Consider the following 50,662-nt stretch of genomic DNA (forward strand, 5'->3'; position numbering starts at 1 on the left):
CAAGAGGATTATTTGGATAAAAATAGTGTACAAGGAATGGGAAAAAGCAGGAGATAGGGACTAGGTAACGATGCTCATTTAGTGAGCCAGGGCAGGCATGATGGGCTGAATGGCCTTCTTCTACACTGTAATACTCTTGCACTGTCACACCTCTGTGATTCTGTGAAGTGCATAAACCTTTCATTGTCCTACATCATTAATATCTATACTTACTAAAATCTATTGATCCCAAATTTAAATTGAAAAAAAATGGACCCAACATGAAATGTCATTTGCAAACAGAGTTCCAAGCTTCACCCTGTTTTTTTTACGAATAAATGCGTCCTAACATTATTTCTAAACAATGTGGCTCCAAACTCAAAGCTGTGTCCCCTAGACCTGGACTCGGAGACCAGTGGGAATTGTTTCTGATTGCTTTTCTGGCCAACTTGCTCTGACTGGACCGGATGGATTTGCAGTCTTCCAGAAGGCCAGTATCTTGAGAGAAACCTGGGAACGAAAGGAAAGGATTTTGAATTAAATCCGCCCCCCCTCTCTCTTCCCTCAAATCTGACTGACCGACACCATCCCCCTCCCAATGTAGGTAGCCACCAACTCACATGTTGAGCAGCTGTTCGGAATTCCTTAACAGCTATTCCTCCGAATAGTGCTTCCTGTGGTTTTACAGGTTCATTCTAAGCTAATTGAACATCACTTCAAACATAAGTATCAGCAAATCCAGAAGGGGGTGTACAGGAACAGAATAATTAGGGAAGAGGAAAGGAACTTGAAGCTGTTAAAGAGCCCTTCTCAGCCTAGTGTTCCATACATTGGTCACACTTGCAACTGTTAGAATGGAACCTGTCTCGCTCTAATCCTGAAACAAAGCGAGAGTTGTCACGTAAGTCTTAAAAAATAGTTAATTAATATTTCCCCAAGCCCTATAATTAATTACATTCAAAGGGCAGGTGGAAATAAAGGAACAAAGTTACTGATGTGAACTATGAATCAATTCTCAGTCGATTAGCCATAAAGCTCCCAGAAAGAGACACATATCCAAAACAAAAGATGAAAGCTCACAGACCTGACCCCCTGAACTATTTCCCACTTTGAAGATGCTGTCTGACCGGCTCAGTATTTCAAGTATTTGATATGGTTATATATTTTTACAATTTTTGTTTTGGTTTACAAGTTAGCAGGATTTAAAAGGAAAGTGGGTGCATATTTAAGAACTAAAACTGAGAGAGGGGCATGAGAATGGGGGTGGAGCGGAGCACAGCATTAAAGAGCTAGCACGAATCCAAAGGGCCGAACAGTTTATTTCTTTTTGTTTTCCCACGTTGAGAGATAAAGGAGAGGCGGGGTCAAGAGCTTAGCTTGACCGCATTATTCAAGTCAGTGGTGCGGAAATCTTGATAAGTAACTCTTCAAATCTGTCCCGAATGCCCTCCCTTTCTCACGGCTCCCGGAAGGATCGATCCCTTGGTGCCACGTCAGGGTTCAGACCGACCCTAACACCGCTTGTGGTCGGCGAGAGGCGGGGCAATGGGAACAAGGTGAAAGGATTTTCCACGAAACACAAAGAGAAGCCGAGTACCAGCCGCGGGGAGGAGAGAGGGCAAACCAGCCACTCGGTACCGGGCAGCACTCAGTCTCCCCCTCCCAGCTCCTCTCCGGTCATCATGTTATTTCCTTTCTTGCTATTCATGCCTTTGGCATCCGCCAATTTAACCGAGCTGACCTTCGAGTTGGCAGACAGAGAGATTCAGTGCTTCTACGAAGAGTTGCAGAAAGATGCCAAGTGCAACTTCGTTTTCCAGGTAAAGTGCAGTCACACAGTTACCAGATTAACCTAGCTGTAAACTGTCAAACATGGGAGATCTAAACACCAGGTTTTACTCCACATGGATTGAAGAAAATTTTTCTTTTTGACTTGACCTTAGAGTTTGCTCCCGGACATTGTGGAGCTTCCTAAGGCAGGGTATGGTAGTTACTCGACAGGCTAATAAAAAGCACAGCAGTCAGGCAGCATCGAGGAGCAGGGGGGTGAATTGACGTTTCTGGCATTAGCCCTTCATCATCTGCAGTCCTCACTTTCTCCTAATGGTGCTGAACGTTAATTTTAAAACCTGTATTACCAACAGAAGAAAGTGAAGGGAAAGCTCCACCATGAGCATATGAAATGTCATAACATTCGAAAGTATGGGTCAAGTGCTAGAAAGTGGGATTAGTGAGTCTCAACACAGACTCGACTGGCCAAAGGACCTCCTCTGTGCTGTATGACTCTGACCCTCGTTGACTCTCAAAGGATCTTCTTTGTGGGAAATAAATTGGAATAATGTCTGTTGTTGTGGTTCTGTTCGCCGAGCTGGGAATCTGTTTTGCAACACAAATTCCCAGCTCAGCAAACAGAACCACAACAACAAGGATCACCCGAGCTACAAATCTTCTCCCAAACTTGGAATAATGTCTGGTTTTGCAGCCATATGGTAGCATCTCCAATGGGCTGGTTATTTTTTCATAACCTTTTATTCTATAGCTTTTTGGGAGTTTTGTTTTGGTAAGTAGCAAGATGGATGGTGTAATTATGGTCAGACTGAGCTTACCTGTGAGATGAAGGTTGAATTCCCACTCCAGCGCAATGTGATGTCAGACAGAAGTTGGTGTCTTTCTAATGAGATGTCACAAAAAGGGCCACTTGCTGTTACATAGTGCTTTTCATAACCACCAGGGGCAGTACTGTGGCTCAGGGGGTGGCACAGTGGCTCAGTGGTTAGCACCACTGCCTCACAGCGCCAGGGTCCCAGGTTCGATTCCAGCCTCGGGTGACTGTCTGTGTGGAGTTTGCACCTTCTCTCCATGTCTGCATGGGTTTCCTCTGGGTGCTCTGGTTTCTTCTCACAGTCCAAAGATGTGCAGGTTAGGTGAATTGGCCATGCTAAATTGCCCATAGTGCTAGGTGCATTAGTCAGAAGTGGGTTACTCTTCAGAGGGTTGGTGTGGACTGGTTGGGCTGAAGGGCCTGTTTCCACACAGTAGGGAACCTAGTCTAAAATACTTTATGATTTCAGTAATCTTGAAATGTCATATTATAGGAAACAAGGTCCCATAAACTGCAATGTAATAACAACCAAATAATTATTTTTGTTGACATTAATATTGGTCGGGCCTCACCTTCAGTGCTCTTCTTTGAAATAGCGCTGTGTCCATCATGGGAAGGTTAAAAATCACACAATCACACAAATAAAGCTGTTATAGTCCAACAGCTTTATTTGGAAATACAAGCTTTCAGAGCGTTGCTCCTTCCAAATAAACCTGTTTGACTCTAACCTGATGCTGTGTGATTTTTAACTTTGTTCACTTCAGTACCTCCACATCAGGGCCATCATGAGAAGGCCATTGACTTAGCATCTCATCCATGTGGCAGCATCTCTGATACTGCAGCACACTCTCACTACTTCACTAGAGTGATAGCCTGGCGTTTTGTGCTGAAATCATAGACCGGCATTTGAAGACTCAACTTTGTAACTTGGAGGTAAGAGTGTTGGCTCAGTTGGCTGGCTTGTGACACACTTGTATACCAACAATGTGGGGTCAATTCCTGCACCAGCTTAAGGCCACTGTGAAGTCTCTCTTGTTTGTAATGTGGTGATGCTCAGGTTGAACTATTGCTAGTTGTCTCTGCCTAATGAGGGAATGGGTTTGTGGTTACTTCACTACATTCACACAGAAGATGCTCTGCCAACTACCATAGAGTCACAACAGTGGGGAAACAGACCATTTGATCCATCAAAGCCACACTGATCCTCTGAAGAGCATCCTCCCTCTGTAACCCTGCATTTCCCACAGCTCATCCACCTAGCCTGCACATCCTTGTGCACTATAGGCAATTTAGTGTGGCCAATCCACTTAACCTGCACATCTTCAGACTTGTGGGCACCTGGAGGAAACCTGCTCAGACAGGAGGAGAATGTGCAAACTCCACACTGATGGTCGCTCGATGGTGGAATTGAACCTGGGTCCCTGGTGCTGTGAGGCAGCAGTGATAACCACTGAGCCACTGTACCAGTGCTAAGATTTGCATCAGCTGTTCAAGGCTGAAGGGGGTTCTCCTGGTGCATTAGCCAACCGTCATTTTTACATCTTTTCTCTTTCACCACTATCAACAAGTCCTGTGTCTTTTACACGGGGTCTCTCCATCATCCACTCTCATGTTCTTCCTCTGCTTCTGTCAAAATTACAAAAAACAAGTTCCCAACATCTTTCAGTTCTGAAGAAGTGTCATACTGCACTTGAAACATACACTCGGTTTCTCCCGTCACAAATCCTGTCAGGACCGCTGTGTTTCTCCAGCATTTTCGGTGCTTTTGTTTTTACATCGGTAACTGATTGTGCAGTGTGCGGAATACTGTGTGTAAAATGGCTGCTATGTTTGCCTGTATAACCTTGGTCTGTGTGTTTCATTGTAATTTATTGCATATCAAGAACTTAGAACATTAACTGGTGAGTGGAAATTGAACTTGACTGCATGATACCAGCACTGGGAGCCCCACTGTGTATTCCCCGGTGCACAGCACTGTATTGTCTGTGGAAAGAATGATAAAAATAGTCAGTTCCTTTGTACCTAGGCCAATGCATTAAATGATGGTTCACAGTTAATGTTCCAAACTTCCTGATATGGGGAGAGGCCTCCAACAAGCCCTCTGTCACTGATATGTGTCTGGAGCTAGGGAATATCCCAGTATGCACACTGCCCTTATATGGGACAGTTAAAGTTCTGAAAATCAGTTTTATCCTGTCTGAAACCTTTGCAATTCCAACGATTTTGAGATCAGCCAGCCAAATGGAGACTTGGGCTGTTTGCGCTAAACCCAAGGGTAGCTTGTTAATTGAAATCAGACAGTCTCTGATACTTCAATGGAACAGCAGAAAATGTTTTAAAATTGTCACATTGCAAATAGAATGATAACTTGAATTTATGTAGTACCCATAACATCATAAAAATGTTCCCCAAGAATGTGATTTGACACCCTCTCACATAAGGAGATGTTAGGATGGATGATTTGGTCAAACTGGCAGATGGAGTTTCGATATAATGTCGTATCTTTATCGGCAGCACCTCCTACAGTGCAACACTCCCTTAGTTCTGCAACAGTTCTGTGTTTAATACCTGGAGTAAAACATGAACTTGGGGACCTTGCAAGACAGAGGTCAGGCAGCTACTGTGACAGCTGTTTTGGTTTGAGCTCTCTTATGATAGGACCTGCTACCTGGATAAGTTTTTGATCTTTTGAAGTAGACAGGCAGGAGGCTGGAAGAACAGCCTGAGTACTTTGGATTCCAGCATCTGCAGTTTTTTTTTTTGTCTTTGATCCTTTGACACCAGTTAAACATTTGTGTTCTCACCAGGTGGTTGCAGGTGGTCACTATGATGTGGATTGCTTCATCGAAGATCCCAGAAGGCGAATGATCTACAGGAAGCACAAGATACGGCAGGACAGCTTGGCTGTGAAAGTGGAGCTCTCCGGTGTCTACAGCTTCTGCTTTGGCAACCAGTTCTCCACCTTCAGCCACAAAAAGATTTACTTCCACCTTGAAGTCGGTGAGGAAATTCCCATTTTTGCCACTGCTGAGGGCAAGGACAGTGCTCTCACACAGGTTCGTTGGTCTTGACAGTCCTTAAGTAATCTGGCTACTCACCCTCACAGAGCCTCAGACTTTTACTATGTTTCAAATATATTTCTTTTAATAGTGAGACCTCGCAGATGGCTCCATTGCACCAGGATTGAGTGAGAGGGGTGATTGTGTGAAGGCAGACTCAGATATTCAATCCCACAGCTTGAAGGATAGTTCTGTGACTTTGGCTAAACCATGGAAGATCCTTGCAATGGCCACAGGAGCTCACAGAGCTCTACCACAGGAGGCCACTTGGTCCATTATTTGGGGAGATTGGCATCATGTTCAATTCTGGTCTCCCTGCAATAGAAAAGAAGTTGTTAAACCTGATCGGGTACAGAAAGTATTTACAAGGCTGTTGCCAGGGCTGGATGGTTTGAGTTACAGGGAGAGGCTGAATAGGCTGGTGCTATTTTCCCTGGAGCATCGGAGGCTGAGGGGTGACCTTATAGAGGTTTATTAAATCATGAGGGGCATGGATAGGATCGAAGAGTGAAAGGTTCTAAAACTAGGGGGCATAGGTTTAAGGTGAATGGGGAAAGATTTAAAAGGATCTAAGGGGCAACTTTTTCACACAGCGGGTGGTGCGTGTTTGCAATGAGCTGCCAGAGGAAGTGGTGGAGGCTGGTACAATTACAGCATTTAAAAGGCATCTGGATGGGTATATGAATAGGAGGCTTTAGAGGGATATGGCAAATGGGACGAGGTTAGGTTAGGATATCTGGTTGGCATGGACAAGTTGGACCGAAGGTTCTGTTTCCGTGCTGTACATCTCAATGATTCTATATTAATATCACTGGACTAGTAATCTAGGTGTCCAAACTAATGCTCTGGAGACACAAGTTCAAATCCCACCACAGCAACTGGTGGAATTTAAATTCACTTATTAACTCTGAAATATAAAGCTAGTCTCAACAAAGATGGCCATCAAGTCTCCCTCTAAGCTGTGCAACTGTAGGGAAGCTCTGCAAAGCTGATGGTGTGTAGACAAGTTGACCTCCAGTCCTAGATGTCACTGCATTGAAAGTCCGTACAATGACAGGAACGATCAGAGGAAACGTAGTGGCCATGACAACTATCACCAATAGTAGTACAAACCCTTCTGGTTCTCTTATGCCCTTTAGCAAACAGATTCTGCCATCCTTACCCAGTCTGGTCTACATGTGACTTCTGACTCAACATTATGATTAACTGCTAAGTACCCAATGACATGACCTAATAAGCCACTCAAGGGCAATTAGGGATGGGCAACAAATTGGCCTTGCCAATGATGTCCACATCCCATGAAAGAATGAAGAAACAAATGCCAGTGTTGGCTCTTTGAAGGACCTCTCTAATTAGTGTAACTCCCTTGCCTTTATTTTCCCCCTTCCTTCCAAAAAAATGGCAAAATTGTTCTTGCTAAAGTATTCATCCAACTCTCTTTCAAAAGTTATAATTGAACCTGCTTCTACAGCATTTTCAAGTAATCCATTCCATATATTAATAAGTCACTGCATTTAAAAACAAGTTCTCCTCAGCTCCCACTTGTGCCTTTGTAGATAAATCACACAGGGCACTTTGGCTGAGCCTCAGAAGGATTACATTCCAATGCATGCAGGATGTTTGGTCAAACAGCAACAATCCTGAGTCCAAAAACAAAGGTCTTGGAGAATGATAGTGATGATTAATAGGGGTGACCAGAAGAGTGTGATGTATAGTTAATGTCACTGGACTAGTAATCATGAGGGCCAGGGCTATTGCTTTGGGGACATTGGCTCAAATCTCACTAAGGCAACTAGTGAAACTTTTATTCAATTAATCAATCTGGAATATTAACCTAGTCTCAATAATGGTGACTATCAAGCAATCATCAAATATGGTAAAAGCCCATCTGTATCACCCATGTGTGGGTGATATTGTTACAGATCTTGTAACTGAAGAAGCTGTGCCAAGGCACCTTTGTACCGAAGATGGTGACTTATAAACTTTTCACACTACATATTTGAGTGCATATGACAATATAGCTATCAATTCAATTCAATTCAATTCAATTCATGTCCTTTAGGAAAGGAAATTTGCCATTATTGCCCTCTCTGGCCTTGGTGGAACTCTGAGCAGTGCCTCTTAACTGACCCTGTGAAATGGCCCTAGTGTGGCACTCAGTTCAAGGGCAATTAGGGATGGACAATAAATGCTGACTTGACCAGTGATACCCACACCTCATTTAAGGAAAAGGGAAGGTTGATGAATCATCGCTATTGTTGTTGGAGTCATAGTTATACAGCACAGAAACAGACCCTTCGGTCCAACCAGTCCATGCCGATCATAAGCCTACACTAAACTAATCCCACCTGCCTGGTCCTGGCCCACATCCCTCCAAACCTTTCCTTTTGATATACTTGATATACATTGTAACTGTACCCACATTCGCCACTACCTCAGGACGTTCATTCCACACCCTGTGTGCAAAACATTTGCCCTTTGTGTCTTTTCAAAATCTCTCTCTTCTCACCTTAGAACATGTCGCCCAGACTTGAGATCCACTTTCGAATGTGCAGTCATTAATGGCCGAGGCAGTTATACTGCAGTGTTATCCTATTTGTTTATCTCCTCAGCTGGAAGCCTCCTGCCTTTCCATCCATACTGCACTGCGGAGTGTGATGAGCATGCAGACACAACAGCGGGTGCAGGCATTGATTGATCACCTGCACGCAGAAGACGTGAACAGTCACATTATCTACTGGGCATCTAGTGAGACCATCATCCTTTTCCTGGTTACTGTGGGCCAGTTGATTATCGTGAAGAGATTCTTCACTGATCAAAGGGCCAATATAAGTGTGGCCACCACATAACCACCTAACATCCATTGGCCACTGGAAATAAATATGCAACATTACTGTAGCAAAGGCATTGTGTGACAATCAACGTGCAGTGGTCAAAGAGAAGATTATAGTCAGTGAAACTAGTTCCCATTTAACTACATGTTGCAAAGTGAGGGAGAGAGATATCTGTACCTGTGGCTAATAGTTACCACTTCTTAAGATGGAGAAAACCTCTTCAACCGTAGGACAAGCTGACAACCATAAAAAAAGCAAATAACTTGCACATAAAATGCCTATCATGACATTAGGATGTCCCCAATTATTTAATTTGTTGAAGTGTTATCAATGTTTATACAGTATGCAGGGTATTGTGATCAATTTATACACAGCAAGCTTCACAAAATGCCAAATGGATGCCTAACCGTATAAACTGCACTTGTAGATATAGTTAAAGGAAGTTAATAGGGTTGATTAAGGGAATTTATATATTGGTTAATAGTGTTTGTAGTATACATTAAGGGGGATTTAGTGCTGGTTAAGGGTGTTCATAGTGTTGGTTCAGGGCGTTTATTGTGTTGCTTAAGGGAAATTGAGATGTTTATTAAGGGCGTTTGTAATGTTGGTTCAGGGCATTTGTAGTGTTGGTTCAGGGCATTTGTAGTGTTGGTTCAGGGCATTTGTAGTGTTGGTTCAGGGCGTTTGTAATGTTGGTTCAGGGCGTTTGTAGTGTTGGTTCAGGGCGTTTGTAGTGTTGGTTCAGGGTGTCTGTAGTGTTGGTTCAGGGTGTCTGTAGTGTTGGTTCAGGGTGTCTGTAGTGTTGGTTCAGGGCGTTTGTAGTGTTGGTTCAGGGCGTTTGTAATGTTGGTTCAGGGCGTTTGTAATGTTGGTTCACGGTGTCTGTACTGTTGGTTCACGGTGTCTGTACTGTTGGTTTACGGTGTCTGTAGTGTTGGTTCAGGGCATTTGTAATGTTGGTTCAGGGCGTTTGTAATGTTGGTTCAGGGCGTCTGTAGTGTTGGTTCAGGGTGTCTGTAGTGTTGGTTCAGGGTGTCTGTAGTGTTGGTTAAGGGTGTTTGTAATGTTTGTTAGGAGAAGTTATAGCATTGATTGAGCGTGTCTGTAATGTTGGTTAAGGGAGTTAATAGCATAGGTTAAGGGTGTTTGTGGTGTTAGTAAAGGGAGAAATGATGGCTCACATGTAACAGACTTCACTACAGACTATATCACTGGTGTCAGGTGACCAAGCCACATCATAGTTTGAAATGTGCAGTGAGACACCTCTAATAGTTCCACACTTCCAGTGAATCTTCACATTTTGAGGCTCTTGGCTTCACTGTCTCGTTTGATCTCAAGTGAAGCTGCTTCATCTCCTCAATCTCTAAGTTGGCCTTCACAACATTTGATTTCCTTTTTGACTGCTGGATCTCTCAACAGTGTCTCACTGCTTATAGAACCTCAGATCATGTGAATGGGCCTCTCATATTCAACACCCCTTACTCCCCGGATGCAGAAACGAGGAAAGACCAAACCATCTGGATTAGCAAATCCAAATAATACCTTTAAGTTCCACCAACCATGCCCTTCCTCACTGCATATGCCATCCTTGTTTGATTTTGCCAATTTAATGAAATAATTAGCAACAGCAATTTCCTATCTTGCTCCCTCAAAGCTATGTCTTACACTCCTCACTTTCTCTTCACCATTGTTGGAAGTGTAGATGCCTCAGACCTTGTCTTCCTCACATAGATCTCAGAATCCTGATAATGAAGCCTCACTTCTCCCAACAATCAAACAAACCTGGTTTACCTTGTCTGCTCACCTCATTCTTTCCAGGTGACAGGCAGCCTATACTTGGGGCTTTAGCCATTCAATGTGGGTTCAGAACAAACGAACGCTATTTAGGTCTCAGATCTGTTCTGATATTCAGTTGGAACATGTCTAATGCCCGTTGCTAAAAATGCTTATGAAGAGATGCCATTTGATATGGCATGATCATGCTTATCATGTGGACTCATTCCAACCCTGCTCATTGTTCAAAGGGAGAGGATATGTGAGAGTTTAAGAAAAGAGATTTGTTTTGTATGGAGTTCTTGGTGTAGCATTGTAAAACTCAGTAATAATGATATCACAAGACCGCTCTGATTACTTCATGAGTCTGCTTTAGTGACATCAACAAACTGCACCTTTTCCATCATATTTTGTTAAAACCTTTTGTCTTGCACTCATCAGACAATTCACAAGTATACCATTATAAAGAGAGAACAACATTTATGAGGCATTGGAATTCAATATACCATGATATTTATTTGTGTGATAGATAAAACACGTGAAATGCTGTGATTTCAAGCGTGTAAGCTGTGTGTCTGTCAATCGTATCAAACAACATGGCTCCCTTCAGCTGTTTGAAATCAGCAAGTTATTGATTATACCCAAACTTGTACAATTCACAATACGGTGTCCAACATTTGGTGTAATTTTGCAATTGGTTAACATGGACTAAACAATCCTGAGTGTGCTAAGAATTATGCAGGGAATCAATTTAGGATTGCCTATCAGGTTCGCAGTGTGGTGCATTAGTGTGGAATATATTCTGTAAATTAATATAAAATGTCATGTCTTTGCAGGCAGAAAACACATATACACATGAGCACCTATTTCAATTCAACAAAATAGCTAACAGACATTCACTGGCTCATTTCTTGAGACAATACCTTGTCAATCAACATTCCTGGTTTAAAATTTAAACAGAGTTTGTCAATTAACTGTCAGGCATCATTACCCATCACATTGTCCTGGCAATACCTCTCAACCAGAGTCTACTTGTCAACCAATCTCCTCTCATATGGTATCAATGTTGTTTTCCCTTTACATTGGTATTCTTGCAAATTGTCCTGATAAGTGCAAGATGAAAGGCTTCAACAAGATGTGTTTTTTGTTTAAAGCAATACTTAATTTCTGCACTGCCAAATAGACTATTTTTAAGGGATTGGATGTGAGGAGTTGAGTGATATGCCTCTAGTCTGTGCTGGTGAGTTGTCAGCAAGTGTGAAATTCTATTCTACCCCCAAATGAAAATAATCGTAACAGGTGGCTGATGCACCTGGACTGGAATATAAATATCTCACTCCATAGCAGAGACTGATCCTCCCACTTCCTCCAGACCAAAGGGGTAGCCATGGGCACACGTATGGGCCCCAGCTATGCCTGTCTCTTTGTTGGCTACGTAGAGCAGTTGATCTTCCGTAATTACACCGGCACCACTCCCCACCTCTTCCTCCGCTACATTGATGACTGCATTGGCGCCACCTCGTGCTCCCGCGAGGAGGTTGAGCAATTCATCAACTTCACCAACACATTCCACCCTGACCTTAAATTTACCTGGACCATCTCTGACACCTCCCTCCCCTTCCTGGACCTCTCCATCTCCATCAGTGACGACCGACTTGACACTGACATCTTCTACAAACCCACCGACTCCCACATCTACCTGGATTACACCTCTTCCCACCCTACCTCTTGCAAAAATGCCATCCCGTATTCTCAATTCCTCCGCCTCCGCCGTATCTGCTCCCAGGAGGAGCGGTTCCACCATAGAACACACCAGATGGCCTCCTTCTTTAGAGACCGCAATTTCCCTTCCCACGTGGTTAAAGATGCCCTCCAACGCATCTCATCCACATCCCGCACCTCCGCCCTCAGACCCAACCCCTCCAACCGCAACAAGGACAGAACGCCCCTGGTGCTCACCTTCCACCCTACCAACCTTCGCATAAACCAAATCATCCGCCGACATTTCCGCCACCTCCAAACAGACCCCACCACCAGGGATATATTTCCCTCCCCACCCCTCTCCGCATTCCGCAAAGACCGTTCCCTCCGTGACTACCTGGTCAGGTCCACGCCCCCCTACGACCCACCCTCCCATCCTGGCACTTTCCCCTGCCACCGCAGGAACTGTAAAACCTGCGCCCACACCTCCTCCCTCACCTCTATCCAAGGCCCCAGAGGAGCTTTCCACATCCATCAAAGTTTTACCTGCACATCCACTAATATCATCTATTGTATCCGTTGCTCCCGATGCGGTCTCCTCTACATTGGGGAGACTGGACGCCTCCTAGCAGAGCGCTTTAGGGAACATCTCCGAGACACCCGCACCAATCAACCAAATCGCCCAGTGGCTCAACATTTCAACTCCCCCTCCCACTCTGCCGAGGATATGGAGGTGCTGGGCCTCCTCCACCGCCGCTCCCTCACCGCCTGGAGGAAGAACGCCTCATCTTCCGCCTCGGAACACTTCAACCCCAGGGCATCAATGTGGATTTCAACAGTTTCCTCATTTCCCCTTCCCCCACCTCATCCTAGCTTCTAACCTCCAACAACTCGATCCCCTGACCTGTCCGGACTTGTCCGACCTGCCCAGCTCCTTTTCCACCTATCCACTCCACCCTCTCCTCCCTGACCTATCACCTTCATCTCCTTCCCCACTGACCTATTGTACTCTATGCCACTCTCTCCCCACCCCCACCCTCCTCTAGCTTATCTCTCCACGCTTCAGGCTCTCTGCCTTTATTCCTGATGAAGGGCTTTTGCCCGGAACGTCGATTTTGCCTGTCTTCGGATGCTGCCTGAATTGCTGTGCTCTTCCAGCACCACTGATCCAATAAATGCTAGCCTAGCCAGCGATACCCACATCCCTCAATGATTTTTTTTAAAAAACATTTCAAGTAGCTACTTGGTTGAGCACTGATGCCGAACCACTTGTTGTGAGTACCAGGACAGTTTATCCTAAGAATAATTATTACACCACATATAGCGTTTAAACACGTTCAGTATAAAGACTACTGACTGCAAGCTCTTAACTGAACAGAACTCACTAAGGCAGTAGCTCAGATGGAGAATAAGTGAGACTATATACTCACCCCTTTTAAAGAATCCTGTTAAATGAGGGCTTGAGTGCCACTAAACAGGATCAATTGAGTATATAATAGGTGCAGAGTAGTCTCAGTACAATTCCATTGCTCTTTGCAACTGGAAACCTAATTTTTCTTGGCATGCTAGGTTCTGTCGACTAATCTGTTAATCTTCACCCGTGGAATATACAACTTGCACTTATGTAATGCTTTTCATGATCTCAGTATGTGCCAAGTTTATCAGAGCCAATTAAATGCTTTAGAAGGGTTGTCATACAGAAAACACAACAGCCAATTTGTTCACTGCAAACTCTTGCATATAGCATTGTGATATTGACCTGATAATGTATTTTTTAAATGGTGACTGAGGGCAGGAGTGCAGGAAAGGGCCTCAGTTTTGTTGAACAATCACGGATTGTTTACATCCCGCCAACAGCAGATTGGACTGGAGCATCCCACTAGAAAAAAGACTATCGCCACCAGTCCAGTTCCCTACTTGTGTTAGTTTCCTGAAAAGGTCGTGTTAAGAACAGGGCAAAGTCATTGGCAAAGGCTACATCAATGCCCAGAAGAAGTTGACACTTCCAGCAGTATAGTGGCCAACACCTCATGGAGAGGGAGAGGAAATGGCATGGTTGGAAAGAGTCAATGATTGGTCCCAAAGACACAGCAGCTGATGTGGCCCCAGGAATGGTGTCTCCAACCCCTCCCACCCAACCTCCAGCCCAACTCTGGACTGCTCCGAGAGCTAGAGGCTAAGAGATCATTAGCTATCACTGTCTTTCCCTAATGGCAATGTCACTACAGCCACACTGACTTCTTTTTTTCCCATTTCATGCCAGTTCAGACATGCTGGCATGCTGTCCTGGGTCATGGTGCCTCATAGGGCATGTGGACCTTGCAGACAGAGGAGAACACATTGGTACGACAATCAGCACATTCTGTTCTTGTTCCATATATTAAACAGGGCCAAAGTTGGCTATGGAGTCAGCAGTTGGCATCTAGACACATTTATCCCAGACAGTAGCATCTCTCCTATCAATGCAACCTCACGACTCTCAATCTGATTCACTCTCCCATGGTGTCCATGAAATATTATGCTGTAGGGATAGTGTATAGGGGATTAAATCAGGGACATAAATCCTGTATATTGAGGAGATGCACAGTCCTTTCATACTGCAAGTAATGCATGAATTTATTCAACAGCTGTACAGATCAAATGTGTTGGTGTGATTTCAATCATAAATTTGATTCTGTCAATCAGTACGCGTTTAGTTCATTTCAATTTTCGCTCACCCACCTCAATGAATAAAAATAAATTTGATGACTGATTGATTCTAGTTCCAGTTTAATTTTCACCTTAATCCGGAAGTGCTGTTAGAATTATTGCAAGGAGGAAGCAACTTAGAAAAGAGGGAATTAGATAGCGTTTCTCTGACAGTGAGATTAAATGGGACAAAGATGTCATGTTCATTGCCTCCCTGATGGTACCATTGGGTAACATGATTCAGGTGGAATACAGTTAGGTCTTAGCTTAAAGCCAGGACTAGTTTTTGATATCCAACTTGTGACGTTAGCTGGGTTTGCCTTGGGATCAACCAATACATTCCAACTTGTCTGTGATGTACCTTCTACATCCCACAGTATAAGAATATTGTGTCAACACTGTCTTAAAGAAATAACTTGTATTTATAAAGAATCTTGCCTTGGGACACTCCAAAGCATCTTTTTAAGTAATTATCTCTTTTTGCTTTGGAATGTAGTCGTTGTTCCATTGAAAAACATAGCAATCATCCAATGCCCTGCAATTAGCAGCTTAGGATAGAATCCTTACAGTGTAGATAGAGGCCATTCAACCCATCGAATCTGCACTGATGTTTCAAAAAGCTTCTGATCCAAACCCACCCGCTCCCCCATCCCTGCACCTAGCCTGCACATCCCTGGACACTATGGATAATTTAGCATGACCAATCTACCATAATCTGCACATCTTTGGACTATAGGAGGAAACTGGGGCAAACCCATGCAGACACGGGAAGAATGTGCAAACTCCACACAGACAGTGTCCCCAAGGCTGGAATTGAACCTTAGTCTGTGGTGCTGTGACGCAACAGTGCTAACCACTGAGCCACTGGAATAAATGACCTATTCTTGATGGTGTTGGTTAAGGGAAGAATCTGTGCCTTTCTGCATGGAGGAAGGGTCACACCAATAACAGACTCATCCCAAGTTGCCCAGGCACAGTTCCTTGGGCAGTGGGACAGTGGGTAGCTTTGGCCTCACTTGTTCAAATTCCACTCATTACTTATGAAAGAAAATATCATCAGCCTTTTATATTGTGCTTCTCATATATCTGGGTGGTTTCCCAAAGCACAAGTTACACTGGAAATAGTTTTTGGGGAGAGATGGATGGTTATTGGTAATGTTACTGGATGAGTCAACCAGAAGCCTAGGTGAATGTTCTGGGACACACGACATTCAAATGACATCTTGCAGAATTTAAGTTCTGTTCTTAAATCTGGAAATATAAAATTAATTTCCAAAACTGTGACCATGAAGCTATCAATGATTGGTGTCAGATCCATCTGGTTCACTAACATCCTTTAGGGAAAGAAATGTGGCCTCCTTACCTGGTCTGACTTGCATGTGACTCTAGACCCTAGCTGTGTGGTTGAATTTTAACTATCCTCTAATATAGCCTAGGTAGCCACACAGTTCAAGGGTAACGAGGAAGGGTCAACAAATGCTGGCCCTCACTAAGGTTGCGCGGAAAAAAAGAAAACATAATGCAGTCATTGCTATGTTGATGTAGCCAATTTGTACACAGCAAAACACAATGGATAAGAGGGATTCTGAAGTTATTCACTTTGTTTAACCTGGCAAAGCAGTCAGAGAACAGTACAAATATGAAATAACAGAGGTCTTCATGAAACACATCATCCATAATTTCTCTTTTTCAAAACGTAAATAAGATGACAAAGGGTGAGAAGTGACTTGGAAGTCTATTACCTTTGTTCTCGAACTACCCATGCAGCCTTCAACACTTTGAACAACCCCCATTGTTCCTGCCTTTGCTACTTCCTCCTGGTTGGATTACTTGAAAACTATTCACTGACTTTTCATTAAATGACCATGAGAACCTTCTTCCATGTATGGAGTCAGCTATTACGAGGGGGCATAGCTTTAAATTAAGGGGTGGTAGGTATAGGACAGATGTTAGGGGTAGATTCTTTACTTAGCGAGTCGTGAGTTCATGGAATGCCCTGCCAGTAGCAGTGGTGGACTCTCCCTCTTTATGGGCATTTAAACGGGCATTGGATAGGCATGTGGAGGATAGTGGGCTAGTGTAGGTTAGGTGGGCTTGGATCGGCGCAACATCGAGGGCCAAAAGGCCTGTACTGCGCTGTATTTTTCTATGTTCTATGTTCTATAACACTCTCATCCTCATACAGTCCATAGGGTCATTCAGCACGGAAACAGACCCTTCGGTCCAACCAGTCCATGCCGAAAATAATCGAAGAGAAAGTGAGGACTGCAGATGCTGGAGATCAGAGCTGAAAATCTGTTGCTGGAATTGTGCAGCAGGTTAGGCAGCATCCAAGGAGCAGGAAAATCGACGTTTCGGGCATGATTCCTGAAGAAGGGCTCATGCCCGAAACGTCGATTCTCCTGCTCCTTGGATGCTGCCTGACCTGCTGCGCTTTTCCAGCAACACATTTTCAGCTCATGCCGAAAATAATCCCAAACTAAACTGGTCCCATCTCCCTGCTCCTGGCCCATACCCCTCCAAACCTTTCCTATTCATGTACCTTGACATGGTCTGATCTCACCCTTTTTCTTCATCTGTAGCATTTCAAATGAATCTGCACATTTAAATGAGAAATTTTGTGAAGCTGCCCTAATTCTAGGCAATGGACCTTTGGCTGTTTGATATTTGAAGTGTCAAGGTGCGCAGGTGCAATACTTGTACTTTCCAGCAGATGGAGCATTGCAGTCACTCGCCATCCAGTTAGCGTAATGGAAAACTCCAATGGGACAAGGAGAAAGTTTGGACTGCCAATGCTGGAGACCTGAGCTGAAAAGTGTGGTTGCAGGTCAGCCAGCATCTGAGGAGCAGGAGAGTCAACATTTCAGGCATAAGCCCTTCATCAGGAAGTCAAGGGCTCCTGCTACTCCGAAGCCTCCTGACCTGCTGTGCTTTTCCAGCACCACCCTTTGCAACTCCAATGGGACAAGCCAAGTACAGGTAGTTCTGATATAACGCGCGTTTCGATAACGCAACTTCGCTGTAATGTGATTGATAGATTGGGGACGCAGTTTCTGAAGCGCAGACTTTTAAAATGTGATTACATCGCCAACACTTTAAGCGCTGTGTCTAAAGCACAATTTTCCGATAATGCGGGATTGCACAAGAACGTTATAGAAGAACTATCTGTATCGGACACCGCGTTCACACAAAGGGAAGGAACTGACAGACTGGGTTTCTTCTTTTGAGGAGGGCTAAACGGTGACCTAATAGAGATCTTCAAAACTACTAGAGTAGCAGTGCAACAAACAGAGGGGAACAGCATAGCCAGAGGCCACCAATGCAAGATGGTCACCAAGGAATCCAATGGGGCGGGCTCAAAAAAAAATTATTTACCCAAAAGAATGGTGAGAATGTGGAACTCACTACTACTGGAAGTGCTTGAGGAGAACAGTACTAGTCCGCTTAAGGTGAAACAGTCAAACATCGGAGGGAGAAGGGAACACAGCATTGTAAAGGTAGCTTAAGGTGAGGGAAAGTAGGTGGAAGATCATTGTGTTGGGCATAAATACCAGTACAAACAGGATTGAATGAATTCCTTGTTTCTGTGCTGTTTATTTGATGTAATTTTATATAGAACGAGCAAAAGACTTTTGCAGAATTAATAAACAGACTGTCGAGCAATGAGACTGTAAACAATCCAGTGTGAGACAGCGAGGTTGCTCCAAAACGAGTTGATATTAAATAGTGATAACTTTGGCCTTAGAAGTGCTTGTGATGGAGATGCCTTGGATGGATAAATGTGACCTTTAAAAGCATTGACCCTCATCCTGAGAAGCACGAAATTCCTTCACGCACATGGACACATACCCAAGTATTTAAGAGCAGATCAAATAAGAGCTCTTGTAATCTATTCAGGAGCAGCTGCATTAAAACTGCCTCCGTGCCTCAATGAGTGAATGAACAACAGAGTGCAGTGTATTGTGTTGGACAGAACAGAAGGTCCACCATCCTCCTCCCCCTTCTTCAACCTCCCCTCCCCCCCAACAACACCCTGATCCATGGTTAATCTGCAGTCACGCGGACACAAATGAACTGATTGCAATTGTCCGTAATCCCTGAGCTAAGGCTAGGAGGGCTGGGGAGGTGGGTCGATAAACAGGCAGGGTTCATGCTCCTGATCACCTCCCAGTGGCTTCTGGAGAGGATGCAGGATTGTAAAGGGGTGGGGGGGTAATGAGAGCAGCTGTGAATCACCCCCCACCTCTTCCACCCCCCGCCTGTCAGCGGGCTCATAGTCTCGGGTCACACATGGCAAACAGCCATTTGAATGTGGAGACCAAAACCCAAAAGGAAGTGAGAGAAAATGTAAGCAGAGAGAAAAATGAAACAGTGCAGTGCAGCATGTTGATCTCGAGTTAACAGCAGACACCATTCCATGTTCGCTGTGACACACGAAAATCAGAGTTCCTATCTGTAATCTGGCAATGCTGTTTTATTCACTGATATCTGTTTCGATTCTCAAAACGATTCACTATCTCCACTTTGCGTCCCTCACGGAGGTGCATTTCCCACATTATGTCCACGAGTTTAAAAAGTTCCATAGCCGCACTCGCATCTTCAACAGAGGAGTGTCCTTTGTGGCTATCCTGTTAAAGGAAAATAAAAGATTGCAGCAGTCAGTGGAGGTCTTAGAGTGGAAAGTGCTCATTGGCTCTATCAAATGCACCTTCAGTTGAAACAAGATTCAGGCATGTTGCTGGGGCAGTGCAGCGTTCTACAGACCAAACTTTATCTTGGGAATACTTGATGGAACAATATAGGGTGGAAGCTTTACTCTGTACCTAATCTCTAATGGATCTGAAAATACTTCAGACCAAAATAAACTCAGAAAAATGCAGGAGAAATTCAGCAGGTCTGGCAGCATCTACAGAGAGAGAGAAACAGAGTTAATTAACATTGCAAGTGCAGTATCACTTGTATTTTGCCTTAGGCTGATACTGGCTACCCAACATCTGACTTTCTTGAAATCTGATCTTCCTTAATGTGAGCTTTACTGGCTGGGCCAACATTTATTGCGCACCCCTAGTTCCTAGTTGTCTTTGACAAGGTGATGGTGAGCTGCCTTCTTGAACCAATGTAAGTCAGGTAGGTCAGACTCATCAATGGTGCTGTTTAGAAATGAGCTCAAGAATTCTTTAAACTGATTAGATTAGATTACTTTATAGTGTGGAAACAGGCCCTTCGGCCCAACAAGTCCACACCGACTCTCAGAAGAGTAACCCACCCAGACCCATTCCCCTATGTTTACCCCTCCACGTAGCAATTTAGCATGGCCAATTCACTAAACCTGCACATTTTTTGGACTGTGGGAGGAAACCCGAGCACCCAGAGGAAACCCTCGGGGATAACGTGCAAACTCCACACAGAGGCGGCGAATTGAACCCGGGTCTCTAGCGCTGTGAGGAGGCAGTGCTAACCACTGAGCCACCGTGCCGCCCACATTCTGATGCAGAGACGAAGTTCTCTCAGCAAAGTCAGGGAGTCGTAGAGGTTTACAGCATGGAAAAAGGCCCTTTTGCCCAACAAAGGAACAGAGAAGAGCTGGCACAAACACAGAAAATGCTGGAGAAACTCAGCAGGTCTGGCAACATCTGTAGAGAGAGAAACAGAGTTAACATTTTGGGTGGGGTATGACTCTTCTTCAGCAATCAGAAAGTGCTGGCATTTGCCCTTTTAAAGGACAATATATCCCACTCCATTGAACTCTCCCACTCACTCTCGACAGCACTGCGGGTGACTCACCACCAGTTCCTTGAGAATAATTAGGTACGGGGTAAAAAAAAATGTGGGTCTATTCAGTGTCACCACAGCCCGTGATATGACTCTATGATAGGTTTCTACATATTCAAAACATCAAGGGATATGTGGATTGTGTCAAAGTGAGAGATCAGCCGTGATTTCGTTGAATAGCGATGTAGGCTTCAAGGGCTGACTAGTCTCCTCCTGCTCCTTTTTTTCAATGTTCTATATCTTATGATTTTAGCAGTGAGTGAACTCGGAGAAGACATTGTAGTGACATACAGAACATACAGCAAACAGAGAAAAAGGTTAGGAACAAAGTTCTCAAGTGTATCTGAGTGCCCGTTACATGGTGCACATTTACCTGTATCCTTTTCCCCAGTAGATTCTGGCAGAGGCTTTTTAACGAGGCACGCCTGTCGGTTTTCAGTCTTGCTTTCATGATCAGTAACTTGCATGAAGATGTGTCCCGTATGGCATAATTTGAGATGTCCGTTTTCAGGACCCGGAAGTCAGATCTAGGATCATGGCCCACAATAATTTTCCCTTGTATAATCTTCAAAATCTGAATGAAATTGGTGGAAACCTAATTAGCAGAAAGAACAGGCACTTAAACAGCACAGGTCATGTTATCTTCAAAACCAGAATCACTGAGTGTTAAGGCATAAAGGGAGGTCATTCAACTCATTGTATTTGCATTGGCTCTCTAAATGAACATCATTACTAAGTTTAGATCAGAGTGGTGCTGGAAATACACAGCAGGTCAGGCCGCATCCGAGGGGCAGGAAAATCGATGTTTCGGGCAAAAACCCTTCTTCAGGAAGGGCTGATGATGGGCTGATGAAGGGCTTTTGCTCTAAATGTCAATTTTCCTGCGCCTCGGATGCTGCCTGACTTGCTGTGCTTTTTCAGCACCACTCTGATCTAAACTCTGGTTTCCAGCATCTGCAGTCTTCACTTTTGCCTATCATTACTAAATGCCAACTTCCAGATTTTGCCCCATACCCCTGAACACTATTTCTATCCAAATAGTCATCCAATGCCTCAGTTGCACCTGCCTCCACTACACTTCCAGGCAGTCCATGCCACACCCCAACTACTCACTGACTGATAAAGCTTTTCTTCACATTACCCTCGCTTCTTTTGCAGATTACTTTAAATCTATGTCCTCTCATCCGTGTTCCTTTTACAAGTGGGAACAGTTTCTCCCTATCTACCTATCCAGCCTTTTAAATATTATAATTTTGAAATCATCTATCAGATTTCCTTTTAGCCTTCTTTTCTCTAAAGACAAAAGACTCAACTTCTTTATTCTATTCTATTCAGTGAAATTCCTCACTGTTCTTGTAAATCACTTCTGCACACTCTCCAATACATTCACGCCCTTCCTAAAATGTAGTGAACAGAATTGTACATAATACTCCAGCTGAGGTTTAACAGTGTCTTATATTATTATTATCCAACCACTTTACATAGATTTCTATATCCTTCTCCCTCAAGTATTTACCTAGCTTCCTCTAAAAAGGATCTATGCAAACAACTGCCTGAGGAGTGAGTTCCACATTCTCACCACTTTCTGGATTTTCAACTGGATTTACCAATGTCCTATATTTATGATGCCCCTGTTTTTGGTCTGGTCACCTTCCCTACATTTACTCTGCCTTTCATGATCTTCGTGAACTCAGTGAGACTGCTCTATTATTTCTAGAGAAAGGAATTCCAAGCTGATTAACCAAAATGCATCACTTTTCTGTTCACCCAATTAAACCTGTTTATGCATCTCACCCAGTGTTCTATGTACCATCTTTTATATAATATGGAGACAGAATGTGACCTCTTTGTACATCTCCAGCAGCACCATCATGTTTGGCCACATCGTATTCCTGTATTGTACATATTTTGGTCAAAATATTGCATTGGAATTGTTCGAACCTTGAGTTTTCCATTTAGTTTGCAAACTTATGCATGGAAACCAAGAAACATCACCTCATGAAGGTTCTAATCTGACTCATAATTTTCACTGATCTCTTGTCCAGAACCTTCCTCCATCTCCAACCTTCTTACAATACTACCTTTTAAAACCAACAGTTGACACCCATAATCCTTCCTGATTTAGTTTGTCTCAGCTGAATTTAGCCTTGGTCACGAGCTAGGCTTTGAATAGAAACCTCTCAAACCTAGGTCCAAGTTCTTACTGAAATAACTCCACAGAGATCGGTATCCCGTCACCTTTTATTACCAAGTGGAGAGCGCTTGACACTGATCCAGCTCCCTCAGAACCAGCTCTCAGGGTGTCAGGAAGTCTGACACTCCTGTTCATATTGTCAGCCAAGGCTCCCTCATTGGACCAGATTAACCGCCCCAATCAGGGAACTCATGTTATATGAGATACACCCCGCTGACTTCATTACAATTATTGCACTTACATGTTTTGAAATATTTAAGAAACAAAACTCTCATCAAATGGTAAATTGCAGTTTCCTTCCCAATTCCTCCTCTTCTGAAGATGCTAAACCACACAGTATGGAAAGAGGCCATTCAGCCCATTGTGCCTGCAGATAACGGCTGTGCAGAAACATTGGAAAGAGGAGGAGTAGGCCATTCGCTTCCTCCAGTTTTTCTGCAACTCAATCATGGCGGATCTATCTCAACATCATTTTCCTGCAGAATCCTCAAATCCCTTGATGTTGCTAATTCTTGTTGATATTTGTCTATAGTTTTTTTTTCATCTGTGTATAGTTTAACTGAAAGTGGTTACTTGCCAGGTTCACATTTGATTGGCTATTGATCATAGCTAAGTCTACTCCAGAAATTTTGGCTAACTCACTGACCATAGGAGGATGGGGTTATCATGATCCCCACACACAGGAAAGCTCACTGCTTTGCTATCAGAAGCATAAATCTTTACAGCTGTTTTCCTGTCTGAGGATCAGACTGTGACTGGTCTTGCAGAGTTGTGAGTTTTTCAATGAATGTAAAGACGATTCTCTCAGTAAAATTAATGTGGGTAAAATTGTGAGCAGTCCAAATTTGCAATAAGTTATCAGATTCAAAAACAAAGGAGCTAAAGGATTGTCCAAGAACTTTGATGAGAAGGCTCAATCTTGAAGGAGAATCTTCACTCAGATGGACCACACATCTTCCCTTTGGGTCAGTGCCCAGACTCACAATGTTGGTCAGATAAATGATTAAGGCTAAATTTATTGTTACAATCCAGAGATCTTCACTATCATCCTCCCTACAATCTTTTCTCCCCTGTAAAAGACGTTCAGATTTCTGAAGGAGGAAAATAGAAATTGTTGGGCTATTGGGAAACAGTGAGGTAATGAAATTAACTGATTGCACTCAAAAGCACTAACACAGATCTGATGAAATAAATATCGTCTTCCTGCCCTGTGCTATTCTAAACATCTATTCTTCTTGAAGTTCAGATGCTCCCTTCACATCCTTCCTTTCTGCTGCATTCTCTTTAATGCCAGATCAAGCCTCAAAATGGGATAATGACCAGAAATGTTCAGCATGTTCCATACAGTGATAAATCTACAAGTTCAAAATGATTCTTCAGGACCTAAATACCATCCTCTAAAATTTTATTTGTGTTTCTTTTTTTTCTTGGCTTATCCATGGGTGGCTCATATATTTCCAATGATCAAGTCCCATTTCAGTGTAACCTTGCTTAGGGCATTAGTTGGGGATTTCTCTCAACCCAAAACCAAAACCTTAAACTTTTTGTTTTCAAGTGCTCTTCATTGTGAAGTTGGGTAGAGTAACTGTAGATTGGGAGGCAGGAAGTTAGAATTTGGTGTGTGCAAATTTGTGAAAAGCATTGTGTGGTCCCTTTGAAAGATGGTGTTTTTTTGTGCTGAGATTAAATGGATGTCGGTGAACAGCAGATTGAGTTTGCTAGTACACAGACAACCCTAACTGAACCATTTGTATCGAAATGCCATATTGTACAGCCATGGACTGCAGTTGAGAAGTGTGGTGCTAGAAAGGCACAGAGGTCAGGCAGCATCCGAGCAGCAGGAGAACTGATGTTTTGGGCATAAGCCCTTCCTCAAGAATGTGGGGGAGGGAGGGGGAAAGGGACTGAGAGATAAATAGGAGGGTGGGGATGGGGCTAGGGGAAGTAGCTGGGAAGGCGATAGGTAGATGCAGGTAAGGGATGATGGTGGTAGGTTGGAGGGATGGGTGGAACGGATAGGTGGGAAAGAAGATGGACAGATTGGACAGTTTCAAGTGGGTGGTGCCGAGTTGGAAGGTTGGATCTGGGATGAAGTGGGGGGAGGGGAGATGAGGAAACTGTTGAAATCAATGTTGATGCTGTGTGGCTGGAGGGTCCCAAGATGGAAGATGAGGCATTCTTTCTCCAGGTGTCAGGTGGCCTGGATTTGGAGGTGGAAGATGCCCAGGACTTGAAGGTCCTCAGTGGAGTGGGAGGAGTAGTTAAAGTGGTCAGCCAGAGGACAGTGGGGCGGTTTGGTGTTGTGTCCCAGAGATGCTCCCTGAAATGTTTCGCGAGCTGGCATCCTGTCTCCCCAATGTAGAGGGGATCACATTGAGAGCAACGCACACAGTAGATAAGGTGTTTGGAAGTGCAGGAAAATCTCTGCTAGATGTGGAAGGATTCTTTGGGTTCTTGGATGGACATGAGGGGGAAGGTGTGAGTGCAGGTTTTACACCTCTTGCACTGGCAAGTGAAGGTGAGTGGAGGGTGGATTGGTGGAGGGCCGTGGCCCTAACGAGGGAGTGTCGGAGGGTATAGTCTCTGTGGAGGTGGGCAGGGAAATATATCCACTGATAGGGGTGGGGAGGGAAATATATCTCTGGTGGTGGAGGTCTGATTGTAAATAGCCAAAATGGTGGATGACAATGCGCTGAATCCAGAGATTAGTGGGATGGAAAGTGGGGACCCGGGGGTTCTATCCTTGTTGCAGTTGGAGAGGTGGGGTTCAAGGGTGGGGGTGCAGGAAGTGGAGGAGATGTGCTGGAGGGGATCATCGACCACATGGGTAGGGAAATATGAGGCCCTCTGGGGTGTCCTGGAGTGAAATTGGGAGCAGATACAGTGGAAATGGAGGAATTGGGAGTAAGGGATAACGCTTTTAAAGGAGAGGGGTGGGAGGAGTTGTAGTCCAGGTAGCTGTGGGAGTCAGTGGGTTTGAAGTAGCAGCTACCTACCACCCCCGCTCTTGTAAAACCATGATCGCTTCCTCCCAATTCCTGCACCTCTGCCGCATCCGCTCCCAGGAGGAGCAACTCCAGCCTAGAACATCCCAGACGGCAATCTATTTCACCAATTTCCACACCCTTTTGACAGATTGTATGGTCAGACGCACCTCTTTGGGTGTTTCAGTTTTAATTTTCAGAGAGGGATCAACCTCTGCTTTGTAACACCACCGTAGTGTTGTCAGTTTCACATCAGCCTGTGAGTTTCGTTTCCTCAAAACCAATTAAAAACACACCTTAGACAAATTACATGGTTACTCATTCAGTGAAACTGAAATTGAAACTGTGTGATGTGTCACTGGCAAGGCCAGCATTTGTTGCCCACCCCAATGGCCTTGAGAAGATAATGGCATTTGTCTTGTATTACCATGCATTTTGACACTGATCGTGTCTCACTCACTTGCATTTGTCCTCAGTAAACAACAATTGTTTTGCTAACCCAATCCTCTGGCTTGTACTTTGCCCTCTCAGTTTGATCAACTTGTTGCCCATTATTTGAGGGGGCTTCCTCTCCTCAGTTTTATATCATTAGCAAACTTTTAAAAAATCACGGCTCCTCTTCCAATTTACAAATCAATTCTCAACATCTTCAATACCATAAGCTTTTAAAACCCAAACCTGTTACCACTTAGCTCTTTTAACCTCTACAATGTCAGTGAACATTTCACAATTGAAATGTCTTTATAGAATCACAGAATGCCTACAGTGTGGAAATAGGCCATTTGGCCCATTGAGTCCACACCGGCCCTTCAAAGAGCATCCTACCCAGACCTACCCCCTCTGCCCTAGTCCTATATCCCCACATTTCCAATGGCTAACCCACTTGGACACAATGGGCAATTTAGTATGGCCAACTAACCCGCACACCTTTAGACTGAGGGAGGAAATCCACACAGACATGAGGAGCAGTTCTAAACTCTGAACCACTATGCTGTCCTCACTACATCTCTCAGTTAAATGGATCCTAGTTACTCTTTTGTTTAGAGACAATTCCCTGTAAGAAAGGGCGCTACAAGCAGAGAGTGAATTACAACATCTTTACAAGTATATTGTTTACATTGGCAATAATGCAAAGCCTACCTCCTCCCTGGCGATAGGATACGGCAAAGCTGTATCCATATCTAATGGACGAATCCCACTCACAGGGGTCCTGAAATCAGTTATCTTCCCATCTGGCTTAATAAATTTGTCGTAGATCACATTCCCACTGTAATCCACAATGCTGCACCGTGCCAGGCCACTCTCAAAGCCATTGGGTCCAAGTCCCACCATCTCGCAATCAATGGCAACGTACTTTGAGGGATCGATCATTTTTCAATCCCTCAAGACACAGCTCTCTTCTGCAAACTGTGTCCAACTGAAAACAAAACAGCAGCTTTATCTTCCTCTTTTAAACAATTCCTCATCCGCCTAGTCAAGTTCGAGGGCGTCACCTTTGTATTGGATACCGGCCTGGAGCCAAAACACAAACAAAAACACAATTTCAACAGAGGAACTTTAAACAATGTGTCACTATTTCCTGCTCTGTGAAATGACAGCATGACACTGCATCAGCAACAGAGCTGAAGTACACTTACACCTCAACACTGCTCACGGTTACACTGCTGGTTTATTTGTTTATCTTTCTGATGGTTTTCCATGGCATGATCATGCACTAAGTCTTCTTTTTCAAAAATATTTGGTTTTATTTTAATGCAGAGGCCTAGGGTGTAATCTTTTCCTGGAAAGCTGCCACCCAAATGCCCAATCAATTAGTGACACACTCACAGGGAACGCAAGAGACAATCGAAATAAGATATGTTTTAGGCATAATTTTCCTGAGCAGGATGGGATTTTGACAAAGGGTCCCATTGCCCTGTCAGAAAATCCTATCTTACTGGCTGCAAGTACCAGTGGGCCTACTTTGCATTTCAGCATTGTCAATTTTTGTTTCAGTCCATAGTTTCTTCCCTTTTCAAACCCCATTGTCTTAATACCTTTATAGCTTGTTTGCTTTTTTTCTGATTATACATGGTTGACATACTGTTCCCTTGACATCTCATTAGTTTAATGCACCACATGGTACTGCTGCTGAGTCATGCCAACCAGAGAGCACAAGTCAGATTGTGGGCTTCTGTCCCAAGTCTGTGCTGAGCTCCGGTGACTGAGGGAAACCAGGGCAACAGAGGATAACCCTAAACTTAGAACTGTAACATTCAGGGGTGATATCAGGAAGTACTTTTTGACACTAAAGCTGTTGGAAATCTGGATCTCACTGTCCCATGAAGCTGTTGCGATCTGGGCATCAATTGGAAATTTTAAAACTTTTTTTTTTTGTGAGGCAAAGGACTTAAGGATTACAGAACAAACTGGGTAGATGGAGTTACGAGACATACCAGAGCCAAAATATAGTTGAGTGGTAGAAAAGGCTTGATGGGTTAAATGGCCTCATCCTCTCCCCATTTTCCTAACTTCCCATGTTCCTATGACGTAGCACATCTCAGCTAATAGTGAGGAACAACATAATTGGGTTTAATGTCACAAGTCCATTGCTTGAGGGGAGGGGGCTTGCAGGCTTAATCAGTTGAGCTTCCTCTTCCTCTGCCCCCAGCTATCTCTCTGCTGGTATTCAAGAAGTTGAACATTTCATCCTCCATACATGAACAAATCACTACAACCTACTCAAATAGGTCCTGCTCCCAATCTCTTATCCATTATTCATTGTCACCACAGATTCTCCAATAGTTCTCAGAAGCAACTGTCTGATCCTTATACTGGCATTCTGAACTGAATTACATATCTTATTACGTTAGCCCTCCTTGTTAGTTGCAATTTGGTTAAAACTAGATATATAAATAGCTTATCGAGTTGTACAGTCTTTCCACATTTGTTTTACAGGTGCTTCTTTGCGATCTGTAGAATCACCATGCAGCCTGATTCTGATTGGACAAGTAAAATGTAAACAAAACTTTGGTAGTTAATTCTCAGTCATCACCTCACTGGCACATTCTCCATGGCAACACCTTTAGCAATCAGAGTTCATTTGTCAATCAATCAAGACACATTCCTAATGTAGTCTCAAAATATTGTTTCCCTTTATATTGATATTTCTTGTGATTTCTCGTCCTGATGAAAGCAAGACAAAAAGCTTCAGAAAAAATATTTTCTTCTGTGGTACTGCACAAGAACTGTCATATTAGGATGCCCTGATCACATTGCTATGCTTGACCAATGGGCAAATATTGCTTCCAGTCTTTGTTTGAGAAGTCACTCAGTCCTGTTGTACAGTTTCAGAGTAGAGACTATAATTCAATGGGTTTGAGGTGTAGGATGACTACAGTTTTAACATACCAGACAGTTAAAGCTTTGTCTCATCTTTACAAACAGAGGAGTACAGCAGTGATCAAGGGCACTGTCTGAACAGCTCTCTTCACAGCTAGGCAGAAGTGGGTACTGCAGATGCTGGAGATTAGAGTGGTGCTGGAAAAGCACAGCAAGTCAGGCAGCATCCGAGGAGCAGGAGAATCGTGCTTTGGGCAAAAGCCCTTCATCAGGAATTCCCTTCATAGCTATCACATGTATAATCGTAAAAAGATAAATCATGCAGTTGGCAAATGTATTTTGAAGCTGTACCTCTGTGAAAGAAATGTTCTCAAATCTAAGAAACATGGTACTTTGGGGTTTGTGAAAAATATCCATGACTTCAGATCATTTTAATCCATCATTGGTACTGAACCAAGTGAATTACCCTGGCATTTGCATTAACCAACACAGATAAGACAGGAAAAGGAAACTACTATTTGAAAATTTTAATAGAAAATTGAATCAGGGTAACACTCCCAGTACTCAACCATACGGTACCATTGGAATTTTTTACATTCACCTGACAGAGGAGACAGGGCATTGAAATAACTGTACAGGGGCCAGTATTTCGTCACCAAGTCACCCTTTACTTACTCGTGCAGAGTCCTTGACACTGGATTGGCTTCCTCAGAGTCAGCTCGCAGAGTGAACAGAACCTCTGACACTCCTATTTATATCTGTCAGCCAGGGCTCCCTCACTGAACCAATCAGGAAACTCATATTCTCTGAGGTCCACTTGACTGATCTCGTTACAATCACTACATACCTGCTCCTCTAAGTCTGGGACCCAGGCCTATTCTTTTCCTGTAGCTTCTCCTGGAGCATTTTTGCACCGGGTCCAGCTCCTCTGTCTCATCCTCAGAAACGGGCAGCGGGTACCAGGTCCTTACATCTGGAGTGTGTCAGAAGAAATTCATCCTCTTCTTCAAATGGTAAAGGCGTGAGGCTGCAACATCCGTTGTGTCCATCTCGGACTGCAAGTTTTCTTCAACACCAGATGGAAGGGGAGACCGCATGAATGGGGATGGCCCAACACAAGATCTGTCTAAGTGAGAGCCTTTTTGGCTGTTCTGACAGGCCTGGTAATGTTTGGATCCTACCTCATTTGTGAGTTTGCAGTTTTTATGTGGTCCATGTGCTTGTTCAGGACTGCCTCACCGACCCGAACATTGTACCTGACCCTGCAGCGACCACGCCCTGGTTTTGGCACCAAACCTCATCCCCTGAAGTATACTGTCTCTCTTACTTAGACAGATCTTGTGTTGGGCCGTGGTGGTCTTGATGCCGTTTCACCCTCCCCCCACCCCAGGTCTGGAAAGATAAGATATAACTTGGTGCAGAGTCTTCTCCCCATTCACAACTGCTGGAGCTGTCCCTATAGTTGTGTGAAGGGTTGTCATATAATCAATCAGGAACAGAGACAGTTTGGTGTCTGGTGAAGCTGTAGGCTGTTTCTTTAAGCCTGCTTTCAAAGTTTGGACTGTTCTTTCCTCCAGACCATTGGATGGTGGATGGTATGGAGCCATCTTTATATGATGGATACCATTTGACTTTAGGAAATACTCAAATTCCCTGCTGGTAAACAATGACCCATTATCTGTGACCAACACTTCCAGGAGCCCGTGCATTGCAAAGGACATGTGCAGTTTTTCTATTTTCATCCCCGTGTTTTGTGAATGAACGTTATATACATCCAGCCACTTTGCATGGGCATCCACAATGATCAAGAACATTGAGCCCATGAAAGGATCTGCATAGTTGACATGTAACTGAGTCCAGGGTTTACTTGGCCATTCCCACAAATATGGAGGAGCTACTGCGATAATCTTTGTCCTTATTGGAACTCTGGGCACTTCCCCAGAAATGCAGCTATGCAGCTATCCAAACCTGGCCACCAGACATAACATCTCACCAACATCTTCATTTTGGACACCCCTGCATGACCCTAGTGGAGTTCGGCCTGTTTCTGTGGTGATCTTTGCTTGGCACCGGAAAAGACAACAGTCGAAACAGTCCTGTCAACCCTGCAAAGTCCTCCTCACTAACATCTAGGGGCTAGTTCCAAAATTGGCACTATCAGAGTCATGGAATCATACCTTACAGACAATGTCTCAGGTACCACCATCACCATCTCTGATATGTCCTGTCGCACTGGTAGGACAGACCCAGCAGAGATGGCGGCACAGTGGGATACATTCAGGAGGGAGTTGCTCTGGGAGTCCTCAACATTGACTCTTGACCCCATAAAGTCTTGTGGCATCAGGTCAAACATGGGTAAGGAAACCTCCTGCTGATCATCACATACTGTTCTCCCATGCCTAATGAATCAGTACTCCTCCATGCTGGACAACACTTGGAGGAAGCACTGAGGATGGCAAAGGCATGAAATGTGCAGTTTTTCTATTGTCATCCCCGTCTGGCTGGGGGATTCAATGTCCACCACCAAGAGTGGCTCAGTGGCAGTCCTACAGATTGAGCTGGTCAGGACCTGAAAGACATAATTGCTAGCCTGGGTCTGCAGCAGGTGGTGAGGGAACCAAAAGGGAAAACATATTTGATCTCATCCTTACCAATATCCAGCTACAGATGGAAATGTCCATGACAGTATTGGTAAGAGCGACCACTAATCAGTCTTTGTGGAGATGAAGTCCCACCTTCACACTCAGATTACCCTCCCATTGTGTGGCACTATCACCGTGCTAAATGGGGCAGACTTCAAACAGATCTAGCAACTCAAGACTGGACATCCATGAGGCGCTGTGGGCCATCAACAGCAGCAGAATTGTACTCCAACACAATCTGTGGCCTCCTGGCCTGACATATCCCCCACTCAACCATTACCATCAAGCCAGGGGATCAACCCTGGTCAATGGAGATTGCAGGAGGCCATGCCAGAAGCAGCGCCAGGCACACCAGAAGATGAGGTGTCAACCTGGTGAAGTCACCAAACAGGACTACTTGCATGCCAAACAGGGCTACTAAGCAGCAACTGGTAGACAGATCTGAGATTTGCAGTCCTGCCGCATCCAGTCGTAAATAGTGGTGGACAATTAAACAACTCACTGGAAGAGGACGGTCCACAAATACCCCCCTCCTCAATGATGGAAGAACCCAGCACACCAGTGCAAAAGATAAGGCTAAAGCATTCGCAGCAATCTTCAGCCAGAAGTGCCAAGTGGATGATCCATCTCAGCCTCCTCCAGTGGTCCCAGCATTACAGATACCAGTCTTCAGCCAATTCGATTCACTCCATGTAAAATCACGAAATGGTGGAGGCACTGGATACTGCAAAGACTCCGGGCCCTGACAACAATCCGGCAATCAGGCAAATCATATTCTATCAGGTCCACCTGGCTGACCACGTTACAATCACTTCAAGTGTAACATCTCATTCTAAAGAAACATGCTTGATGTATTACTGAGCTGATTGTTTCTTGTCCAAGTAACTCAATGGTTCTCACAGAAGTTACTGTAATGCAAAGGTAGAAAGATTGCAGTAGGTTGATAAACCAGATATATAGTTTTGACCATACTGCAGCAGGCAAGGAGGTCAAACATGTAATTCTGATTCTAATCTATGGATCAGGCAGTTGCTTCTGAGGTTATGAACAGGCAAACTTGATTTAAGAGTAAACTGTGTGAAGAAATAACACTTTTGTTCACAATGTTTGTTCTATGTGTGACCCATTCTTTCAATTTTAGCCTCTGAGCAATCTAAAACATTTACTCCATGTTCCAGCCCTACATAAACGTGATTGCTGCAGAATAGACAATCAATGTTTGGATGATCAACATTTCTAATTGCAATTTTATTATAATGCATATAATGTTTGCCATGGGTTACTTATGACACTATACAGGTGTAGAACTGGTCAAACTATGAATGTGAACAAAAATAATGAAACAGGCAGGAGAGACAGAGGGTTTGGTTATGGTGTGATCACAGAATCATTATGGTACAGGAGGCCATTTGGCCCATCTTGTGTACACTGGCTCTCTAACAAGCATTCACTTTATGCCATTCCCCTGCCTCCTCTCTGTTATCCTCTACATTCTTCCTTTTCAGATAACAGTCTAACTCCCTTTTGAATGTATTATTTGAATCTTACTCCACCACACTCACAGGCAATGCATTCTAGATCTTTATCATTCATAAGAACATAGAAGCAGGAGTTAAGTAATTTGCCTGTCCATCCTGCTCAGCCACTCAATACCATAATGGCTCATCCTGCACTTTAATGTTTTTCTCCCCACACTATCTCCATATCTTTTTAAAAGCACTGGTATTTAGAAATCTATTAATCTTTATTTTAAACTTAATCAAAGACAAAGCTTTCACTGCTTTCTTGAGTAGAGGACTCAAGATTCACAATCCTCTGAACAAAAAGAATTCTCCTCATCCTGGTTCCACGTGATTTCCCCTTATTTTGAAATTGTGGCCCATAGTTCTAGACTCCCCAACCAGGGGAAATGTCTTACCTGTATCGGCCCTGTCTATCCCTTTAGGCATGTTGCAGGTGGATGTATGGATTATAGTTTTGATGGTCAAGGAGAGGTGGAGTTGGAGATGAATGAGAAGATCATGTGGGGGTGTCATGGTGACATTGAGTTGAGAGTGGAGCCAAACAAGGATCTTCAACTCTGAGCTAAGCAAATATGAAAAGGTCAGAATGTATCTCCATTTAATATCTGTACAAATTGTACTCAATAGAATGAAAGTACAAGGCCAATGACAATAGACAATAGGTGCAGGAGTAGGCCATTCTGCCCTTCGAGTCTGCACCACCATTCAATATTTTCATGGCTGATCATCCTTAATCAGTATCCTGTTCCTGCCTTATCTCCATAACCCTTGATTCCACTATCCTTGAGAGCTCTATCCAACTCTTTCTTAAATGAATCCAGAGACTGGGCCTGCACTGCCCTCTGGGGCAGAGCATTCCACACAGCCACCACTCTCTGGGGCTGACGTTTATTGGAATGGTACCCAGTTTTTGACAGGACTGAATCATTCAGACTGGAACTATCAGTACCGACTGTGAAGCAGCCTGTCTGACGCTGAATACTGGTACTGCCACGTACCTTGTTGTACAGGTCAATACTGAATGTGATCCGACATCCTCCAGAATGAAGATTTCCTCTTCTGAACTCTGGTTTAATACAAGTTATCAACCAATCACCATGAACAATACAGTAGCCTCCACAATCACTCTTTCTGTGTTACCCACAAACTATCAAATTTACCCAATTCTAGCATTACAATGGGGTTTGAACATTCAATGCTTGGATTGTTTATCCACTATTCTAACCAGTAGACAATGAGAAATTACCAAAAACCCATCAGCATTTGAGGGTTGGGGCAGGGGTGGCTGCACAGTTCAATACATTGAGAATTATGAAGCAATCAATGTAAGCGTTTAAATTAGATTAACAGATTTGGGAGGGCATGGGAGTATATCAAGAGAAATGTACCTTATTTAGTGTGGGAACCCTGAACAAGGTAATAGGATCTTAAAATTATATCCAGGCCCTTTAGGAATCAGGAAACACTTTCAAAGGTGCGTGTATGGAATGAGCTGCCAGAGGAAATGGTGGAGGCTGGTAGTTACAGCATTTGAAAGGCATCTGGGTGGTAAGGTTTAGAGGGATATGGGTAAGTGCTGGCAAATGGGACTAGATTAGGTTTGGATATCTGGTTGGCATGGACCAGTTGGAGCGAAGGGTCTGTTTCCGTGCTGTACCTCTCTATGACTCTATAATAGAATTGTATCGGATAAGATCATCAAGCAAAATGGAGATGAATAAATAACGCAAGGATCGAGTGTAATTTACTAAGTGGTGGTGGATCAGGTTCAACAGTTTAATGGCTACTTGCATTCCTATGTTCTGGAGCTGAATTTCACTTCTAAGATTTAAAATCAAGTCTAATCTGAACTCACTTGCCTCAAAGGTTTCCTTTTCATTGGTTGTGTGTATGATGATGAAATTAATTTGGAGTTTAATCCAGTTACTAACTGGCAAGCGTATACATGAGGATTCTCCAAAGTGAGGTTTGCAAGCTGCACGTTTTGATGATCTTCAAGACACAAATGGCCAACATTCACCATCTGCCTGCTCTAATAGGTCTTTGCCCCCTCCCTCATCAAGGGGTCATGAAAGTTTTCAAGCTTGAAATTGGGTCACAGTAATAAAAAGCAGTAATAAAGTACTGACCCCTACTGGTAGAGATCTAGTGTAACATCGAAGGACTAGTAATCCAGAGGTTGAGGCAAATCCTCTGGGGATACAAGTTGAAATCCCACTGTGATAGCTGGTGGAATTTCAATTCTGAAAATTTGTTTTGTGTCACTATTTCTGAAACTATCATTGATGGTCATGAAAAACTTTCTATCTGCTTTAGAGAAGGAAAGCTGCTGTTCTAACGCCGCATGGTCTACATCAGAGTCCAAACTCAGAAATGTGATTGACTAAAGTTCCTATTTAAAAAGGCCAAGCAAGTCACTCAGTTCAAAGGCAATTAGGGACGGGCAATAAATTTGGGCCTTGCCCACGATGTCTTGTGAAAGAATGATGCATAGCTATGCAGCACTTGAATCTACATTATCTGATATTCAATTGGAATGTTTTCCAGCATTGGCATGTTTCAACTCCACTAAGCAAAATGACTGACATTGGTATCACTGATGAGAACATGTTTTTCAGGTAGATCCCAAGAGAAAGACTAAGAGCTCTGATGGGTGGAGTTGACACTTGTAGAACCAACAACCTCTTACAGTTTCAAAGAAATTCTTAACTTCTAAAATCAACATAACTGTTTGAGGTGGCTGGTTTGATTTGTCATGAAATCAAATGGAGATCCTGCTCCAGTTCCATTGATTCTGGGAGTGCAAGAGTCAAAACTCATTAATCAGCACAGTTCTACCCAATCTTACTATACTTCAATCACCAGTCTCCCAGCTCAGTTCGACATCAAGCAGTTTATCACTGCCTGTTCCACATGGTTAATACTTGCCCTTCCCTCATTGCCTCCAACTCCTTGGCATAACCAATTAGCCCCAAGCTAAGGTAGCAGGAATTGCTATAGTCTCCAAATCAAGAGTAACAGGACACACTGATATTCAAGACCTATGTCAGCTCTGGTGTAGACAAAAGACAACTAGATCACTCAATGACAAACTCACTCACTGTGAATACAATGAGGTTCCTTTGATAAACTAGCTATTCTTCTGGAAGGTTTGTTTTGTACTACTATTAACCTCAAATTAAGACCCACAAGTTACACCTTTCTTCCCATACAGCATAGCTGTACCGAGTATGGCCCTGGTCTTCAAAGTTCTAATGAAAATCCAGAGATGAGGCAGGTGTAAGATGATATGCAATTAAAATCCAAATATCTGACAGGATAAGAAAGAGAATGACCAATTGTTTGAAAATAATTTATTGTCCAACAGCCACATGACAGATTCTTCCAAAACAAACCAAATGTTTCAGCTTTCCAATCACGGGGTGAACAAGTTGCAAGTAGTGAACCACAAACATTTGGACTTAAGTCAGAAATTCTCTTGTCACAGAGTGATCAAGTTGTAATGAATTGCTATGAGGAATAACAAATTAATCATATGAAACAAAACCCTGTTAAAGGGAATAATGGACAGTGCCTGCTCCCTTCTGGATGAGCCAAGGGCCTTCTTTATCATTAATGTTCAATTATTCATGAAAGGCAACTGTGAACACTTCCAATTGAGTTTACGTCCCAGCTCGGAAGTCACCAGCTCAATCAAGTATAGGATGCTGGAGTCCTGCAATCTCACGCAAGTGCCGCCTTCATAAATGTGGGAAGTTATCACTGAAGTATTCAACAGTGGAAAACTTCACCACTGTTTTTTTTGGGGCGGGGCAGGTCAGGGCAGGGTCAACATGGTGAATAGTCAAATAAGCACCAAAAGGGAATGATAACACTGGTTTGTTGATTCCAATGCACTTCCTAATCTAGTATTAGCATGTCAGAATTTGGTGCAATGCTGCACAGAGATTACCAATGAAACCAACAGAACACACCAAAAAAAAAGCTTGCACCATGATGCAGTAAGCTGCAAAAAACACATGAGAATTTGTGTAGCTATCAGAGCAACCAATAAGGCATGCAAACCACCGTAGAGTGCTAGAAATTCTTAAAAATCAAACCACACAACTACAGCCAGGCATGGTATTAGCTCCATCCTTCTGGATAATAAGCTGATATTAATTGTTTGGAGTAAATTCTAAACTGGTTTTGTAAGTCTTCAACCTAAAGAAACAACCTAAAAAATAAAGAGCAGACTACACTACAATTAAGTTGAATGTTTAAAAAAAAATAAATTTCAATAGTGGATTTCATAACTCAGCAGGTCCCAAAATGCTTCACAACCAATGATGCACTTTTAAAATGCTGTAATGGAGGAAGTGTGCCAACTAGTTTCCGAAAGTAATCTAATCTAATCTAATACCAGCAGCAATGTGATAATGACCGGATCATTTGTTTGTAGATGATGGTTATGGACTACATATATAGTATTAGCCAGGGCACCAAAGGAATGTAGCATCATAGAACCGTGAAATCGCTGGGACAGGACTTTGCCCACATTCACGTGACAGAAAGCTAACAGTGCTACCTGATGCATCATAGTCATCCCAAAGGAAGCTCTGCATTATCACATCTCTCAGCAATACTTTAAAACTCTTTACATTCAGGTAGTTATTTTGATAAACAATGGCGGTGTAGCGGCAAGCACTTTGAGCATAGGAAGAAGCTATGTGACAAAATGTCAGAAATGTGTTTCATCTCTCCCCCATATTCCCCCACTGCTCCAAGTATCTTTTCTTCCCCACCACAAGATTTAATCAAGGTAGTGGATGAAACCCTACCCACCCCTCACCTATTGTTCTTCAAATACTGCAATGGGATATTTAACATTCATCTGAGGAAATCAGGCCTCAGCTGAAGAGCTGCCTGAGCGCACGTGACTTTCTCAATAAGGTGTGTCACAATAAATGGGATAGCACAAGAAACAAAAGTGAGTCTGTGTAGGCCTTCATACTTTTCCATTTCTACGCCCCACAACCCCCCTCCACCCCCCACCCAAGCAAGAGTCTTCACACACAACATTTGACCCCAAAAACTAGGAATGTTTACACAGCAGGAACTCAAGGCTGCAATGTTTCACACCAAAGTTTTCAGACCACAAGTTTTTAAGTAGAATACTTCTGTAGATTCTTAGCGTTATTATTTGTGTTCGTTTTCACATATTTTGAAACCCTTTGCAGCCACAGATATGAGACAGCAAAACTAGAACGTGGAATACATATGCCTGTGAACCTGTTGACAGTTGAGGGGAAATTAAATTCAAGGGAAAAGTTCAAAAGAACAAAATGGAGAAACTGGGATTATAGAACTCCAGTGATGAGCTAATAATGAGCCAAGCGGTTTCTAGTTGACTGAAATGTCCATCATTAATCGACAAAACAGTGGCATTAAAGTTCAATTACAAAAAAAGTACCAGGCAAATCCTATCTCCACTCCCTCCCAAAACTAGCAGATCTTCACCCATTGTGTGTTAATTTACCATTTACTGAAGTGACTGGTCCTGTACACTTACTGCTTTCTGCATCATGCTTTGCTGGTCTGAATTATACTGGTAAGGCAGCCTCGAAGTAGACATTTTGTATAGAACTCCTCTCATATGAGATCATCAATGGGGAATGATACCCACAAACCACTGCCCCACTGATGTCACGGGGGAGGGGCAAACATTCTGCTCCATTTAACCTGCAATTCCCTTCAAAACAGACAGAGTGGAGAATAATGCCCTGGTGAAGGAGGAGTTTAGAAGACATACATTAAAAGTGGTAAATAAGGTATCATTCTGGGGAAATAAACGAGGCTTAAACTTATATAAAGTTAAAAATCACACAACACCAGGTTATAGTCCAACAGGTTTAATTGGAAGCACACTAGCTTTCAGAGCGACGCTCCTTCATCAGGTGATAGACCTGATGACCTACCACCTGATGAAGGAGCGTCGCTCTGAAAGCTAGTGTGCTTCCAATTAAACCTGTTGGACTATAACCTGGTGTTGTGTGATTTTTAACTTTGTACACACCAGTTCAACACCGGCATCTCTAAATTATAAACTTATATACAAATTCAAACAACAAGACAAGTGTAAAATAATTAGCAGCATTGGCCTGATTGGATGGGGTAAAGTGAGACTACAAAATGCAGGACTCCTCAATTGAGCCCCGATTATTGGCCTCAGGAATTATTTCAGGACAACATTCAGCATCCTGTTATCTTAGAACAATTTTATAGTCCCCTGCCATTTACATCTGAATGTTTATATAGGTCGCAGGTATGGAAGAACAAGACACAATGCAACATCCATGCTCCTTTGTGTTTAGACACCTCAGGTGGTGAACCACACCATTTTGCATTGTATTGAGCCACACATTACAAAAAGATCTTATAAAGAACTCCAGACATAGGCTGAATCAGTGGATCTCCATTTGTGACCATTAGCAACTGCATTTGATCAACTGCATTGGTAAAGATCACCAGGGTGGGGGAGAGCTAACCATGTGTGGCATTGGCTAGTAGCTGCAAAGACCTGAGAATAATGAAACCAAGGGATGGCACCCATGACCTCAAGTGTTTGGACTGCTGCAAGAGTCTTCATCTTTACTGGTGATTGCGAAAGCTGAAGAATGTATGTATGCTCAGATCATTTACTGTCCTTGTGAAGATCAGTGGGCCAATATTGGTCATCCATGTATTGACTGATTTCAAAGTTTGTTTCAGAAGCCACTTGTTCATTTGCCACCGACAATTGATCGCACAGTTTTTGTTCCCACTGACTCTCCACTCGTTGATACAACTCCATTGAGGTGCAGGCATCCTCCACAGAACAGTGCCCATCGTTACCAACCTGCCACAACAAGAACAAATGACAGCAAATTAAGGAAAAAATTATTTCCCCAACTTCATTCCTCCTAAAAGACCCGCCTCTGCCCCTAAAGTGCCAATTGATGGCGCATAGATCCACAAGTGCAAACAAAACCAACAACATACATTACCTTATCCAAGTGCTCAGTTCACATACATTAGGTTTGACAAGTGGCAACAGGCACTTCAATATAATCTTATACTGATCACACCAGTCACCCACACTCTACAGATGCCAGCGCCAGGTCTGAGAGGCCTTCTTGCCTGACACACAGGTTTTACTTTGATAAGAAAGTGAAACGCTGTTTGCAAAATTGCCCGGTATCAGGCAAACATCCTGCAGAAACACTTTGAAGAACCAGATTTGTTTCCTGGAGGCAGCTATTTGTCAACAAGGTGTAGATGAAAACAGGAACATTCATGGGTGAATGAAGCAGAACTCTCAATGGAGGGCAAAAATGCACACACATTATCAACATACTCTCTAGTTTTCTTTCTGGCTGTACAGGCTTCAGAAGTCTGTGCATGGCAGCAACCTCCTGAGCCCAAGTCAATGCCGCAATTGGATATTGTGGAACTTTGCAACTGCTGTGTGTGCGTGCAGCTTAGAGGGAACGTTACACGTTATGTAGAACCAGTAAGTCCCCCATGTGGTCTATTAGTAACACTAATCTCTGAGCCTGTAATGTGTGTTGAAGCCCCACTCTGGGATTAGAATGCAAAACCAAGGCAAAATTTCAGTACAGTAGCAGAGAGATAATCCATGTTGGAGGTGACTGAATTTTATTGACAGGTTGGCAAGAGAAAAAGAGATGAGAAGTTAGAATGAAACCTTCTCTAGTTGAGGTGGAAGTACTGTCTGGAAATTGCACTTACCCAACTGCACTTCAACAATAACCCACTGAGGAGAGCATACTAAGATTTTACAAGCACAACCTAAATGTAATGATTTTCTTGAGTCTTGACAAGACCATACCTGGGGTTTTGGTCTCCTTAATTAAGGAAGGGCTACTCATCACACAAAGTGTGCAAGGTTCACACTTGGAATTGTCCAAGGAGAGATTAGGAAGACTGGGCCTGTATTCCTTAGAGGTTAGAAGAATGAGACGTGATCTAACTAAATCATACAAAATTCTTACAAGGTTTGACAGAGTAGATGCTGGAAGGATGTTTCCCCAAACTGTAGGGATCGAGAACAAGGGGCTGTTTCAGAAGAGGCAGGTAACTTAGGATACAAGCAGGAAGAATTTCTCCACTCGGGGGCGGTGCATCTTTAGAATTTTCTACCCCAAAGGCAGTGGAGAAATTCAGTTACAGTCATTGAGTACAGCCAAGTCAAATCAATATAAACTTCCAAGACACCAAAGGATATGGAAATATTGCAGAAAAACAGTGGCGAGGTAGAAAAGAGCCCAAGGTTTACCGCTACCTGAATGTTTCGTGTGTTCCAGCTCTGCTGCACTTTGTACTCCCACTTTCTGCAACTGAACTCCCAGAGTAAAAGAATAGTCAGTTCACATACTCACCTGGATGCTTTTACCCAAAAGTAGCTTTGCCAGATTCTTCAGGGAAACGGATTCTCTTTCAGGAAAACCAGCCTTCCTCTTCAACAATGGGATTTTACTCGTGTCCCTTACCAGAGATTTTGGATGAAAATACTTCAGTGCTTTAAAGTCATTGTGCAATGCATGGCCCACCACAATTTTCCCCTTCAATATCTTCAAAATCTAAATTGAAGCAAAAATTTAACATGCTAATTAACTTTTGGAATTATTAACCCTACCTGCATTCCACCCCTAATCTGCATCATCCTAATTTGGATCTCATGACCCAGGACCAGAAGTAGGCCACTCAACCCAATTAGTCTGTTCCAATGAAATTATGGCAGATCTGATAATCCTCAACTCTGCTTTCCTGCCTTTTCCCCCATAACACTTGATTCACTACCCTTGGAAGAAATTCCTCCTGATTGGTCCTAAATGGATGGGCCCTTACTCAGTGATTATACACTCTGGTCCTGTACTCTCTCATATGGGGGAAACAATCGATATTTCAGGCATGAGCCCTTCTTCAGAAACGTCGAGCCCTTCTTCAGGCTCATGCCCGAAACGTCGATTCTCCTGCTCCTTGGATGCTGCCTGACCTGCTGCGCTTTTCCAGCAACACATTTTCAGCTCTGATCTCCAGTATCTGCAGTCCTCACTTTCTCCTAGAAGATTTTAACTTCCTGCGAATCCTCTTGCAAGGATGCCTTCCTTGAAGAAACTCTCTTCCAAACCTCGTGTTGTCTAAAAAAGGCCCAGACCTAATTATGTCCTTATCCTTCACTGGAGTTATACTCCAATCTCCGCCTCACTTATGAGGGAAGTCACAAAAATGACAAATGCAAAACCTCTCTAAACTTGCAGTGTTAAGGTTGTACTGATACCAAATATAATTTTTAATGAGACAAGATTTATGGGAGCAATGTCTCTGCAGTTTGAGGATTGCTGGTTAGTCATAATGGAGCATGTTTATTGGTTAGTCTAAAATGGTTACCAAAGTCTGTCAATTCTGCAGTCTACCTTATTGAAACATTAAATCTGTTTCTTGCTCTCTCCTCGTGGATGCTGCCTGAGCTGGCAAGTTTTTACAACATCTTTGTTTTTATGTCATATTTTGACAATAACTTCAATTACATCAGGTAAGGTAGAACCCAACAGTACTTCTTGCAGATTATTCAAATTTAAATCATCTTTCAGAATCCATGGGAAATTCTAATTCTCAAATGCTTTTCAAACATTTAATCCATTCCTCCTACCCCACAATATCTACAGTTAAAAACTATAATTACATAGACACAAAAAAATACAGCATGTACAGATTGTTCAAATAATACTTTTGAGACTGGTATTTACTTCCAGATATCAGTGAAATGGATATGTCTGCTTCCCACTGCAGGAATTGCCCATCGTGGCCAGGACAGTGATTACATAAAACACATTAGGGAAAAAACACAGGGTGAGCAAGAGCAGTTCTGTGATCACTGCTCACTACTTCAGCTTTGATCACATGCCCCAGGAAACTGCAGGTCTGCAGACCCAACAATTTATAGTCAGAGCCTGCAAACAACATGACAATGAGTGGATGCTCTTGCACAATAATTCTAGTCAAGGGATAAAAATTGGTCGAGACACTGTGGTCAAGTTGGTCAAAAAATGGTTCAAGACACACCACCTCTTCTGCAAAGTAGTGTTCTGAGATCCTTTGCACATACCTCTTCCCATAAAACCAGACAGGGTCTCAGTATAATGTCTCATTTGAAAGACAGGACCTCTTTCAGCGCTACATCAGGGATGTCAGCCCAGGGGTAATGACTGATGAACCCATTAATTCCAGACTTGGGGATAATAGGTATTAAGTGAATACAACATTCAAGATGGTTAATATACTCACCTCCCTCTGAGCAACATCAAACTCAATTGCATTTGCCATATCGCGTTTTCGAATGCCACTCCAGCGGGTCCGGTAATCGGTGATGGCTTCTTTGGGCTTCACATACTTGTCATAGATGACTTGGCCCTGATAGTTTACGATGCTACACCTAGCCATTTCATTAACACGCCCATAGGGGCCTGTTCCAACCATCTCGCAGTCGATTGCCACATACTTGGCAGGATTACAGCAGATAGGTGATGAGCTTGTCTGGCATTGGAGTGCAGCTTGCGGCAAACTATAAGGGTCCTCAGGATTTAGCAGGTTAGTCCTTTCTACAGGACACGTTTTACTGCTCGGGTCCATGCACTTTGAAGAGCAAGTAGAGTGAACATCTCTCCTTTCAGCTTCAGGCCACAGATTGGAAGCACCAATCAGATGGTAGTGATTTTCATTCACATCAGAACCACTTGTTCGCTTGGTGTCTCCAGACTGAAGCGTGTGGTTTGGATCACAGGTGGTCGGACAGCTTGTTTGGTCCAAAGGTCGTCGCTTCCTTTTCATCCGACCTTGCTTGAGGATCCCTTCCTTCTCCAGGAAAGCTTTTCTCTCCAGGAAGCGTGCATGCCTTCGGCTGAGCTTCTTCTTCCGCTTGGTCTGGCTATTGAGGTTCGGAGCCATAGGCGAGCAGCAGCTGAATTGGTTCAACCTGCAAGACCCAGGGAGTAGTCTAAAATCTGAGCCTTCAGAAGAGGGGATGGCGGAGTCTACACGCATGCTAACTATACTTGGCATCCTTTAATCAGAGTCCAAATGGAGGCTTCGTGGAATCTGCAAAATAAACATAAGTCGTTTTAATCAAGGGGAGAATCCTAGTAATAATAAGTTCCCCTGGTTTTGGAAGGAAATGGTCAGTGCAGAAGAAAGAATCTCAGCACTGGCAAACTAAATATTCTTCATCATCACACTCTACCAGATAGCGATCTGGAGTTCACTAATTTATTGCTGACACTTTCACATAGTTATCAGTCAAGAATCTCAGGCTTCATTTGTGGATTTCAGCACATAGTCCACACTGACACATCACTGAGAGAGCTATGTAGTCAGAAATACCTCATTTCTCTCCCCCACTGCCTTTTCAGATGAAAAGATCATGTTGCGTTATTTAAGAGCAGAAAACAGAAATAGACACACAACTTATTATCCCTCAACCAAGAAAGCCAAAACCATTAAATAGTCATTTCTTCCAGCGATTACTATGCAGGAGGGGCTTGCACTCATACACTATGTTTGTAGAAATTCATAACACAGTGCGGCGCTCCCTTGGCGCTGACCCTTCCACAGTATCCGCTCCATTGGCGCTGACCCTCAGACAGTGCCCGCGCCCTCGGCGCTGACCCGCAGACAGTGCCCGCGCCCTCGGCACTGCCCCGCCGACAGTGCCCGCGCCCTCGGCACTGCCCCGCCGACAGTGCCCGCGCCCTCGGCACTGCCCCGCCGACAGTGCCCGCGCCCTCGGAACTGCCCCGCCGACAGTGCCCGCGCCCTCGGAACTGCCCCGCCGACAGTGCCCGCGCCCTCGGAACTGCCCCGCCGACAGTGCCCGCGCCCTCGGAACTGCCCCGCCGACAGTGCCCGCGCCCTCGGAACTGCCCCGCCGACAGTGCCCGCGCCCTCGGAACTGCCCCGCCGACAGTGCCCGCGCCCTCGGAACTGCCCCGCCGACAGTGCCCGCGCCCTCGGAACTGCCCCGCCGACAGTGCCCGCGCCCTCGGAACTGCCCCGCCGACAGTGCCCGCGCCCTCGGAACTGCCCCGCCGACAGTGCCCGCGCCCTCGGAACTGCCCCGCCGACAGTGCCCGCGCCCTCGGAACTGCCCCGCCGACAGTGCCCGCGCCCTCGGAACTGCCCCGCCGACAGTGCCCGCGCCCTCGGAACTGCCCCGCCGACAGTGCCCGCGCCCTCGGAACTGCCCCGCCGACAGTGCCCGCGCCCTCGGAACTGCCCCGCCGACAGTGCCCGCGCCCTCGGAACTGCCCCGCCGACAGTGCCCGCGCCCTCGGAACTGCCCCGCCGACAGTGCCCGCGCCCTCGCAACTGACCATCCGACAGTGCCCGCGCCCTCGCAACTGACCATCCGACAGTGCCCGCGCCCTCGCAACTGACCATCCGACAGTGCCCGCGCCCTCGCAACTGACCATCCGACAGTGCCCGCGCCCTCGCAACTGACCATCCGACAGTGCCCGCGCCCTCGGAACTGACCATCCGACAGTGCCCGCGCCCTCGGAACTGACCATCCGACAGTGCCCGCGCCCTCGCAACTGACCATCCGACAGTGCCCGCGCCCTCGCAACTGACCATCCGACAGTGCCCGCGCCCTCGCAACTGACCATCCGACAGTGCCCGCGCCCTCGCAACTGACCATCCGACAGTGCCCGCGCCCTCGGAACTGACCCTGACCGTGACCTCTGCGCTGACCCTCCGACAGTGCCCGCTCCCTCGGCACTGACCGAAGGTACCTGCTTCCCCGCCGCTGACCCTCCGACAGTGCCCGCTCCCTCGGCGCTGACCCTCCGACAGTGCCCGCTCCCTCGGCACTGGCCCTCCGACAGTGCCCGCTCCCTCGGCGCTGGCCCTCCGACAGTGCCCGCTCCCTCGGCGCTGGCCCTCCGACAGTGCCCGCTCCCTCGGCGCTGGCCCTCCGACAGTGCCCGCTCCCTCGGCGCTGGCCCTCCGACAGTGCCCGCTCCCTCGGCGCTGGCCCTCCGACAGTGCCCGCTCCCTCGGGGCTGGCCCTCCGACAGTGCCCGCTCCCTCGGGGCTGACCCTCCGACAGTGCCCGCTCCCTCGGGGCTGACCCTCCGACAGTGCCCGCTCCCTCGGCGCTGACCCTCCGACAGTGCTCGCTCCCTCGGGGCTGACCCTCCGACAGTGCCCGCTCCCTCGGCGCTGACCCTCCGACAGTGCCCGCTCCCTCGGCGTTGGCCCTCCGACAGTGCCCGCTCCCTCGGCGCTGACCCTCAGACAGTGCCCGCTCCCTCGGTGCTGACCATCCGACAGTGCTCGCTCCCTCGGCGCTGACATGTCCGACAGTGCCCGCTTCCTTGGCACTGACCCTTTGACAGTGCCCATTCCCTCGGCAATTACCCTCCGACAGTGCCCGCGCCCACGGAACTGACCCTCCGACAGTGCCCGCTCCCTCGGCGCTGGCCCTCCGACAGTGCCCACTACCTCGGGGCTGAACCTCCGACAGTGCTGCTTCATTGGCACTGACCCTCCGACAGTGCTGCTTCATTGGCACTGACCCTTTGATAGTGCCCAATCACTCGACGATTACCCTCTGACGGTGCCCTCGCCGCTGACCCTCCAACAGTGCTCGCTCCCTCGGCGCTGACCCTCCGACAGTGCCCGCTCCCTCGGCGCTGACCCTCCGACAGTGCCCGCTCCCTCGGCTCTGACCCTCCGACAGTGCCCGCTCCCTCGGCGCTGACCCTCCGACAGTGCCCGCTCCCTCGGCGCTGACCCTCCGACAGTGCCCGCTCCCTCGGCGCTGACCCTCCGACAGTGCCCGCTCCCTCGGCGCTGACCCTCCGACAGTGCCCGCTCCCTCGGCAATTACCCTCCGACAGTGCCCTCTCCCTTGGCGTTGATCCTCCGACAGTGCTCAGTCCCTCGGCGCTGACCCTCCGACAGTGCCCGCGCCCACGGAACTGACCCTCCGACAGTGCCCGCTCCCTCGGCGCTGGCCCTCCGACAGTGCCCGCCCCCTCGGGGCTGTCCCTCCGACAGTGCTGCTTCATTGGCACTGACCCTCCGACAGTGCTGCTTCATTGGCACTGACCCTTTGACAGTGCCCAATCACTCGACGATTACCCTCTGACGGTGCCCTCGCCGCTGAGCCTCCAACAGTGCTCGCACCCTCGGCGCTGACCCTCCGACAGTGCCTACGCCCTCAGAGCTGACCCTCCGACAGTGCCCGCTCCCTCGGCGCTGACCCTCCGACAGTGCCCGCTCCCTCGGCGCTGACCCTCCGACAGTGCCCGCTCCCTCGGCGCTGACCCTCCGACAGTGCCCGCTCCCTCGGCGCTGACCCTCCGACAGTGCCCGCTCCCTCGGGGCTGACCCTCCGACAGTGCCCGCTCCCTCGGGGCTGACCCTTTGACAGTGCCCAATCACTCGACGATTACCCTCTGACGGTGCCCGCTCCCTCGGCGCTGACCCTCCGACAGTGCCCGCTCCCTCGGCGCTGACCCTCCGACAGTGCCCGCTCCCTCGGCGCTGACCCTCCGACAGTGCTCGCTCCCTCGGCGCTGACCCTCCGACAGTGCCCGCTCCCTTGGCGCTGACCCTCCGACAGTGCCCGCTCCCTCGGCGCTGACCCTCCGACAGTGCCCGCTCCCTCGGCGCTGGCCCTCCGACAGTGCCCGCTCCCTCGGCGCTGACCCTCCGACAGTGCCCGCTCCCTCGGCGCTGGCCCTCCGACAGTGCCCGCTCCCTCGGCGCTGACCCTCCGACAGTGCCCGCTCCCTCAGCGCTGACCCTCCGACAGTGCCCGCTCCCTCGGCGCTGACCCTCCAACAGTGCCCGCTCCCTCGGCGCTGACCCTCTGACAGTGCCCGCTCCCTCAGCGCTGACCCTCTGACAGTGCCCGCTCCCTCGGCGCTGACCCTCCGACAGTGCAATGTTCCTTCTACACTGACCAGGAGGAAGGTATTCAGCCTCTTCCATGATTTAATAAGACCCTGGTTAATCTGTGATCTGAATCCTTGGAACTGCCTAAAGCCCATGTCCCTTAAATCCCTTCTGGGAATAAAAAAGCCGTCTCATATTTTAAGTTAAATCCTGATGCTGCACCCAATGCCGTTTATGGAAGAGTTCCAAAGCTCTACCACCCCCTGAATGGGGCACTGCTTCCCAACATGTGGGTTTACCCGATGGCCACGTCCCTCCCACCCTCCTCCTGAAGGGTCTGTCCCTCATCCCCAGACTCTGTTCTCCAGCAAATACTTTACTTCTCCCCAACCCCCGTCTGTTGCTGATCTTTGATCAGGCCGCCCCATTAACTCTCTCCAGGGACCAGGCCTCGGTCTTTCCTCCCTGGGCCTTACCCGGTCTCCCGGGGCGCGGGCTCGAATGGTGAACCGTGAGGAGGCAGAGGCGTGAGCTGGCGGATCGCAGGCCCCAGGTCCCGCCGAGAGCCGGTGCCGGGCCCCGTGACTCGCGCAGATCCCGCCGAGAGCCGGTGCCGGGCCACGTGACTCGCGCAGATCCCGCTGCTCCACCCGAGCCGGCTCCGGCCACGTGCGTGCCAGGGCCCGCCCGCTCATTGGCTCATGGCTCCCCGATCGCCGATTGGTCCCTCCGGTGTACCGCCCGCTGATTGGCCACGGTGCCAAAGCTGGTGCCTGCTGATTGGTTACCCCTCAATACCGCTCCCGGTGATTGGTCGCTATGGCCCTCACTGTTGATGTACCTGAGGAGACTGTGAGGTCTGCAGAGAGTGTGGTGCTGGAGAAGCACAGCAGGTCAGGGCAGTGACCCAGGGGCATCTGAGACCCGCTCTCTGCCAATGAATGAGATCCTGCGCTGGGTGTTCCCTGATTGGCTGCGCTGAATATTCTGACACCTCATTGGCTGCTGGTCTGTGGATTTTCTTTCGTCACAGGATGCGGGTGTCAACCCCACTATTTAGTACCCACCCCCTGAATTTGATACTCCACCACTCCGTATTTATTACCCACTCATGTATTTATTACTCCACCCCCAGTATCTATTCCCCAACCCTTGTATTTATTACTCCACCCCAGCATTTATTCCCCAACCCCTGTATTTATTACTCCACCCCCAGTATCTATTCCCCAACCCTTGTATTTATTACTCCACCCCAGCATTTATTCCTCAACCCCTGTATTTATTACTCCACCCACAGTATTTATTCCCCAAGCTGTATTTATTACTCCACCCCCAGTAATTCCCAACCTTTGTATTTATTACTCCACCCCCAGTATTTATTACCCACCCCCTGCATTTATTACTCTACCCCAGGTTCTATTACCTACCCCCGCATTTATTAATCCACACCCAGTATTTATTACCCACCTACATTTATTACTCCATCCCAATACTTATTACCCACCCTCTTTATTGATTACCCCACCCCAGTATATATTACTTTATTCTCCATCCCCAGTATTTATTACTAATCCTCAGCATTTATTACCCATTCCCCACTCCATACCCAATATTTATTACTCCATCCCCTGTAGTTATTACTCTTCCAGTAAGTACTCATCCCCAATGTTTATTACTCCATTCCTGGTATTGATTACCCAGGGGCAGTTCGAGTTAACTACCTTGATGTGGGTCTGGAGTCAAGTGTTGGCCAGGTCAAGTAAGGATGCCAGATTTCCCAAAGCATATTAGTCAGCCATATAAGATTTTCTTGACAATGGTTTCACGGTCACCATTAGATTCTTAATTCCAGATACTTTTTATTTAATCCAAATTGCACATCCCGTGATGAGATTCAAACTCAGGACCCCCAGAATATTACGTAGATTAGTAGATTAATAGCCTTGCAACTATACCATCAAACCATTACTTCCCCATTGGATCATGGCTGATCCATGACCCAAATCCATATAGCTGTCTTTGGCCCATATCCCTTAACACCTTTCTTCAGGAAAAAAAATTAAGTGCACAAAGGGGCAAGAGGGAATCCAAGTGGACCTGAACTGCACACAGTGCTGGAGGTCAAACAGAGGGTGGGGGCTGGCTTTTGGGGTCAGACAGGGAGCTGAGGGCAGGTTTGGGGTCAGGCCAGGAGTAGGGCCTGTAAAATTTTCTCAGTCAGTCCCTTTGAGGCCAAGAGATGCACTCCAGATTTGTGAGTCATGGGGTGATTCACAGTGCAGTGCTGGGTGCGATGCTCGGATTTCCACATGCTCCCTCCAATATTTGTACTTGGCTGTGACATGGGTTTCAGAGTCAAAGAGTGTGGTGCTGGAAAAGCACAGCCAGTCAGGCAGCATCCAAGGTGCAGGACAATCGACTTTTTGAGCATAAGCCCTTCATCAGGAATGAGGCTTGTGAGCCGAAAGAGCTAAAAGATAAATGGGAGGGGGTGGGGCTGGGGGGAAGGTAGCTGGGAATGGGATAGGTAGATAAAGGCGGGGGTGAAGGTGATAGGTCAGAGCAGAGGGTGGAGGAGATAGGTGGGAAGGAAGATGGACAGGTAGGGCAGTTTCAAGAGAGCGGTACCGAGTTGGAAGGTTGCATCTGG

The 50,662-nt window shown here is 45.6% G+C and overlaps 3 protein-coding genes across 5 annotated transcripts; 1 reads left to right on the forward strand and 2 right to left on the reverse strand.

Annotated features, from left to right (window-relative positions):
* The first annotated feature begins 1,426 nt into the window (after window positions 1-1,426).
* On the forward strand, window positions 1,427-14,704 carry LOC122540813 (transmembrane emp24 domain-containing protein 3-like). The gene is made up of 3 exons (XM_043677023.2): window positions 1,427-1,799; window positions 5,389-5,637; window positions 8,253-14,704. Exons 1-3 carry the CDS (start codon window positions 1,662-1,664, stop codon window positions 8,487-8,489), a joined length of 624 nt encoding a protein of 207 aa, XP_043532958.2. The 5' UTR covers window positions 1,427-1,661; the 3' UTR covers window positions 8,490-14,704.
* A 3,506-nt stretch (window positions 14,705-18,210) lies between these two features.
* On the reverse strand, window positions 18,211-27,014 carry LOC122540914 (interferon-stimulated gene 20 kDa protein-like). 2 transcript variants are annotated; one of them, XM_043677202.2, is made up of 3 exons: window positions 26,727-27,014; window positions 20,782-21,003; window positions 18,211-19,264 (listed from the first exon to the last, which is right to left on the reverse strand). In XM_043677202.2, the coding sequence occupies exons 1-3, from the start codon at window positions 26,955-26,957 to the stop codon at window positions 19,115-19,117; spliced, it is 603 nt and encodes a 200-aa protein (XP_043533137.2). In that variant the 5' UTR covers window positions 26,958-27,014; the 3' UTR covers window positions 18,211-19,114. The 2 variants fall into 2 exon arrangements, with proteins under 2 accessions (XP_043533137.2, XP_043533138.2); XM_043677203.2 differs by having other exon boundaries at window positions 20,782-20,982; window positions 26,727-27,004.
* Window positions 27,015-39,068: 12,054 nt separating this feature from the next.
* LOC122540814 (apoptosis-enhancing nuclease-like) lies at window positions 39,069-48,654 on the reverse strand. 2 transcript variants are annotated; one of them, XM_043677024.2, is made up of 4 exons: window positions 48,489-48,654; window positions 43,402-44,211; window positions 41,493-41,693; window positions 39,069-39,949 (listed from the first exon to the last, which is right to left on the reverse strand). In XM_043677024.2, the coding sequence occupies exons 2-4, from the start codon at window positions 44,173-44,175 to the stop codon at window positions 39,746-39,748; spliced, it is 1,179 nt and encodes a 392-aa protein (XP_043532959.2). In that variant the 5' UTR covers window positions 44,176-44,211; window positions 48,489-48,654; the 3' UTR covers window positions 39,069-39,745. The 2 variants fall into 2 exon arrangements, with proteins under 2 accessions (XP_043532959.2, XP_043532963.2); XM_043677028.2 differs by lacking the exon at window positions 48,489-48,654 and adding an exon at window positions 46,718-46,833.
* Between the last annotated feature and the right edge of the window lie 2,008 nt (window positions 48,655-50,662).

This window comes from Chiloscyllium plagiosum, unplaced genomic scaffold (genome assembly GCF_037043375.1).
Source record: "Chiloscyllium plagiosum isolate Xiang-an unplaced genomic scaffold, Cpla_swu_hap1 HiC_scaffold_39, whole genome shotgun sequence".
Lineage (NCBI taxonomy): Eukaryota > Metazoa > Chordata > Chondrichthyes > Orectolobiformes > Hemiscylliidae > Chiloscyllium > Chiloscyllium plagiosum.

Bases quoted from the DNA above. Each gene is read 5' to 3' on its own strand.
- LOC122540813 (XM_043677023.2), top strand. From the start codon at position 1,662: ATGTTATTTCCTTTCTTGCTATTCATGCCTTTGGCATCCGCCAATTTA. The intron at 1,800-5,388 runs GTAAAGTGCAGT...TGTTCTCACCAG, and splicing joins AGTGCAACTTCGTTTTCCAG to GTGGTTGCAGGTGGTCACTA. The intron at 5,638-8,252 runs GTTCGTTGGTCT...TTATCTCCTCAG, and splicing joins AGGACAGTGCTCTCACACAG to CTGGAAGCCTCCTGCCTTTC.
- LOC122540914 (XM_043677202.2), bottom strand. From the start codon at position 26,957: ATGATCGATCCCTCAAAGTACGTTGCCATTGATTGCGAGATGGTGGGA. The intron at 21,004-26,726 runs GTAGGCTTTGCA...TCTGCTAATTAG, and splicing joins ATCCTATCGCCAGGGAGGAG to GTTTCCACCAATTTCATTCA. The intron at 19,265-20,781 runs GTAAATGTGCAC...TTCCTTTAACAG, and splicing joins TACTGGGGAAAAGGATACAG to GATAGCCACAAAGGACACTC.
- LOC122540814 (XM_043677024.2), bottom strand. From the start codon at position 44,175: ATGCCAAGTATAGTTAGCATGCGTGTAGACTCCGCCATCCCCTCTTCT. The intron at 41,694-43,401 runs GTGAGTATATTA...GCTTCAATTTAG, and splicing joins TTGATGTTGCTCAGAGGGAG to ATTTTGAAGATATTGAAGGG. The intron at 39,950-41,492 runs GTGAGTATGTGA...TTGTTGTGGCAG, and splicing joins TTTTGGGTAAAAGCATCCAG to GTTGGTAACGATGGGCACTG.